Source organism: Humulus lupulus, chromosome 3 (assembly GCF_963169125.1).
Source record: "Humulus lupulus chromosome 3, drHumLupu1.1, whole genome shotgun sequence".
Lineage (NCBI taxonomy): Eukaryota > Viridiplantae > Streptophyta > Magnoliopsida > Rosales > Cannabaceae > Humulus > Humulus lupulus.
In genome coordinates this window covers 234,596,090-234,668,178 of record NC_084795.1, presented here as the reverse complement: position 1 = coordinate 234,668,178, position 72,089 = coordinate 234,596,090, and the positions used below count along the sequence as shown (strand labels likewise).

At 39.0% G+C, this 72,089-nt stretch overlaps 2 protein-coding genes and 1 long non-coding RNA gene across 4 annotated transcripts; 1 reads left to right on the top strand and 2 right to left on the bottom strand.

Annotated features, from left to right (window-relative positions):
• Positions 1-46,824: 46,824 nt before the first annotated feature.
• Positions 46,825-50,004, top strand: LOC133821568 (uncharacterized). Its single transcript, XR_009887676.1, has 4 exons — positions 46,825-46,990; positions 47,073-47,152; positions 48,697-48,762; positions 49,755-50,004. It is a non-coding gene; the product is annotated as an uncharacterized LOC133821568 (long non-coding RNA).
• A 1,979-nt stretch (positions 50,005-51,983) lies between these two features.
• On the bottom strand, positions 51,984-55,823 carry LOC133823483 (uncharacterized). Of its 2 annotated transcripts, none has more exons than XM_062256289.1 (5): positions 55,641-55,823; positions 54,214-54,621; positions 53,760-54,107; positions 52,722-53,524; positions 51,984-52,630 (listed from the first exon to the last, which is right to left on the bottom strand). In XM_062256289.1, the coding sequence occupies exons 2-4, from the start codon at positions 54,370-54,372 to the stop codon at positions 53,510-53,512; spliced, it is 522 nt and encodes a 173-aa protein (XP_062112273.1). In that variant the 5' UTR covers positions 54,373-54,621; positions 55,641-55,823; the 3' UTR covers positions 51,984-52,630; positions 52,722-53,509. The 2 variants fall into 2 exon arrangements, with proteins under 2 accessions (XP_062112273.1, XP_062112272.1); XM_062256288.1 differs by having other exon boundaries at positions 52,722-53,556; positions 55,641-55,818.
• LOC133825470 (uncharacterized) lies at positions 52,161-52,734 on the bottom strand. The gene is made up of 2 exons (XM_062258403.1): positions 52,722-52,734; positions 52,161-52,630 (listed from the first exon to the last, which is right to left on the bottom strand). The coding sequence occupies exons 1-2, from the start codon at positions 52,732-52,734 to the stop codon at positions 52,161-52,163; spliced, it is 483 nt and encodes a 160-aa protein (XP_062114387.1).
• Positions 55,824-72,089: the final 16,266 nt, after the last annotated feature.

Sequence of the window (72,089 nt, the reverse complement as noted above, 5' to 3'; positions counted from 1 at the left end):
GTAATCTTTATGCAGAGCAAAGCAGAAGAGATGATTTGGAGTCTCTTGGTTATGTGCTTATGTATTTTTTTAGGGGAAGGTTGGATACTTATGTTATATGCTTAAATCCATTTTCCTTTTTTTCATTGCTCTGTTTCACCATATTATTTACTTATTTTCTTTACTAGTCTTCCTTGGTAGGGATTAAAAGCAGGTACGAAAAAACAGAAATACGACAAGAATAGTGAAAAGAAGATGCTTACTCCCATAGAGGTATGATCTTAAGCTCTTGCAAGTAGTGTAGGGTGAAGTTAGCATTTATAACTCTCATATGAGTATGGTATTATTAGCTCATTACAGATGGTTGGTGGTGAATTTTTCAGCTCACTTCCATTGATACCATGTACTGTTATTTTTTAAAGTAAAGGCATGGGAGATACTGATATGCCTACTACTTTGACAGGTTCTTTGTTTATTCTGTATACTCTCTCTTATTCATGTTTATTTTGTTTTTCCCCTTTTGTAGCAACCAAGTGGGAAATTGGTTCTAAATCCTGGGCCATCTGCAGAAAGAATAGAGAGACCTTCAGGTTTGTTCTTTTTTTTCTTGGAAACATCCTGTTATCCCCAAAAATTGGAGATCGATGACGTGGCAATAGAGGTGACAAGTGGCATGGAATAGTTGGGCGATCTGGCCTACTAGTAGCCCAATACATCAGTGAAGAGTTGGGACTTCTTGAGAGATGTCATAATCAAGCCAAATGCACTCGAGGAGAATACTTGGGCTAAGGTGTGCTTGGCTCGGACCCTAGTCCGAGGAGCTCAAGTGCTTGGTTCGGACCCTAGTCCGAGGAGCCCAAGTGTTTGGCTCGGACCCTAGTCCGAGGAGAAGCCCATGCATGTGTGGCAAGTGATTGGCTCGGACCACAGTCCGAGGAGTACCACAAGTGCTTGTCTCGGACCTTACTCCGAGGAGAGGCTACAAATGCTTGGCTCGGACCCTAGTCCAAGGAGAGGCCACAAGAGGTGTGCTCGGACCTTGGTCCGAGGAGAGCCAAGGTGTGGCTCGAACCTTGGTCCGAGGAGTACCCCTAAGGTGTGGCTCGGACCTTAGTCCGAGGAGGGCCAAAAGAGGTGGCTCGGACCCTAGTCCGAGGAAAGCCAAAGGAGGAGTGGCTCGGACCCTAGTCTGAGGAGCCCCAAGGCATGTGGCTCGGACCCTAGTCCGAGGAAAGCCAAGGAAGGAGTGGCTCGGACCCTAGTCCGAGGAGCCCCAATGCATGTGGCTCGGACCTTGGTCCGAGGAGAAGTCCAAGGAGTATGGTCCATATGCATGTGTCCAGCATGCATATGTCCGACCAGCACTTGTGTGTGTCCTGCATGCATGTGTTCGACCAGAAGAAGATATTCATCAAACAAATGGACCAGACTACGTCAAATTCCCAGAAACGGCTTCAACAAGAATCGGTCTGGGCATCGCGGGAATCTCTCATTCCTCACTCAAATTGAGGAATCTGTTGTATTTTGAATATTTTGTGTAATTTAAATATAATATAAATAATAGAATATCCCGATTCTAGAGGGATATCAGTTTAGGATCCCAAGCCTATAAATAGAGGGTTAATGGGATCAGAAAAGGACTTTTGGCAAATTGAGATTTGGTCTGAATTCTAGAGAGAGAAAGTGCGTTTTTCTTGAGAGAGAACCCTTTTTGTATTCCTATTTACACTGAAGAAACTCAGTTGACACTGGTTCATCTGATCTTGAGTGTGGATAAAATAATAAAATCTCTAAGTGGATTAGGCTATTACCGACTGATCGGGGCTGAACCACTATAAAATCTCTTGTGTTATTTACTTTTCTTGATTAAACTGTCTGTGTCGTTTAACTTCTCTTGAAGGTTCATCGTTTTTGACGTTCTCACGTCGTTGGCTAAAAACATAGTCAACATTTTGGTGCTTTCATTGAGAGCCTGAGGAGAAGAACAGACGATCCCTGAAGCAAGATGGCACCTAAGAACACCAATGCAGTCTCCAAGAAGACAGGCTCCTCTAAAGAGCCTGCTAGATCAGAAGGTCCTTGCCCACAAGACCATGAGAATGAGCCTAGAGTAATGCTCGAGGACATGACTCCAGGAGTTGAAGAGCTCCAAGAGGCCATGGGGGCCTTCCAGGAGGAGATGGCACAATTCCACGCCAGGCAGGAGGCATTTGCTGAAGAGATGGCCAGGCAGAGAGCTACGTTAGAGCAACAAAGACGCGATATGGAGGCCAGAAGTGAGGAGCTCAGACAACAACAGGAGGAGGTCAACCAGAGACATCGTGAGGCAGCACTTGCTTTAGAGGCAGCTACCCAGTTGGCCCAAGCCAATGCCCAAGCTGCAGCACGAGGAGCAGTCACCCCAGGAGCAAGGACCACAGAAGCTGGTCGTAAGAACAATGATAGACCAAGGAGGGGTGGTAATAACCCACTTGGTGAGGAAGATGGAGTCCGATCGCACACTGCCTCAACACAAAGGGAGCACTCTAGGACCCCCTCCAGGAGCCACCGATCAGAAACTTCAAGATCTGGAAGTCGCCGATCAGGTAGTAAGAAGACTCCACCTGGGCAAGAGCAAAATAGAGCTCCTCGAGATAAGAGGACTTCACAGTTCAAAGATGGGCATGGTCGTGATGAGGTTGATAGTCATCCCACCAACCAGTCAAAGGAAAGGGTAGGCCACAACCCACAAGGAGGAGAAAACTGCCCAGAGCGCGCCAAGAAGCCTCCACTGCACCTCGACCAGCAGCGGGGTAGGAGAGAGGAAGTCCCGCGTAGTAAGCCCTCTGGAAAATCGAAGAGTATGGTGTTCGATCGGGCAGGAGAGCAGGATCTGAGGGATGTTATCACCAACAAGAGGAGGACCGTCCCGGTCGAAGGGAAAAATCTGGACCGCCCTGCCAGTCAAGTAGAAATACTTGACGGTGGCGCATCAGATGGTAATGCCCGACCAGGCGGTCAAGACCTTGGAACCTCATCAGTTGCACCAGCCATCCAAGCCCAGCTTGACATGCTAGCAGCTGTAGTGCAAGGTTTGTTGAAACGACCTTCCGAGATAGATGCGATCGATCACCGGAGTGGCAGCCCATTTTGTGCTCGAATTAGAGCAGCCCAGCCACTAGCAAAGTACAAAGCACCGGTACTGCCAATTTATACAGAAAAGGCAGATCCCATCAGACATGTTGGGAAGTTTGAGGACCAGATGGAACTGCTCGGAGTAAGTGATGACTATCGGTGTAGAGTCTTCCCCACCACCTTGACGGACACAGCCCAAGAGTGGTATTGGAAGCTTAAGCCAAACTCCATTACCTCTTGGGAAGCATTCAGGAAGGAATTTTGTAGACAATTTAGCACTGCCCGGACTCCACCAGTTTATGCCAATGACTTGGCAGATATCAAACAAGGAAAAGATGAGTCTCTAAAGAGCTATATACAGAGATTCATGAGAGAAGCCAATAGAGCAACTGCTGTAGGAGACGAGGGGAAGATGGTTGCCATATCTGCTGGGATAATTTATTGGAGTCCTCTATGGGACAGCATCCATCGCCATCCAATTTCAACACTTCAACAATTTCTTGACCGGGCGGACAAATATATGAAATTGGATGATGCAATAGAGAAAGGGGAGAATGGCATAAACAATCCGAGTAGACCAACTGACTCTCCTAGTGATGGTGGAAAGAAGCGTGGAAATAATGGGTCTGACCACCATGAGGAAAAGAAAGCAAAGTTGAGTTCAAGTGAAAAGCCAACCAAGTATGAGCCTCAATTCACTAACTACACCACTCTCTCAACCAGCCGAGCAGAGATATATCTTGCTAGCCAAGAAGAGGTTCCCTACAAGAAGCCTCCACCCATCAGGAGAGAGATGAGGAAGAGAGACATGAACAAGTTTTGTCGCTTCCATGAAGATTATGGTCACGACACGAATGAATGCAACCACCTCAAGGACGAGATAGAATTTCTTCTCCGGTCGGGCAAGTTGAGGAAGTACCGAGCAAAGACACCCAAAGGAGGAGGTAGCAGCAACTCTGGTCTCAAGCAACAAAGATCTCCACCCTTGCAGCCTGGACCTATGGACTTTACCTTAGACACTATATGTGGAGGTCCACACTTAGCTGAGGAGAGCAACGAAGCAAAGGAGAAGTATGCTGAGCAGGAGTGCTAGGATCAGGAACCACTGGAGTGGCGTGCACATAGAGCACCGAAGGATGTATTATTTTTAAATATCGCTTTCAGAGTGGTAGCTTGATTTCGAGTTGTTAGACTTGTTATTTAAGTTCGGTGTATGAACTGGTTATTTGCTAACCAGTCATTTTATTTTTGAACAATTTTGGTTGTTTAAGACTCGTTATTAGACATGTTTTGTCCTTTTTAATTTACGAGTAATAAAAGAGACTATGCGCAGCGTGGTCGATTCTTGCTACAAATATGCATGTGTGTTAGTTATCCGAGCAGTGTTCAACTGGTCGGTAAAATCGGGCAGTGTTCAACTGGTCGATATGTTCAAGCAGTGTTCAACTGCTAGAATATTCTCCATATATTCTATGTGTTTCACGAGTAATTAACTGCTCGAACAGATTCGGTCAGGTAGCAAGTGACTAAGGATCTTTCAACCCTCAATCACCTGGGGGGCACATGGGGTATACTGGTATATAATTTAACACAGGCAATAAGAGCACGAGTTAATATATCTGTTTTTAGGCTGACTTGTAAATTTTCGAAGTCCAAAAAGGCCATTAAGCTAACTTGTTTTACAAAGCTTAAGTAACTTGGAATTTTGTTTAAAAATTTCAAGTTAGGAGCAGATATTCGTGTGACAATAAGCATGCTCATAAAATGTTAGAGCAATAAGAGTGTGAGAAAGTATAATTAGTATGGACTTATGAAATGTCTAGAATTTCTAAGTTAGAAAACTAAGTACTCATGCGAAAATATACAGCATACACCAGAGTGACTTTGCTATTCACAAAAAACTTATAACTTTCTAAGTCTAGGGGAGACTTAGAATGTTTTAAGTTAACAAAGAGAAGTAAAGTATAAATGCCAACAGCTACAAGTTTAGCTGATCAGGTGCAAAGTTTTCTTGCTCAGGAGAGCAGATACAACTTCCCTGGTCGACTAAGCATGTATCACCGATCAACTTCCCTGGAGTGAATCAAAAAAGGGACTTAGGAGTGCCTAAGGGTACTTAAAGTATTTGAAAAATGTGGTGTCGAGCATACACCTTGAGATAGCCGATCGGATGCATGTTAGTCCGAGGAGCATCTCGCCTGTGTCCAAGGATCTAGGCCCAGGAATTTGGTGCCTAAGGTGCTGCATCCGAGGAGGAGCCCATGTGCGTCCGAGCCAAGAAGAGGCAGCGTGGCCCGAGGGTTTCAAGTGGCCATGACTGAGCCCATAGACAAGGGTCCGATCGGATGCATATGGGATCAAGGAGCTCACCCATGGCCCGATTGGATCACATTGTTATAAAAAAAAAATCGAGGCGTTGCCCCGAACCCCACGAACTCAGGGGTGAGTTCGATCACCGAAATTGTAATCCTAATGCGACCAAATCCAGGATACTCAACAATCTGTCTCTATACCATGATGATTTTGCAAAATAGACAAAGGGAGAATCAAAAGGAAGGTTATGTTTTCATTATATCAAGAAAATAGAGTTTGAAGAAATCACAAGACAAGTTCAGTCGTGGAGGTTTACGCAAAAGTTATCAACCGCATAGGAGTTTTTGGATGACCTCGAGAACATTTTGCTAGAAGAAAAGTTTATCATACGAAGAAAATCGTATAATAAACTTGGGCAGCAAATGTTATCCCCAAAAATTGGAGATCGATGACGTGGCAATAGAGGTGAAAAGTGGCATGGAATAGTTGGGCGATCTGGCCTACTAGTAGCCCAATACATCAGTGAAGAGTTGGGACTCCTTGAGAGATGTCATAATCAAGCCAAATGCACTCGAGGAGAATACTTGGCCTAAGGTGTGCTTGGCTCGGACCCTAGTCTGAGGAGCTCAAGTGCTTGGTTCGGACCCTAGTCCGAGGAGCCCAAGTGTTTGGCTCGGACCCTAGTCCGAGGAGAAGCCCATGCATGTGTGGCAAGTGATTGGCTCGGACCACAGTCCGAGGAGTACCACAAGTGCTTGTCTCAGACCTTACTCCGAGGAGAGGCTACAAATGCTTGGCTCGGACCCTAGTCCAAGGAGAGGCCACAAGAGGTGTGCTCGGACCTTGGTCCGAGGAGAGCCAAGGTGTGGCTCGAACCTTGGTCCGAGGAGTACCCCTAAGGTGTGGCTCGGACCTTAGTCCGAGGAGGGCTAAAAGAGGTGGCTCGAACCCTAGTCCGAGGAAAGCCAAAGGAGGAGTGGCTCGGACCCTAGTCTGAGGAGCCCCAAGGCATGTGGCTCAGACCCTAGTCCGAGGAAAGCCAATGAAGGAGTGGCTCGGACCCTAGTCCGAGGAGCCCCAATGCATGTGGCTCGGACCTTGGTCCGAGGAGAAGTCCAAGGAGTATGGTCCATATGCATGTGTCCAGCATGCATATGTCCGACCAGCACTTGTGTGTGTCCTGCATGCATGTGTTCGACCAGAAGAAGATATTCATCAAACAAATGGACCAGACTATGTCAAATTCCCAGAAACGGCTTCAGCAAGAATCGGTCTGGGCATTGCGGGAATCTCTCATTCCTCACTCAAATTGAGGAATCTGTTGTATTTTGAATATTTTGTGTAATTTAAATATAATATAAATAATATAATATCCCGATTCTAGAGGGATATCAGTTTAGGATCCCAAGCCTATAAATAGAGGGTTAATGGGATCAGAAAAGGACTTTTGGCAAATTGATATTTGGTCTGAATTCTAGAGAGAGAAAGTGTGTTTTTCTTGAGAGAGATCCCTTTTTGTATTCCTATTTACACTGAAGAAACTCAGTTGACACTGGTTCATCTGATCTTGAGTGTGGATAAAATAATAAAATCTCTAAGTGGATTAGGCTATTACCGACTAATCAGGGCTGAAACACTATAAAATCTCTTGTGTTATTTTATGTTGGAAGTTAAACTGTGCTGAGCCTTTTACATATTTTATTTATGCATATTCTATAATATGATTTTATCAGGCTTTTATTCATGTGAAAATATATAATATTGATTGTATGGGTTTTGATCATAAATAATGAGATTGTTGTTTGGTGCTGTCATATTGCTTATATATGTCTCTATCTCTATATTTTTATTCTCTATTTTTTAATTGCAATTAGATGTAGGCTTTAAAAAATTTCAGAGCAACATCATGAGGAGGTTTTCCTTGGAAACCTGAGGAGATTTCAATTTAGAGAGCTTCAGATGGCAACAAACAACTTCAACAGCAAGTACTTGGTTGGATGATGAATTGAAGGATGGAGCAAGTTTCATGCATGGTTTACTTTTGTGTATCTTGTAATGTTTCTGTTTTTTTTTTAAAGTAAAAAATGTTCAAGATTATATAACTTTATTATGTTCTGCTTTCAAATTTAAGTTAGAACTAAGATCTCATGAAGTAGACATATTCATGGTTTGAATTAGTTATTGTTTAATGTAATACTTGTGGTTTATCAATCTATTGAGAATTACATCTTATGATTAATTTTGATTTTTTTTTATCAAAATACAATAATGAAAATCTTTTAATTAAAAAAAAACCTTATAAGTATACTTATCAAAATAAAATTTAAAATATATTATCCACACTAAAGTAACAAAATTTTATTACTAGACTTTTAATATGTTATGATTTAAAAATATATTATAAGCATAACAAATCGTTATGATTTATATAATATAACAAACTAAAAATGCTATCAAAATAATCAAATGTAACAGTGGAAAAGTGTTATGCATAAAGTATAAGATTAAACTCCAAATTTATAATCAAATACTCTAACTAAATGTTATTATTTGAATATTATAATAACTAAAAATGTGTTATTGAATAGTTTAAGATAACATTGAACATAACATTCGAATACTGTTATAGAAAAGACAGAACTTTTAATAACAGGGGCTATGTTAGCATTTTCAGAAGCGTTATTGTAACACCCCAAGTTGCTAATAAGGTTTAAGACATTGTTTAGCGTGCCTGGAGGGCAATAAATGAATTTACATGATAATATATGAATTTGAATGAATATGTGATTAGTAATGCATGTTTATGTGGTATATAGATGCATGTGGGCCCCGTTTGTATGTTGGGGGTAAACTGGTAATTTTAGCCCGTTGAGGGCATAATTGTGATAATTGTATTATGTGATTTGTACCACGTGAGTGTGGAGTTTTTATTGTGATGCACGCGTCGAGACGGTCCTAGTGAGCTAATTAGTCTAAAAGTCACAACAGGATTTTGTACCCGGCTCGGAAGGAGCGTAGGGGTACTTTAGGAATTTCGTAAGTTGAATTGAGAACTAATGGTTATAGTTATTGGCGATTGAGTAACCTGTGTAACCATTTGTAACTACTTTGAGTAACAAGTTTTAGATGGAAAATGGTAGAATTGAATAGAAGTGAAATGACTTGAGTGCCCTTGAAGGTTTAGTTAGGAAGGATTATTAGGAAGGGGTAAGGTGGTCATTTGGCAAGGGATTTAGACAATTTTCAGCTGGGATATTGGGGTACACGGTTTGGGCATTGGGTCATTTGATGGTCTTGATAAAAATTGAAGAGAAGAAGAACTAGAAGAAAGAAAAAGCTAGTGCAAGAAGAAGAAGAGTATAAGGGGCTGAATTGGGAGTATAGGAGGAGATCAAGGAAGCTTTTCGGTGAATTCTCCACTTGAGGTAAGGATTTTATGCACATTTAATATTTGTTTCTGTTTTAATTTGAGAAATCTAAAGCATGAGTTAAGTTTATTTTTAAGTTTTGGGTTGAGTTGCTGAAATTAGAAATCAAAGGGTGGATCTTTGGGTGGGATGGTGTTTTGATCTTGATACTAGTGTTTATGGGTTGTTAGATGGTTCATATGAAGTTTTAAATTGATCTTGGGGTTTAGGTATTTGTTTGGGATGATTTGGGGAGGTTGTAGCTCGAGAAAAACGCAAGAGAAAACCCAGAAATCTGGGTTCGCGAAGGAGCGTCGCGGCCCTGTTCTTGGGCGCCGCGGCGCGAGGATGCTTCAGGAAATGGCCTAGCCGCTGGGCGCCGCGGCCCTTGAGGGGAGTGCCACGGCCCTAGGCCATTTTGGCAGCCAAAATTTTGGGTTTTTAGGGCTTTTGCCTGGGGACGCGGGGGATGGTTCCAATGTATTGTTTTAAGGAATTAGAGGTTCCGAGGGTACGGGATTGGTCCCAGGAAGTGGTTTTGGGTTTGGTTAGTATTAAAAGTGTTTTGTGTGTGTTGTGACTAGGATTTCAGAAAGTCTCATGCTAGAGGACCGTGCTTGTGACCGTGGTGCATCGGAAAGCTCGGGATACAGGTAAGAAAACTGTAGCACCCGAGAACAGGGCATGGGCCCATAGTGATATTACAGGGCATGGCCCTAGATTGTATTACGTGCTAATGTATAACCTTAAATGGATTATTATATGATTGAATGATTATTTCAAGATGTACTATATGTGTGATTATAATGAGATGAACGGCTAAGGCCGAGAGCGGCGAAGGCTGAGAACGGCCGTGGGGTCGGAAGTAACACTTAGCACATGGAGTGCTTATAGTCAGGGTGGGACCTAATGGATACATGAGTTATCCTTACGGTAAGGACCAAGACCCCAGGCTTTGGTTAGGCCTCTGGGGCGGCATGGCCGTGTTTGTTCAGTCTGATGGTTTTCCTGTTTATCAGTGGATTATATGTTATATACTGTATGAGTTTTCTTGCTGGGCTTCGGCTCACGGGTGCTCTGTGTTGCAGGTAAGAGCAAGGGGTCAGTCAACCAGCCATGAGTATGGAGAGCGTGGGGGTGTTGCGTACATGTTCGGCCTGCCCGACTACTTTGGTTGGGGGCATTTTGAATATGGCTGTATTAACTTATTCTTTTGATAGTCAATCAAGTGTAAATCTATTTTTGAGTTGTAAGTATTTTGTAAACCTTATTTTTGGGATCCCAGATGTTAATACTTAAAGTTTTTAATGAAACTAAGTATTTTTAAAGATTACAGCCTTAACTTCCGGTTAGTCACACTTTGGTCTTTGAAAACCTCGTAGAGTCAGTTAGTTGCACAGTTGTGTTTTAAACTCACTTAGTAACGGCTCTAAGGTAGTAGGGTGTTACAGTTATCAATACTCCCGGTTAGCAGTTTTTAAGTGTTATGAATACTGTTTTTTCTTGTAGTGTTTGCAAACTTGTTAAGTCACTGTATGGACTTGAGCAAGCACCAAAGCAATGGCACGAAAAATTTGATAGTGTCATGATGACAAATGGATTTAAAATCAATGAGTGGGACAAATGTGTGTATATCAAAACCACAAATGAGGGATACATCATTCTATGTTTCTATGTAGATGACATACTCATTGTTGGAAGCAACCAACGAATGGTTAAATCCACCAAAACAATATTAAACTCAAGGTTTGACATGAAGGATATGAGACTGGCTGATGTAATTTTAGGGATAAAAATTATAAGGACGCCAGATGGACTCAGTTTGAGTCAGTCACACTATGTGGACAAGATACTTGACAAATTCGATAAAGATGATTATGGAATTTCCAGAACACCAATCGATACAAGTCAGCATCTATCCAAGAATAATGGTGAAAGTGTGTCCCAAGTAGAATATGCTAGAGTAATAGGAAGTCTAATGTACTTGATGAGTTGTACTAGACCAGACATTGCCTATACTATAAGTACTTTGAGTCGATTCACGAGTAATCCAGGTGTTGAACACTGGAAAGCAATTGCAAGGGTACTTAGGTACTTAAGGTATACTCGTGACTATGGGCTAAACTACACCAGAGATCCAGCTGTGCTTGAAGGATACACTGATGCAAGTTGGATATCTGATATTCATAACTCAAAAGGTACTAGTGGATATGTCTTCACTCTAGGTGGTGCAGCTGTATCATGGAAATCTTCGAAACAAACTGTAATCACTAGATCTACAATGGAATCTGAGTTTGTTGCTCTGGATAAATGTAGTGAAGAGGCAGAATGGCTACGTAATTTCCTAGAGGATATTCCAGATTGGCCTAAACCTGTGCCTGCAATATGTATATATTGTGATAATCAAGCAACAATTGGCAGAGCAAAGAATGTTCAATATAACGGTAAGTCAAGACATATACGTCGACGACATAATACCATTAGACAATTGATCTCAACTGGAGTTATCTCAATTGACTATGTGAAGTCAAAAGATAATATTGCGAATCCGCTAACCAAAGGGTTAAATAGAGATCAAGTTGGAAAGACATCAGAAGGAATGGGACTTAAGCCCAGAAGAAATAAGGTAGATATAAAGGAAAACCCAACCTAGTTGACTGGAGATCCCAAGATCTAGGTTCAATGGGATAACCTAATTATATAAACCTTGTAAGATCACTGTGGGGACTAACCCTACCTATTATGTTGATGAAACAGTGATTCCCGTTGTGGAAAAAGGATAAGCATTAAGCTTTTAATGACCCTTATGCATCGGAAGTCTGAACAGGGCAATGCGGGATTGTTCTTAATTAAGAGGTCACCTATGTGAGAGAGAAGTGGGGCCGCTTCAAAGGAGAATTGTGGGGGCTAAATTATCTAAAACCTCTCGAAGAACCAGGCGGATGTTCATGGCCAAAATGAACATAATCATGAGAACTGATATGCTACCAGGAAGATATCTATGTGAGATATATCATCATTTACATCAACAGCAGACAGTTCAAAGACATCGCGTCCACTGATCAGCTAGTAAGGTAAATATATTTTCACAAGGGAAGGTTCAAAGGTTAACACCCACCTATCCTATGCAGGTATCTACCGTAGAATTCTATCACCGTGTTGAGTCGAGTCGAGTCTTGTCAATTCATTGTGAGTCTTTTCTCTGTGTATTCCTTATCGTTGATCAATTTCATTCATGTGGGGGATTGTTGGAAAAATTATATTTTATATATAATAAATAGCCAATTTAGGCTAATGTGTGAATGGAAAATTGATGCCTTAAATGTGGTCCATTGATAACTGCTAATAAATGCAGATTTGGTCAAGGATGTAATCACCGTAATAAAGGTGAATATTATGATTGATATCAGAAATTATGGTAAAGATTGTGATTGATCAATATCACTAATTTTGTGGGATTTTTGGCATTAATTCCCTTGTGTCCACACTTAGTATTCCACCCCATATGAAGCCTATAAAAGGAGGCTTCACCTTTCATTCCAGAGACACCAACAAATAGAGTCACTCACTAAAAAACTATCTTGTCTTCTTCTTCTTTGTTTTTCGTAAGTCTTAAGGTGATAGAGTGAAGGTATTAATCCGAGTTCGCTGGAGTAGTGAAAGTGGTGTATTCCTCTACTCGTTAGTCGTTGTATCCTGGGAAGTGGTTGCTCACGTATCCTCTAACACCAATCAGGTAGAGGGGGAAAATCTGCTTTAAGGAAAGCGTGTTTTACGTGCCTCGACTTTCTTTTCAATTATCAGTTTTATACTTTATTATTTTTTATTTATTTTTCTGTTCTTCAATTAATAATATATTATTATGTTTGTTAATTTTTTTCATTCTCTTTATTTAAGTTCTAACAATCCATAAATTATTATTTACATATTCGTAACACTGAAAAATGGATCGACCTATATGGCTCTATACTTTAGTTAAATTAAAAGAAGAGAATACTACTGTAGTTAAATATCAATGTGGATCCTACTCTTTTAAAACGATATCTCTCCATATGAAAGTCTCCTTATAACTCAAACATCAAAAATGCATTTCCAAAATGAATCTTGATCATACATACATCTTCTACGTCTCTCTCTAGATCTCTCTTATCTCGGCAAAAGTAAGCTAAAAAAATTTGAATGACAGAGTCAGCACTTCTAGAAATATAGGGGTCTCCTAGTTATAATATATGAATCTCATTTTACTATTTAAAAAATTTGAAAAATAGTGGGATCTACAAAAATAATTAATTGGTAAGATGATTTTAAAAATAAAATTCAAATCAATATTCTAATTTTATGTTCTAAAATAAAAAAACAAGAAAATCACGTTTTCTCTAATTCTAAATCATTATATCCTAAAGTCATACAAATATATCACGTTTTTATATTTTCAAATTCCCTACCAATCACATATTTAGTTTTTTAAAACTCAAAAACAGTTTTTTAGTACTGAACCAATCATATTTTAAAAAACATGTTTTCAGACTATAAATTCAGATTTTTATTTCAGAAACACATTTTTTTAAAATAAAATTTTCCAATTGCGAACTAATCACGCCCTAAGCTTTTATTATGTTTTTTTTACAAATAGCATATAAAAAAACTGAAGAAAAAGTCATTCAATAGGCTTTTACTTCGCTTTTGGAAATAGCACGTGCACCGCTTAAATATTTTAAACGTTAATGTTATATATATAATTTACTATTATATCCCTATTTAATTACTTGAAAAAAAATCTTTAAATTTTACTATTACCTCCCTATTTAATTATTTTCTTCTTACCCATTCAATTTGTTTTGTAATTTATTTTTATACATGTAATTTACTATTACATAAACACTTTAAAGTTTATTTTAATAGTAAAATTCCTAATATACCCCCTCTGTCATTTGCTTCTGCCTCCGCCACTAGGAAGGACAATTTTTATCTAAGAACCAAATTAAAAGGGTTTTAATACCCTTAATATCTAGCATTTGCCTCATTCATCTCTCTGAAGCAAAAATCACAAACGCAAAGCCCAAAAAACCTCCATGGATGGTGTACTCACATGAGAGTTTCACTAAATATACATTTTTTTAATGTTTTTCACCATTTGAAACTATTTTTCTTACTTAAAAACAAAAATAAGGCCTAGAATTAGTTTCATTTTATTTTTGAGGAAGAAAAGAAATACTTTGGGTTTGGGTATTTTTAGAGTTCGAAAATGGGTATTGTTACTGGACTTTGACTGGTTTTCTTACATTAAAATGTGTTCTTGAGCTTCAGAAAATGTATGAATCACTAAATCTTTGTACTTATGATTCTTTTTTATTTTCTATATTATTTTAAGATTTTTTTTTATAAATATAATGTGTTGATTATATGTAAGTTTTGGAGTTGCTAATATTGATTTAGAGCAGATTTTGAGCATCAAAGAATGTTTGTTACCTTAAAACTTTGTTTGTGTTTATTTTTTTTTATATTATTTCGAATTTAATACTTATTTTTTTGTATGTTTGTTTTATATATTTTTTATTTTATATAATGTTATTAATTATATATATTCGTAAAATTTAAAAATTGTTGCCACCAGCTATTTAAATCTTCAAACATAGCTTCAACGTGTAATGTTGTTGTCAATGTTAGAACTTGGAATGTTTGGATTATTAGTGTCATTTGTTTATATTTTCTATTGCTATCTAGCTTAATATGTTGTTTGATGATTATGTAACTACTTTAATTAATTATGTAACTAATTTTTATTTGTTTTTGTTTAAGCTTTTTAGTAGGGTTGTTGATTTAGTGGCTTATTTGGTGTTGATTTCGAGTGACTTCAGGAATGATATTGGAGGTGAGTAATTAAATTTTATTTATAACTATTGCAACATTTATTTATAAAATTAGAGTTAAATCATCTACATTTAATTTAGTGAAGTAGGTTATGAGAAATTTGCTCTTGGCGGTGATATAAGGATGGAATAATGTGTGTTGATTTTGTGTTTGTTTATATTGAATTTATAGATAATTATAAAATTGGGATATGCTATAAAAACAGAGGAAAATCTGCCAAATTTTTTATAGATTTTATTAATTTTTTTCCTTTTTAGATTTGCACACCATGTCGGGATATTCTGTGTATTATTTATAGGTTTTAAAATTTTGGAATATGCAGTTGTTATACTGCCAAAATTTTGTTGGATGTCCTAGAAAAAAGAATTAGGAGTAGAAGATGAAGAGGGGTATGAAAGTTGGATAAGAGCATGAGAAATGAAGAAGACTATTATCGCATATAATTTGGACAAACAAATTGAAGAAAGAATTGTAAGTGTTTTGAAATAAAGTAGGAAAGAATTTAGTGTTGTTATAAGTTACTAATTTAATTGATCATTGGTTTGTTTCGCAGAATGAACTAAAAGACAAAGTTACTAGTAGCCAAATCGTCGCCAAGGGTCGGGATGACATCTTTTCAATCCAACAAGAATAATTAAGTCGATTGATGACTTACATTTATTAGGGCATCTCCAACCCTACTTCAAATCTCACTTTATCTTCATTTTTTTTTAACAAAAATCATTCTCCAACCTAACTTCAACTTTATCTTTAAAATGAAGTTAGAATTATTTTGGCTTAATTAATGAAGGAACACTTGTTAAAATATCTAAAATACCCCTCATAATTATCTTTAATTACATACATATCCTCTTATATAATATTTTATAATTTAATTATTTATTTTTGTTAGCATAATTATATTTTATTTCTTAATTTCATTTTTATATTGTACTGAAATTTTAAAATAAAAATAAATATAAATAAACTAAAATTAAAATACCAATAACATTTTTAACAAAATTGAAAAAAAAAACAATTAAAAACAACAAAAATTATAAAATTTAAAATAGGAAAATGAAATCAACAACAATTACAAAATTTTAAATAGGAAATAAAATCAACAACAATTAAAATCTAGAAACAACACAATTACAAATTTTAAAATAGGAAAATGAAATCAACAACTATTACTACTGTACGCCCTGGTTTTCCCACGGGCTGATTAGCAAGCCGAGCTGATGACTAATCGTAGTTATCTCATGAACTCCCCTAAAACCGGAGCTTCTGTCGTTAGCTCGAGGAAGCCCAAAGGGCTCGCCTCCATTGTCCAAGACTGGAGCAGGTCCCCTGAAGGCCGAAGGTCGAGTCCAGCATGCAGCTCGCGGTACGAGCTGGATATGGGGGTGTGACCCCTTGAGAAGTAAACACACGCAAGGTAAACGTGCATATATCAGGCATCACGTGTCTGATATCCCCCTGACTTCTCGGACACGCAGCAGGAACGTGCGTGTTCAGACACCCACGGTGGGGTTGGGCCGTGCGGCCCATTACTTCCTTACCTATTGATTTGACCACACTTATGTGTCAGGTTTAGGAATTAATCATGAATGTCACAGAATTGATACGACAAGTAAGAAGGTCACGGGATGACCTCCCTTCCAACTTCCAGGTGCCTTTTCCTATAAATATGGAGACCCTGAGAGTTGATAGGGGTTGGAAAAATAATCTCTTGTAAGAAATACTTTGTAACCAAATACTCAGTATAGATTAATAATATTGACTAGTGGAGTAGAAGGATTTTAACCTTCGAACCACTTAAAAACCGTGTCTTGAGTCACCCCTTTCGTCCTCTAGGATCATATATCTATTTCAGTTCATATTTAGCACTAATCATTTTCTCTCATTCTCTTAATTACCTGTTGGCGAAGAACCGCGTCAACAGTTTGGTGCTTTCATTGAGAGAAATTTCGATTAGTGCTGCTGCAAACATCCAACTATGGTGACTACACGGTCCAGGCATGTCAACGAGACAGAACAACATGATGGGCAGGAGGCCCATCATACTACCATCCCTGATGAACAAATTCCTGAAGTCCAGCAGCGGCCAGGAAAATAGCTGGCGGGCCAAGACGATACTGGTAGTTCGGCGCCTCGGCCACCTAATCCGAACCCGTGTTATTATACTGCGGTGGAGATGGAGAACGCTCAACTGAGGAGCCAGTTAGCAACAGCCAGCCAGAAAATCAAGGATATCCTGGCCCGACTACCCCCTCTCACAACCGACGTTAACGTTGGAGAGAGGCGAGGTGAGGCTCCTAAGTCTCGCCGGGGTAACCGGTCCAGGTATAGCCGGTCGGATAGACTTCCAGCAGCCAACTCCACCCCTTCATTGCACCATCGAGAGGCAAACTTCGGGGAAATGCCTAGGACCAGACAACAACAATACAGCCGTTCGGTTAGGACATCAACTCCTAGCTCTCAGCCATCCTCGAGGACGCCCAGGGGAGCTCGAGGAAATTCACGAAGAAGATCCGGGGAGGGCTCGCGACGTCAGCCCGTCCCCGACGACCGTCCTGCGCCTCATCCAGATCGCTCGGCGCAGGACCAGCAGGTTGGCAGGGCCGAAAGGCCCCCACCAAACTTGATCCGTCCAGACGGAACTAGGATCGCCTCTCCAGTCAGGCATCCTCCATCTCCGATCAGATATTTGTCTCCTCCTCGGCCCGTCCGGGACGTCCCAGCCTATGGGAGTAGTAGGAGAAACCCTCTGTCTGCTGGACCTTCCCGGCGTAGCAGGGCGCCAGGGGAAAACTCAGGTCGTCACCACCGAAGGCGGACTCCAAGCCTATCCAGCAGGAGCCACTGGATCGGCAGTCGCCGGAGTGACCTCTCTGGGGGAGACCTGCGTCAGCAGTTAAGTTCGGCGCAAAGTCACCAGAGCACCCAAGGGGGTGACCTGCGAGATCGCCTCAACTCTCACAGAGAAGACCGAGCTGGAAGTGGTGGCCAGGCTCGTTCAGGGGGGGTCCTGTCCGAAATACGCAACGGAGGGAATGTCCCAAATAACCTATCTCAAGATAGGAGGGGCGATAACCCACCAAATGCGTACAATGGATCCGGAGCTGTTGAACAGCCCCGGAATAACCAAGGACACCAGGACCAAACCCTCGAGCGCCTGACTCAGATGGAGGAGCTGATGAGGAAACTTCTATCAGAAAAAGAAAAAGACGAATATGATTCAGGGGACGAGATGGAACTCTTCGCCCCCAACATAGCAACGACGGCATACCCGTCTGGTTTCCGTATGCCTCACCTGTCAAAGTTCAACGGGGACGGAGACCCCTCGGACCATTTAGGGATGTTCAACACCCTAATGATGGCCCATAATATTGGCCCAGGGCTGAGATACTTGATCTTCCCCTCCACACTGACCGGACCTGCCAGACAGTGGTTCAAGCAAAGTAAAAAACAGTCAATCAGCTCCTGGAAGGCCTTCTCAGCCGACTTCAAAAGGACCTTCCGAGCCTCTCAGGCCGCCCATGTTCAGGCCGACTCCCTGGCCAACGTGAGACAGCAGCCCGGTGAGACTCTGAAGGCCTACCTGAGCAGATTCGCAAACGTCGCTGCTCGAGCTAGAGACGCGGATGATAGCTCTAAGCTCATGGCCATGAGAACCAGAATCCTTGTCGGAGGAGACCTATGGAAGGATATACAGAGGAAGGGAGTCAGCTCGGTCAACGAATTCCTTAACAGGGCCCCAGAGTGGATAAACTTGGAAGAAGCCGAGGCCTTAGCTGCGGGAACCAGCCAGATTCCCGATCAGCCTGCGGGGATAGGGGCGGAGGTTGCGGCAACGACCCCGAACGTCGCGCAGAGCAACCAGCCCGGTGGAGGCAAGAGAAAGGGCAATGGCGAAAACAGTCAGCACGGCCAAAAGAAGAATAAGTCCCTAGATAAGTTTAAGCCCATTTTTACGACATATATCGAGCTCACCCAGTCCAGAGAGAGTATCTTCTTGGCTAACTCTACTCGGGTCCCCTGGAAGAGGCCGAAGCCATTGAAGCACCACAAAGGAAAGAGAGACTCTTCCAAGTTTTGTCGTTTTCATAACGATGTGGGCCACAATACCGACGATTGCAGGCACCTAAAAGATGAGATCGAGACTCTCATCCGAGCCGGTCCCTTGGCTCAATACTCGCGGAACAGGGTCCCAGCGAGTCGACCTACTCCAGAGGTCCCAGCCAGTCAGCCCGGGTCCCGGGTAGATCAGGACGTCCCTCCTCCCGTGGTCGGAGGAGAATCCACCATCTCGGGAGGTCCACACATGGCTGGCACAAGCAGAGGCGTCCAGAAGAGATACGTGAATGAACTAAAGGCTCATAACGGAGTGGAGTTCGTCCCGGAGCAGCGCTAGTCAAAGCAGCAGCGATTGGAAAGACAACCAATCATTTTTACGGAGGAAGATGCAGGCCATGTCCAGTTCCCTCACAATGATCCCTTGGTTGTAGCAGTCCAACTCGCCAACCGGAGAGTGAGAAGGGTGCTAATAGACAACGGGAGTTCGGTGAACCTTCTATTCCGATCCACCTTAGAGAAGATGGGTCTGACTGTCGCCGATCTAAAGGCAACCTCCATGATGCTGTATGGTTTCTCGGGAGAAGGATCAGCAGCGATAGGGACGATCGAGCTGGTGATCACCCTAGGAGAAGAATCTCGAACAGTATCCAAACTACTCGAGTTCATGGTCATAGACTGCTCCGCTGCTTACAACGCCATCTTGGGCCGACCTACGCTCATAGCTTTCGAGGCCATCACTTCCATCCGACACCTCGTCATGAAGTTCCCCACTTCGACGAGAATCTGCACGATCCAGGGCGATCAGCTCGCTGCCAGGGAATGCTACAGCATTTCCATGAAGGGAAAATCTAAACCCGGGCAGCTGGATATGGCCATTATGAGTGAAGAAAAATCCCAGGAACCCTTGGCGGCTCCTGAGATTGAAAAACCTCAAAACGCCAAAGGGGAAAATGTCTCCTTGAGTGAGGACATTGACCCCCGAGTAGGCGAAGACAGATCCGAGCTCCAGGCTATTGAGGAGCTCGAGGAGGTGAACCTTGATCCACAAAATCCATCGTGGATGGTCAAGCTCGGGAAAAACCTCTGTAGCAAGAGGAAGATGGAGCTGATTACGTTTCTGCGAGCTAACTTAGATGTATTTGCCTGGTCCCACGAGGACATGGTGGGAATTAGCCCGAGTGTCATCATGCACACGCTCCATCTGGATAAAAGTGTTCCTGCCAAGTCTCAGAAGCAAAGACATTTAGGAACAACCCGAGCTGAAGCCCTAGAAGAAGAAGTGGCCCGGCTCAAAAAATGTGGCTTTATCCGTGAAGCCAAATTTCCAATTTGAGTCGCCAACCCCGTGGTAGTTCCAAAGCCCAATGGGAAGTGGCGAACATGCATTGACTTCTCTGACCTGAATAAAGCCTGCCCCAAGGATTGTTTTCCATTACCAAGGATCGATCAGCTGGTGGATGCCACGGCGGGGCACGAGCTCATGACCTTTATGGACGCGTACTCGGGCTACAATCAGATCGTGATGAATCCGACGGACCAGGAACACACCAGCTTCATGACCCCGACTAATGTCTATTGCTACAAGGTCATGCCTTTCGGTCTGAAGAACGCCAGAGCTACCTACCAAAGATTAGTAAACAGAATGTTCGCAGACCAGATCGGAAAAAACATGGAAGTGTACGTTGATGACATGCTAGTCAAGTCAAAGACTGTCGACAACCATGTTTCCGACCTGGAAGAATGTTTTAAAATATTACGAGAATACGGCATGAGGCTCAATCCCCAGAAATGCACTTTTGGAGTCGCGTCAGGAAAATTCATGGGGTTCATAGTCAATACCCGAGGAATCGAGGCAAACCCCGACAAGATCAGGTCACTGCTCGAGCTTCCTTCGCCCAGGTCGCGGAAAGATGTCCAAGGCTTAACAGGAAGAGTGGCGGCGCTAAACCGGTTTATTTCCAAGTCAACCGATAAGTGTTTGCCCTTCTACAACCTACTCCGAGGAAACAAGAAGTTTGAATGGATAGTAGAGTGCGAAAGCGCATTCCTCGACCTGAAGGCGCATCTGGCTGAACCACCCGTGCTATCCAAGCCCAAGGCAGGTCAGCCTCTTTTTCTCTACCTAGCTGTCACTGAGGATGCAGCTAGTGTCGTACTGGTACGAGAAGAGGACCAAGCTCAGAAACCAGTCTACTACATCAGCAAGAGACTTCTTGGGGCAGAATCACGACACCCACTGATGGAAAATTTGGCGTTCTGCCTGATCACGGCCTCGCGAAAGCTCAGGCCATACTTCCAATCCCACTTAGTGCACGTCATGACCGATCAGCCTCTAAGGCAGGTTCTGCAAAAACCTAAAGCATCGGGACGTTTGTTAAAATGGGCGGTCGAACTTAGTCAGTTCGAGATTTTCTACACTCCACGAACTGCTATAAAAAGTCAGGCCCTCGCCGATTTCGTGGCAGAATGCACGGGATTCCAGGAGAATCCAGCAGAGGACTTATCTCAGCTCACCTCGCCCCAATCATTGTGGAAGATCTTTGTAGATGGTTCATCCAACGAGAACGGCTCCGGGGCCGGAATCATTCTGATATCCCCCAAGGGACATAGATTCCACTCGGCGCTAAGGTTCGGGTTCAAGGCCTCCAACAACGAGGCGGAGTACGAAGCTTTGCTGGCCGGCCTAAGGATAGCCAGGGAGTTAAAGGCGAGCTCCGTCAAGTGCTTCAGTGACTCCCAACTCATGGTAAACCAGGTCTTGGGCGAATATCAGGCGTGGGGACCCAAGATGGCCGCCTATCTGGCAAAGGTAAAAGCTGAGCTGACCGCATTTGAGCAAGGATCGATCGAACAGATACCTCGGGAGCAGAACACTAATGCAGATGCTCTTGCCAAGCTCGCCACCCCGGGAGAGACGGAGACCTTGGGATTGGTACCGATAGAATTCTTGGAACAACCAAGTATAAAAGGAGGACGGGCCGAGGTCAAAATGATTGACGCTAGGCCAACCTGGATGACCCCCATTCTTGAGTATCTCGTCGAGGGCAAGCTACCTGAAGGACGTAACGACGCATGACGAATCTTGTATCAAGCTCCGAGATATACGCTGGTCGATGGGGTGTTGTACCGACGTGGGCATTCCCTACCTCTCCTCCGGTGCGTTCCTCCAAGTGAGGCAAAGGCCATCCTGCAGGAAGTTCACGAAGGATTCTGCGGAGACCACACTGGGGGGCAAAGCCTGGCCTTAAAGGTTCTCAGGCAAGGGTATTACTGGCCGACTCTGTCCAAAGACTCGATCTCATACGTGAAGAAGTGCGACAAGTGCCAGTGATTCACTGCAGTTGCCCGAGCTCCTCCAGTCGAGCTGAAAATGATCTCGGCCCCTTGGCCGTTTGCCGTTTGGGGAATAGACTTAGTAGGCGCCCTGCCCACTAGAAAGGGCGGGGTCCATTACGCCGTGGTAGCCATCGACTACTTTACCAAGTGGGCTGAGGCAGAGCCGTTGGCAACAATCACGTCTAAAAAGGTGCTTGACTTCGTGGTTAAAAGCATCATCTGTCGCTTCGGCCTGCCCAAGAAGATCGTCTCCGATAACGGCACTCAGTTCGACAGCGACCTGTTCACCGAGTTCTGTGACAGACATGGGATTGTGAAAAGTTTCTCCTCCGTGGCCTATCCTCAGGCTAATGGCCAGGTCGAAGCTGTCAACAAGACCTTAAAGGTGAGCCTCAAGAAAAGATTAGATGAAGCAAAGGGGGTCTGGCCAAAACAGCTCCCCCAGGTCCTATGGGCATACCGGACCTCGCATCGGACTCCTACGGGTCATACTCCCTTTTCTTTAACTTTTGGGAGTGAGGCAGTCCTCCCCGTGGAGATAAAGGTTCTTTTGCATAGAGTCCAATCTTATGACCAAGATCAAAACCACGAGCTCATGTGCCATTCCCTCGATCTGGTTGAGGAAAGGCAGGAGGATTCGCAACTCCAGCTCGCCCATTATCAGCAGAGAATCGCCCGCTACTTCAACACCAAGGTTAAAAAACGCACTTTTAGCATAGGCGACTTGGTCCTGAGAAGAGTTTTCCTCGCCGGAAAAGATCCCAAAGACGGAGTTTTGGGACCGAACTGGGAAGGACCATACCAGGTCATCGAAGTCATCAAGGAGGGAACTTATAAGCTAGATCGACTTGATGGAGGGGCGGTCCCGCGAACTTGGAACGCCGTCCACTTAAAGAGATATTACCAATGATTTACTTGTAAGGCCTGGAACGCTACTTCTTATGTATTAATGAAAATCAACTTTTTATGCATATTTGCAAGTGTAATCTTAAAGTAACCACGAAAGACCCTTTCCCAGTTACTTGGGGGGCATATGGTACCTGGATATAACCAGGTCTCCTTAACGACTTAGATGTTGATTCTTATCGATTGACCGTTGTTTTCTTAAAAACGCGAGATCTTGATAAGGGTTAACACTAACTAAGTCCTATCCTGGTTTTAACCGGGTCATAAAACTTAGAAGTTGATTTAAATCTATTGATCGTTGTTCTTCTTAAAGAGCTCGAGATATGGATAAAAGTTAACACGAACTAAGTTTTCAAATTAAGTTCCTGGTTTTAACCGGGTCATAAAACTTAGAAGTTGATTTAAATCTGTTGATCGTTGTTCTTCTTAAAGAGCTCGAGATATGGATAAAAGTTAACACGAACTAAGTTTTCAAATTAAGTTCCTGGTTTTAACCGGGTCATAAAACTTAGAATTTGATTTAAATCTGTTGATCGTTGTTCTTCTTAAAGAGCTCGAGATATGGATAAAAGTTAACACGAACTAAGTTTTCAAATTAAGTTCCTGGTTTTAACCGGGTCATAAAACTTGGAAGTTGATTTAAATCTATTGATCGTTGTTCTGCTTCAAGAGCTCGAAATATGGGTTAAAGTTAACGCGAACTAGGTTTTTCAATAAATTATAGCCGAAATGCTTAAAAGAATAAAAGAGCGTAAATTAAAAACGTTAAAGCAAATTGTCTCGAGGTGAAAACACCTCATGCAAAGGTTACAAAAAAAAAAAAATATACTGAAAAATGTTCAAAGGCAACAGGAAAAGAACGCCCTAAGCTCCGTCAGATGGCCCCTTGGAGGTCGTTGTCTCACCCTGCTCCGTCGCGCCAGAGGCTTCCCCAGTCTCCGAAGGCGGTGCCTCTTTCTCAAGGCGAGCTTGGAACTTCACCAGCAAGCGCGCCCAAAGGCTCGGTGACATGAAGGAGAAGTCAGCCTCCGGATTGTAAGCCCAACAATGATAGAACAGATCCTGCATGGACTGCTCCGAAGTGTTCCGTTCGGCCTCTAGGGCAACCTGGGCGGCCTGGATCTCAGTCTTCGCAGCCTCAAGGTCCGTCCGCGAGGTGGCAAGGGAGGTTTCGAGCTACTGGACCTTCGAGAGGGCTTTCTCCAACTCGGCCTTCGCGGTCGCCAAGGCATCTTCAGTCGCCTTAGCCTCCTGAAGGGAAGCCTGATGCTCAGCTCTCATATCCTCGAGCTGAGTCTTGGCCCTGATGATGCTCCGGTGGAGAGCGACGACGCCCTGCGAGAAATGAAAGATAAAATTGCCTTAGAGGAAAAACAGGGCAAAGTGTAAGGGTAGGAGCTTTACAGAGAAAACAGGGCAACTTACCGTTAGGGTCATGCTCATTGAAGACTCCATCACCCCAACTGGGCTCAGTGTCTCAATGGCCCGAAGTTCCTTCTCGGTGAACTTATAGATATGGTTGACAGCGTAGTTCGCCGACTCGTACACTATCCCCCGGAAGGCCTTTGGGATCTTCTCCAGGTCCTGAGGATTAACTGGGATGCGCACATCGGAGGCCGCCACGGCCGGAGTCCCGATCTCCGCTCCTACGACGTGAGTAGCGGTTGGAGCTCGCGGGGGTGGTGGAGGCATTTGACCTGATCCTGCGGCAGGAAGAATTGCTCCCGTGTCCTGGGCGGCCGAGGTTTTCTCCTTCTCCTTTGCCGGAGACTTGGTGGAGGTCCCAGCGGCACTCCTGGACCCCCGGAGCCTTTTTAGTCTTGGTCCGGCCGAGGGGTTTCCCCCGAAGACTGCACCTCGCAAGCTATCCTCGGGCTGAGACATCTCTTCTGTCAAAACAAAAACATGGTTAGTACAAGTTAGCAACCATACAGACAAGGACAAAGGGTTAAATATAAAAAGTGCGCGAATACTAAGGGAGCCCTACCCCCCAAGCTGGAAGAACCTAAGACGATTATTTCCCGAACTGGCGCAAGTTCTAGGTCCGGTTCTGACTCAGGGCTAGATTCTTCTACATACTGCCTAAGCCCCGGAGCATGATTACCCCTCTGGAGTGATGGCCATGTGCGTAGGTTGGTCCCATACTCCTCGAATAGGATCGACCTAAAGGCTAGGGTGTTATCTACTACTACGGTACCCCTAGGCCGGCTCTCTTGGTGATCCAGTACGAGCCGGTCGACACAATGGAGCAGGAGTGTATTCAGGTCCGGATCGTTTCAGTGACGATGGATGAGCTGCCTAGGATTGAACCTAGCCAGCTGGGGGTCTGCAATGGCCCTATCTAGACTCCTAAACAAGTAAGGGTTACCTTGTCCAGAAGGACCCGCGGCTGCTCCGGATTGGATCCTCTCCTCGCCCATCCTCTGGGTGACCTCCAAGGTCCTCTTCCTGTTCCTCACGAGCGGAACTTCAGCCACCTCGTCCTCCTCGTCTTCATCTCCCGCGACCTCCTCCACGATGATAGGTCTGGTGTCCCGAGCTGGGGGCGGCCCCTGGGGCCTCTTTAGGTTCAGGGTCTGATTTGGAAAAATCAACTTGCAAAACACCATCGTCTCGTCCGTCACAAGCACGCGATAATCCTTCTCACTGGGGGGCAAGCCCGCCAGCGTGTCATATTGGCCCCCGAGGGTCACAGACTTCTCTGTCCTCGCGAAGATGGCTGCAAGATTAGTTTGAGTCAGAATGGGGTACGGGAGGAGCTAAAATAACACTTAAAAGGCAAGCTAAGAACGGGAGATACTTACGAGGACGATTGAAATAGTGGTGCTCGCAGTTCCGGAAACCAGTTGACATGAAGAACTGGTCCTTAAAGTCATTGGGGTGGCTGGGCAGCTCGATGACCGCCGCCGTATTGGGAAACCGGGTTAAATAGTAGAACCCGTCACCTCGCCCCCGCTGGTCCGGGCTGGCTTTGAGGCAGAAGAAATATAAAATGTCTGCAAGAGTGGGGACCTCCCACTCGTGCTTCTGGAACAAGTACCTCAGCCTTACCAGCAGACGGTAGGAATTGGGGGGGAGCTGAAATGGGGCCAACCCCACATAGTTGAGGAAATCAGCAAAGTACTGATCCAGTGGAAGTCCCTGCCTTAAAATGTTCACCACTCCAGGCCGCGAACGACTCGTCGAGCGGCGCACAGCTCCGCTCGCCTTCTAAAGCAGGTCGGGCCACTACGGACGCTTTCCCCAGGGCGATATTGTGGGAAAGGAAGATTTTGTTAATCTTCGCCTGGTCGGTTATCTTCAAGACGATTCTTTCCGCATCAAAGAAGGCATCAGGGGCCACCTCGACCTCCTTCTCCACTGTCGGCCCGAAGCGGGGGATCGGGGAGCTAGGCATCGCCGCCTTCCCTTTGTCCTGCTGGGAGGCCGAGCTGCTGACGTTCTTCTGTGGGAGATTTCTCTTTGGAGCCATCTGGTTGCCTAACAAACAAAAGAAAACATTTCAGAAAAGGCGACCCAAGCATGAGGAAAAATCAATTATTATTTACACGAGCTGAGGTAAGCCCAGCCCGTGGAGAGTGGGACCACGCGGTTCGATGAACACGCGCCTGTGCTCCCAACCGATCCCCGATTACTCGGGATTTGTATGTCAGGAGGGTCAGGATAGAATTTACCTTGGGGGGAAAGGTTCAGTAGGCAGGAAATTGCAAAACCGCTTGTTAGGCGTGCTCCCTAAGCTACCCGGTTTTGCACCCAAAATTCCCAAAACTCCTACCCAGAAATTTTCCCCTGAAAATGCATCCTGAAACCCATACTCTAAAGCGATTTCCTACAACAAATATGCCCTAACCTAAAAAGGCTGTCACCCTCCATATCCACAAAACCCAGGAAACCCTTGCATGCGGCTACAGTAAAAAAATTTTACCTAAGCTACAGTAGCATATTTTCAAAACACACAAGGTCAGGAAACTTACAGTGTGTGGCTGGGAGGTAGACGAAGGTGTTGCGTTGGTAAGAGCTTCGTCGGTGTAATGGCTTCCAAAGCTTCGGAGAAGTCCGTGCGCCTAAGCTTCTTGAACGCTGAAAGTAGCAGTAGCGGGATCGAGGGTTTTGCTCTTCTGGAGATATAGAGAGAAGAAGAAGAGGAGCTTGAAGCTTGAAAAATTTCGAATGAAAGGGTGGCCCATGCGTAGGGTGGCCACCCCTTTTTTATATGCATAAAGGATCACGTATAGAGGACCGTTGGATGGCCCTGATGGGGGATCCGAGGCCCTCCACTCGAAATACGAAACGACGGCTGGGAATGGGCTAGGCCATTAAATGCGGTTCTTGTAAGACGTACCGTCACCACCCACAATGTTCCACGTATCAGACGCCTGCATAAAAGGTGGAATGCGAAGAGTTCATGGGGAAGTCCAAAAGCCCCTACTGTGGTCTTATATACGACGTGGAATACCATGAGCAGGAGCTTGGGGGGCAGATGTACGCCTTGCTTTTCCCACGGGCTGATTAGCAAGCCGAGCTGATGACTAATCGTAGTTATCTCATGAACTCCCCTAAAACCGGAGCTTCTGTCGTTAGCTCGAGGAAGCCCAAAGGGCTCGCCTCCATTGTCCAAGACTGGAGCACGTCCCCTGAAGGCCGAAGGTCGAGTCCAGCATGCAGCTCGCGGTACGAGCTGGATATGGGGGTGTGACCCCTTGAGAAGTAAACACACGCAAGGTAAACGTGCATATATCAGGCATCACGTGTCTGATATCCCCCTGACTTCTCGGACACGCAGCAGGAACGTGCGTGTTCAGACACCCACGGTGGGGTTGGGCCGTGCGGCCCATTACTTCCTTACCTATTGATTTGACCACACTTATGTGTCAGGTTTAGGAATTAATCATGAATGTCACAGAATTGATACGACAAGTAAGAAGGTCACGGGATGACCTCCCTACCAACTTCCAGGTGCCTTTTCCTATATGGAGACCCTGGGAGTTGATAGGGGTTGGAAAAATAATCTCTTGTAAGAAATACTTTGTAACCAAATACTCAGTATAGATCAATAATATTGACTAGTGGAGTAGAAGGATTTTAACCTTCGAACCACTTAAAAACCGTGTCTTGAGTCACCCCTTTCGTCCTCTAGGATCATATATCTATTTCGGTTCATATTTAGCACTAATCCTTTTCTCTCATTCTCTTAATTACCTGTTGGCGAAGAACTGCGTCAACAACTACCAAAATGTAATGTTTAATTTTAAAAAAATAGAAATTTTAATTTTTATAATGTAGCAAGTTAAATTAATTGAAAATTTATAAATTTTGCTACTTTATATAAATTTATTGATATTTAATTATTCTTGTTAATATCAATAATTATATAAGATCAATATTTATTTATTAATTAAATTATTTAATGATGATAAAAAAGAATAAAAAGAAGAATATTCTTTTAGAAGTCAAATTTGAAGTAATGAGTTGGAGATGAAGAAGTAATTTGATGTAAAAAAGGTGATTAAATGAAGTTGATTTAAAATAAAGTTTGGGTTGGAGATGGAGATGGAGATTGACATTTAATTTTATGTGAATGTATATATGAATGTTTAGGCTATTTTACGTAATTACATTTATGTGAACGAATATATGAATGATTTGGCTATTTTACTTAATTATTATGTGAATGTATAAATATTTAATTTTATAAGAATTTTAATTCCAAATGTATAAATTTTGTGATTTTTATTTCAATTATAAATTAATTGAAAATAAATAAATAAAATTAAAAGCAATTAAAAATAGAAATTTACAACAAAAAAAAAGTTAGATATATAATTCAGATTTCATTTCTATTTTAGCAAAACATGGTGGAATTTTTTCTTTTTAAAAAAATAGACATTCCACTTCAGTTTTTATGTATAAATTGAAGTGGAAAATCATTTTTCCACTTCGGTTTTTCACCACTTTTTACTTTGTCCCGAACTACTTCAGTTGTGAGTTTGCACTACAAAAAACAGGGCCTATATCGAGAACAAAAGTCGTCGGTAGAAGTCTGAATGTTCTCGGTACAACTTCTACTGAGAACAAGTTCTCGGTACATCCTCGTCGGTAAAGGAAAACTTCTACCGAGGATATTGAATATGTGCTCGGTATAGGATGTACCGAGGAAATTATCCTCGCTATAGAGTTGACAATATGTCGGTGAAACCTGTCCAATTTTTTCATCTAGATGGGCTATACTGAGGACACTATCCTCGGTATAGACTGAACCGGGATTTTTTTTATATGTGCAATGCTTATTCATTTATATATTTATTTATTGATTTAAATTGAATTAAATATAAAATAATATATTAAAATTAAAACACTTATATTAAACATATAAATAAAAACATAAGAGTACATTTGCTCAATCAAAATAAAGAGTTGTCTTAAACATGAAAATGTAATAGTCCATAGTAATAAAATTCATACATAAGTCTTACTGACTCGGTGCTCCAACATCAGGATCATCAAGTGGTGGTGGTGGGCACATTGAGATCCCAGGGTGATACAATGAGTTCGGATATGCTCCTCTAATTGTCGAACACGCTCTCTCATCTCAGTCATCTCTTCATCTCTAGTTTGTGGAGGATCAATAGAAAATTGAGTTCGGTCCTTTATGTTAAGGATACGTCCATATCCTTTCTGGTGGCCACGTCGTTTTCCGAAGATAGTTTGTACCAAAGATAAGTCATCATCTTCGGGCGCACTCAAAACTGGTGTGGAACTCTCAGTATTAGTTGTCTGTGTCTACTGTGTGTCGCGATATGCACACAATTCATCCTATGATACAATATATATAATGTAATTATGTATTGTAAACAAACAATTAAAAATATGACAAATGTTTTAAAAAAAAAACTTAAAGTACCCAGGTTTTTTTGGCTGTTTCTGTCACTCACTCTGTGCCTGATTTATGGTGAGTATCCATCCAGCTATTCGGGATCACCTCAAGTTGCCCAGTCTCTAAATTGCGCTGTCAAGTACGTATATCTTTTTTAAAATAATAATTAAACGTAAATAAGAAAAACAAACTTAAAAAGAATTAATTAACTAAGCATCGCTGGGATTGACTGAGAACCTCCGTAGCTAAGCTTTTTTAGTTTCTTCATATTTTCCTTGTTGACCCCAAAACGTTTCTGCAAAAAGTTTATGTTAGTAATATGTAGTAACTGAGGTTACCTTTCTCTTAGACCTCTTTATTTTTGTGAGTATATGCTGTCTTGATTTTATAGAATAGATTTAACTTGAGTTGTGGTGATAGAATAAGGTTAATTTTTATTTTTAAATATTTAGTGGTTATGATTATTATAGTATAGTATAGTTTTATGATATTAGTAGCCTTGTTTGTGGAAAAGATGAGTGATTGCATAAAAATAAATTAATTATGGTATTATTAAAAAGTGTTATGGATCGTCTACATAAAGCCTTAAAGCCCAATAAGATTTTGGGCTTAGTAAATTCGAAATCAGCAGGCTAGAGAATTAGAGTTTGTTATTTTATGGTTAGTCAAGATATTTGTGGAATATGTTGTCATTTGGATAATTAAATAGAGTTTTCGTAACTTTAGGGTACTGTAAATTCCGACCTATTTTTGACCCATTTATATAATGATTTTGGAAAAATAGTATTTCTAGAAAGTTTTAGATAGTTGAATTAGATTTCTAACGGTGTAAAGATTGTCTAAATCTGACTTTTATAGCTCCAATTATGTTGATTTTACTACAGATGAGTCTAGAGTTACGAGATTTATGATGTTAGAAGTTGGGATACTTTTTTACTAGGTAGTTTGATGTTAGATTATTCCTCAATTATTTAATAAAAATATTAATAAGATAATGTAGAGATATTTTCTATGGAAGTTAGGATTCTATTTTATTTAAATTTAAATTTGGATTATAGTTAGAATTGAATTAGGATTTTTTTTAGAGCCTATAAATAGAGCTTATTCCTTCTCATTTTTTTCATTCACTCTTGCTCCTCTTGAGACCCTCATGCACACTCTCTCTCTCTCCCTGACTAAGGCTATCTTTCTTATTGTCAAAACCCTACAAGCAAGCATTTAAGGATCTAGGGTTTTCTTCAAGATCAAGGTTGAGGTATAAGTTAAGTTTTGATTGTGATTGAGTTTGAGTTTTAGATTTATTAGTTTATGTTTTAATAATGGTATTATGTTTATGAAATAGGGTTTTAAGAGGGATTAGCATATAAAGGACTCAAGTATAGTTTTTGTGCACCACACTCAAGGTAAGAAAAATTAGGTAGTTTAGTTTATGACCTAGTTTGTGATTTGTATGGCCCTAACATTTCAGGCACAAAAAAAAGATAAGTGTGTTTGGACCTAAGGTGTTCAGAAATATATGACGGACCTAAGTGATGTCTTGTAGGCTTGGTTGCCAAAATTGTATGAAGGACTTATTTCCAGGGCCACCCATGTATAAGCACTTATCTTTTTCTTATATCTGTTTTGTTATTGTAACCTTTGATTATGACCTATGACCTAGGATATATTTTGATCTTGTGTGATTAGTATAAATTAGCATTGTTATGAACTCTTGTATGAACTGATGGTATGATTTTTATGACTATGTGATTATATGAGTTGTTATTTATGATGTGTTTATGACTAATGTTATGATTGCAGGATATAATTTATGATCTAGATCTATGTATGATCTTTGGTATGATGGTGAAATAGGATAGATTATGACTTTAAATTCTATTATGATTCAAGTATTGTATGTGTATTTGTTTGTTATGAGATTATAATTAATTTATATATAACTTGTTGTGCATTTTCCTTATTCGGCTTAGAAGCTCATTCTTTTCTTTTCTTTATTTTTTTTCAGATTAAGGTAACCCTAGATGACCGGTGGCGAGCGAATTCCCAATAGCGAGACTGATGTGAATATTTGGGGGTCGTATATGTGACAGTCAGAATCCCATGATCCGTAAGGGGAAAGACCGGGTAAAGTTGTGCAATCCCACACCGCCTGGGGAAGGTTAAGTGTGATGATTCTAAGATTGTATAGGTATGGGACTACACAGTTGAAAATGTCTTAAATGGATTGATTGGTACTACCTATGCTAGCAAGATGCATCTTCTTTTCGGTAGCCCATCACTTGAGAACTCCAAAGTTAAGCGTGCTTGACCTGGAGTAATCTCAAGATGGGTGACCTCCTAGGAAAGTTTTCCCAAGAAGCATGCGAGTGAGGACAAAGCATGCTGGAAATACTCATGTTGGTTTGTAGGGTTAGTCGTCATTCCAAGAAGCAGCCATAGTGACGTGGGGCGTTACAGTATAGTCGCGTGTTATTTTCTTGGGAAATTATGAACTTTATGATTAAATGTTGCCTAGTTTTATTTTTATTTATTGTAATTTTTTTTAAACCCGGGTTATGTTTATTTTAAATTATCAATAAAGAATGCAACACTTTTTACGATTTATTACGTTTATTTTTCAACATCTTTATTTCTACAATTATAGTCAAAATTTAGGTTGTTACAAGTGGTATCAAAGCCACAGTTATACTGGTCCAGAACGTTCACACATATTCATACAAGTCAGAAAAAAATGGGTCATCTCGTTACCAAGTAAGTACCTTATTTTTTTTTATATATTATTTATAACCCTAGTAATTGTAGTTTATTTTGATTTCAGAGTTTTTTTTTTCTTTCCAAATCTTTAACAATGAATCATAATGTGATTAGAACCATATCTGATATAGAAGATTAGATCTTTAGTTTAGTAGATTTTTTTTTTAAAATAAGAAGTTTTAGTATAACTTTCTTTAGTTTGTTATGGATATTTATTTGTTTTAAACAAAGTTTTTTTTATTTATTTTGTTATTAATTTCGAAATTTTGTATTGTTTTTCTTTATATTGTGAAATTTTATGGATTTTGGTAATATTAAAATGGTTTATAAATTTATTTTGGGCTTAGTTGAAAATGCAAGGTTTAAATTCTTGTCTTATGGGTTAGCCCATTTGTGAAGGCCCATTTACTTTGCATTATTAGATTGGACCTAATTAATGAATAATAAATAATAAGGCAACGGTTGAAATTCCTGTCTTTTGGGTCCAAGTGGAAGTTAGGGGGTCATTAGTAGTGGGTACGACATACTGAACCCAGCCCTCCTCAATGAAAGATTCAATTGTTAAAGCCCATTTACCCAAGTTGGACTTAATTGTACTAGGATTAGAGTATATAGATAGATGGACCCTAATAACTCAACATAGTTGGTTAGAATAAGTGTTTGATCCTTAGTTTTATATTTTGGCGTTTGCTCTTTTGACCTTTTTCTTTGTAATAGAAATCGATGGATCCCGAGCCAAGACGTTCTGCATAAATTAATGGAAGAGGCGAAGGTTGTGGAAGGGGTATAGGACGTGAAAGAGGTAGAGGCTGCGGAAGTGGTAGAGGAGCTGCTGCCCCTAGTCAGGATGAAATTCCTGACATACAGGAAGCCCAAGAAATGCAAGAAGAACCTGGAATGGCTGAAGTCCCTTTGAGAGTAGAAGATGCCTAGAGCAAATCTGGAAAGGGAGAACGTCCGACTAAGGTTAGAACTGCAAAGGAAAGAGGAAGAACTGCAAAGGCAGCTACAACTCCACAAAAATTGTCAACCAGAAGCACAACAGATGGTGCCCTTGGCGTAGTTCTTACAAATGGCTGATGTAACGCCCAAAACTCCAGGGACTGTTACGATGTGCCTTATAAACAGTGTTAAACTCGCTAATCGAGTCATTTGGCCAAAATTGTGTAACTAAGTATGATTAGCGGTTTAGGGATTAAAATTTTTGGTTAAGATGTAACGTTTCATTAGAACGTTTACTGTATACATTGGGATCCCAAAAATATAATTTAAAGGTTTATTACAAGAAAATATTTACAGCCAGCCGATCTAAGCGACAAAACAGGGTTTAACCCTAGTTCCTCTTTCAACCCTCGGCCGTGGCGGTTGAGCAGCCGCATATGTACACATAGTCACCTAAGCTCTCCAACTCAAGGATGGTCCAACTTTCTTTTTCTTTACCTGCACCACATAGCACTCGTGAGCCGATGCCCAGCAAGAAAACTTAATATGCTCATGAACAGTAATAACATGTCATCAAATCATAAGGCACACGCCTAGCAAATATAGCCCTATTCAGGCAGGCAAATAAGTTCACGTAATGATGGGTATCCAGGATAAGGAATCCTACCCTCCTGAGTGGATGACTATCAAGTCAATCCTAATAAGATAAGTGATTTAACACTGGTGGTTCCGGTAACCATGCGAAGCTTATAACCCTAAATAGAAGAGTGACAGTTGTAAAAGTCACTAAGGTGGGTTCCATTCCCTTTATAAATAATTGATCCTTTCACTAGCTTAAACAAGATAGGTATCTGGTAAAACAGTCACCAGCATAAACCTACCGAGTGACCATAGGGTCACTAACATGGGATTCCGCTCCCTTAGCCATGTGACGATAGGGTCACAGGGGCTTTGTAGATAAGTGATCATTTCACTAGCTTAAACAAGATAGGTGTTCGATGAACTAGTCACCAATATAACCTATCGCATGACCATAGAGTCACAACCATGGGATTCCGCTCCCTAGCCACGTGACAAACAGTCACCTAGGCCTTTGGCCCTGGCTCTGAGTAACTAGTCCTAGACTAGTCAAGCGCTTAGAATTTTCATCGACCTTCGGGTCGGTCCAACATTAAAGCTCCTAGAGTCATTCAACGCTGATATCGATTAGATCTAATCTTTTATCGGCCCTGCATTCATGATCCTTATGCCATTTCTGACCCTCTGGTCAGTAATACGCGACTAGTGCCAACCCTGACTAGTCAGTGCCATACACAAGTAAGCAATGCTACCAAACATATATCATATGTCAAATATCCGAATATAGGGCATTCATCATGCTTACTTAACAATTGCTAGCATAACTAGGATCATGCATAAACACAGAGACTCAAGCTCTGATCAATCTCATATTCAATAGTCATGGCATGCCTTATTCACATGTTTCTCGTGTATCACATGCATCACATTTAAACATCCACATGCATCAAGAATAACCATGCATGTCACATATACACAAGGTGCAGTTTTCTTACCTTTGGTCCAAGCACAGGTTACCAATAAACGAGCCACAAGCACAATCCCGATTCCAAGCCTCTAGTGATAACCTAGTCACAACCATAAACGGTGATCCAATGAGTTCAAGTTCTAAAACCAATCCCGAAACCAAGACCTAGTCTCCAAGACATCCAATCCCACTAAACTAGGTAGTAGGAATGATCCTGAGGCCTAAGGTTTGAGTTCCCAAGCTTAAAACATCATTTCGGCTCTAAAAACCCTCAAGCGCTGCGGCCCCAACTCACTGAGCCGCGACCCCTAGCCAGAACAGAGGCATTAGGGGCAAGCACCACGACGCCCTATACCCAGTGTCGCGGCCCCCAGAGTTCACACAACCTGCCACCTGCTTCATCTTGGGCCACGATCCAACCTTGGACCAGTTATTTTTCTCCGACTTTAACCTTTTAAAGACCTCCCAAAAACCTATCCAAACATCTCCAAACTCAAAAATCAAAGTTCCCAAACATCCCCATCATCCAAAACCAACAAAACCCAAGTCTCGAATCTAACAAAACTCATCAAAACACAAAGTCCAATTCAAGCTTAAAAACTTAGAAAAAAAACTTAAAACTTAAAACTTGAATTACCTCCAATTGAGTTGTTTCCAACTAAATATTTTGGCTAATAAGCTTCTAATATTTCCTAGGATCTCTATGCCTCGATCCTCGCTCGAATCCGAGTCTTAAAACTCAAATTTCCTTTGAAAATGCGATCGGGAGACGAAAATGGAATTTAGAGGGAGAGAGATCGTTCTGAACGTTCTTTTATTCCTTTAAAAGTTACTTCAAGCTTAAGTAGCCTCAAACAAATCCTAACACTCGGGGTCCCGAAAACACTCCCGGGGACAAAATAGTCAAAACCTCCTGAATTTCCCCCTGATCTTACTAACTCCCAATTTATCATCAAATTCTTATTCCTATTACCCAATAACCCGATAGTGCTCTAAATACCACTTAACTCACTCCGAGTCAAGAATAAATCTCGTTGTGACTTTGTTACTAGCTTACCTCCTAGGATCTTCTCGTGCTGAGTAACCCTGGCATAACCAAATAATAATAAAGCACCACACACATATCACATATATGCCAAATATGCCCAAAATGGCCAAAATATGAAAATCACCCAATTAATCAGAAATGGGTTCACATACATATTTAATACACCTAAGCATGCATATTATCATTTAATAACACAATAAATCAATTATGGCCCTCCCGGCCTCCTAATCAAGGTCCTAAACCTTATTAGGAAATTTAGGGCATTACAGCTGAACCTCGCTTCGAGGTTGTTTATGAGCGCTTCAGAAGCAACAACCAACGAACTTTGATGGTGGGTCTGATCCGGTGGAAACAGAAGAATGATTGCGGTCTATTCAATCTATACTCGAGCATATGAGACTGAACAATTAAGACAAGGTTTTGTGTGCCTCTAGCTGCCTCAAGAGAGATGCCCGCATCTGGTGGGACGTAGTGGCACAGACCAGAAATGTGGCAACTATGACATGGGATGATTTTGTGCAAGTCTTCAATAAGAAGTATTACAGCCCTGCTATCTTGGCCACAAGGGTGGATGAGTTCATTACCCTCACCTAGGGAAATTCATCTGTAACTGAATACACCATAAAATTTTACCATTTGGCCAAGTTTGCACCAGACACTGTGCCGACAGAAACATTGTGGATTCAGTGATTCGTGAAGGGGCTAAAACCTATTATTACTAGAGATGTAAATCTGGTTAGAGGGGTAACCAAATATGCTGAAACTTTGGAAATAGCATTAGAAGCTGAACTGTCAAAGGAGACTATCTGGAAGGCAAATCCTGCCAGAAGAGATGCAAAGAAAGGGACCATAAGAGGAAGCACCCTGGTGGTCAAACTCATGAGGTAGACAGAAAGGGTAAATCAGTGGCTTCTAGCGGTGGTACCAAAAAGCCTTATGTTGAATACCCACAATGCACAACTTGTAAGCAAAAGCATCTAGGAGAATGTCAATTTCTGAAGAAAGGATGCTTTAAATGTGGTCAAGAAGGGCATATGAAGAAAGATTGTCCAAAGGTAAAGGAGCAGAAAAAGGACAACGAGTTAGTTCCTGCACGAGTTTTTGATCTCACTCAAGGAGAAGCGGAGACCAGTAACACGGTTGTGACAAGTCAACTTATTATTTCTAGTAAATTATGCAATGTATTATTTGATTCTAGAGCTACGCATTCTTTTATTTCTCATAGAATGATAGACGAACTAGAAAAGCCTTATGAATACCTTAGTAGTCAATTCGTTACGGAATTACCCTCGGGAGAGGTGGTACTATCTAATAGAGGGGTGCGCTGCACGGCAGTCAGAATTGAAGGAAAAGAACTACTAGTGGATCTAATTAAGCTAAACATTAAAGATTATGATATAATACTGGGTATGGATTGGCTATCGAGACACGGAGCGACTATAGACTGTAAAGGCAAAACGGTCATTTTCAAAATAGATGAAGTAATGCACTTCATTTTTAAAAGAGATGTATCCAGGACCAAAATTCCTATAATCTCAGTGCTTAAGGCATGAAATCTCATGAGCAACAGTTGCCAAGCATTGCTGGCCAGTGTGGTAGACAAGTCTCGGGAGACACAGTTAAATCCGGAGAATGTCCATATCGTTTGTGAATTTCCTGAAGTATTTACCGAGGATTTACCAGGATTGCCTCCGAGCCGAGAGATCGAATTTATAATAGAACTGGCACCGGAGACAACACCAATCTCAAAAGCTCCCTACCGTATGATGCCCTCATAATTAAAGGAAATTAAGTTATAGCTTCAGGAGCTGCTAGACAAAGGATTCATAAGACCTAGCTACTCACCTTGGGGTGCGCCGGTACTTTTTGTCAAGAAGAAAGACGGGAGCATGCGTATGTGTATTGATTATCGGGAGCTTAACAAGTTAATGATCAAGAACAAGTACCCGTTACCTCGTATAGACGATCTATTCGATCAACTGCAAGGAGCTATAGTGTTTTCGAAGATAGATCTGCGGTCAAGCTATCATCAACTTAGAGCGCGGGAAGAAGATATTCCTAAGACAGCTTTCAGGACGAGATATGGACAGTATGAGTTTTTGGTGATGTCTTTTGGTCTAACTAACGCACCGACATCATTCATGACCTAATGAACCGGGTTTTCAAGGAGTACCTGGATAAATTCATAGTGGTTTTCATAGATGATATCTTAATCTACTCTAAGACAAAGGTTGAGCATGAGGAACATCTCCGATTGACACTAAGGCAACTAAAGGAGAACTAGTTGTATGCAAAGTTCAAGAAGTGTTAATTCTAGTTAGAAAAGGTGGTAATTTTAGGCCACATTGTGTCAAAACAAAGGAATAGAAGTAGACCCTGCAAAAATAGAGGCAGTTAGGGACTGGCCTAAACCCAAGAATGCCTCAGAGGTAAGTAGTTTCCTATGATTAACAGGGTACTATAGGAGATTTGTGGAAGGGTTTTCCAAAATATCCACACCCTTAACAAACTTGACACGAAAACAATAAAAGTTCACGTGGACAGAGAAGTGTGAAGAAAGTTTCCAACTACTAAAGGAAAAACTTGTGTCAGCACCAGTGTTGTGTGTAACGAATAACCGAGATACGTTTGTGGTGTATTGTGACGCATCAAAACAAGGGATAGGATGTGTGCTGATGTAAAATGATAAAGTTATCGCCTACACTTCAAGACAGCTAAAGGAGTATGAACAGCGATACCCAACTCACAACTTGGAGTTGGCTACAGTGATATTTGCATTGAAAATTTGGAGGCACTATCTTTATGGAGAAAAGTGCAAAATTTATACGGACCATAAAAGTTTGAAGTATTTCTTCACGCAAAAGGAGCTTAACATGAGACAAAGAAGATGGTTAGAATTGGCAAAAGACTACGACTGTGAGATTTTGTACCATCCTCGAAAGGCCAACATAGTAGCAGATGCCCTGAGTAGGCGTAATTATGGGGGTGTTGCAATGCTCAAGGAAATGGCAGAACCTCTCTGAAACGATATTATAAGATCCATGATTGAAATAGTTATGGGACAGTTTGCCAACCTCACAATCACGTCCACGTTGCTAGAGGAGATTAGAGAGGAGCAATGACGAGATGAGTTTCTTCTCAATAAGCTGACTCTTTTACAAAACTCGAAGGATGCAGATTTCTCAACGACTAAAGAAGGAACATTACAATATAGAAATCGAGTATGTGTACCAGGTAAAGCAGAATTGAGAAACAGAATCATGCAGGAGGCACATACTACTCCTTATTTACTTCATCCAGGTTCGACTAAAATGTACAATGATGTCAAGACAATGTATTGGTGGCCAGGAAAGAAGAAGGACATAGCCGAGTTTGTAGTAAAGTGCTTAACATGTCAACAAGTTAAGGTTGAGCATCAGAGACCTATAGGGACATTTCAACCGTTGGAGATTCCAGAATGGAAGTGGGAGGACATAGCAATGGATTTTGTAACAGGATTGCCTAGAACTGTGAAGCAGTATGATTCCATATGGGTGATCATAGACAGACTTACAAAGTCTGCTCATTTTCTACCAGTTCGTGCCACGTATAATGCAGAACAGTACGCAGAGGTTTACGTGGCAGAAGTAGTAAGGTTGCATGGAGTTCCTAAGACAATAATATCTGACAGAGGGTCGATTTTCACATCCAAATTCAAGGAAGGTTTATAGTGTGCAATGGGAAGTAAGTTAAGATTAAGCACAACTTTCCATCCGCAGACAAATGGTCAGTCAGAACGAACTATACAAATTTTAGAAGACATGCTAAGAGCTTGTACTTTAGACTTTCTAGGGTCTTGGAGTAAATATCTACCGCTTATGGAATTCACTTACAACAACATTTATCAGACCATGATAGGAATGGCTCCTTTTGAAATGTTGTATGGGCGTAAGTGTAGAACCCCACTTCATTGGGATGAGGTAGGTGAAAGGCAACTGTTGGGTCCAGACGCAGTAAGGGAGGCAACAAAAGTGATAGAAAAGATTAGGCAGATAATGGTCACAACTCAGAGTTGTTAGAAAAGCTATGCGGACTCTAAGGGGCGAGACATAGAGTTTGTAGTAGGTGACCATGTTTTTTTGAAAGTATCACCCATGAAGGGGATGATGCATTTTGGTAAGAAAGGAAAACAAAGCCCAAGATTTATTGGTCCTTTCGAGATATTGGACAAAATTGGGCAAGTAGCATATCGTTTGGCGTTGTCGCCATCATTAGCAAAAATGCATAATGTGTTCCACGTTTCAATGTTGAGGAAATATGTATCTGATCAGTCCCATGTGTTGAATCACGAAGCTTTGCAATTGAAACATGACTTGACTTATGTAGAACGAACAGTACGCGTTCTAGAAAAGGGAACTAAGGAGTTAAGGTCCAAAAGTATCCCTATAGTAAAACTTTTGTAGAGAAATAGTAGTGAGCGAGAAGCAACCTATGTATTGGAAGAAGGTATGAGGGAACAGTATCCCGAGATTTTTGGTAAGTCAAATTTCGGGGACAAAATTTCTTTAAGGAGGGGAGAATTGTAGTAACTGAGGTTACCTTTCTTTTAGACCTCTTTATTTTTGTGAGTATAGGTTGTCTTAATTTCATAGAATAGATTTAACTTGAGTTGTGGTGATAGAATAAGGTTTAATTTTTTTTTTAAATATTTAGTGGTTATGATTATTATAGTATAGTATAGTTTTATGATATTAGTGCCTTGTTTGTGGAAAAGGGGGTGATTGCATAAGAATAAATTAATTATGGTATTATTAAAAAGTGTTATGGATCGAGTCTACATAAAGCCCTAAAGCCCAATAATATTTTGGGCTTAGTAAATTCGAAAATCAACAGTCTAGAGAATTAGAATTTGTTATTTTATGGTTAGACAAGATATTTGTGGATTAGATTGTTATTTAGATAATTAAATAAAGTTTTCGTAACTTTACGGTACTGTAAATTCCGACCTATTTTTGACCCAGTTATATTATGATTTTAGAAACATAGTATTTCTAGAAAGTTGTAGATAATTGAATTAGCTTTCTAACAGTGTAAAGATTGTCTAAATATGACTCCTACAACTCCAGTTATTTTGATTTTACTACAGGTGAGTCTAGAGTTACGAGATTTAGGAAGTTAGAGGTTGGGATATTTTTTTCCTAGGTAGTTTGATGTTAGATTATTCCTCAATTATTTAATAAAAATATTAATAAGATAATGTAGAGATATTTTCTATAGAAGTTAGGATTCTATTTTATTTAAATTTAAATTTGGATTATAGTTAGAATGGAATTATGATTTTTTTAGAGCATATAAATAGAGCTTATTCCTTCTCTTTTTTTTTCATTCACTCTTGCTCCTCTTGAGACCCTCATGCACACTCTCTCTCTCTCTCTCCCTGACTAAGGCTATCTTTCTTATTGTCAAAACCCTACAAGCAAGCATTTAAGGATCTAGGGTTTTATTCAAGATAAAGGTTGAGGTATAAGTTAAGTTTTGATTGTGTTTGAGTTTGAGTTTTAGATTTATTAGTTTATGTTTTAATAATGGTATTATGTTTATGAAATAGGGTTTTAAGAGGGATTAGCATATAAAGGACTCAAGTATAGTTTTTGTGCACCACACTCAAGGTAAGAAAAATTAGGTAGTTTAGTTTATGACCTAGTTTGTGATTTGTATGGCCCTAACATTTCAGGCACAAAAAAAAGATAAGTGTGTTTGGACCTAAGGTGTTCAGAAATATATGACGGACCTAAGTGATGTCTTGTAGGCTTGGTTGCCAAAATTGTATGAAGGACTTATTTCCAGGGCTTAATTGCCACCCATGTATAAGCACTTATCTTTTTCTTATACCTGTTTTGTTATTGTAACCTTTGATTATGACCTATGACCTAGGATATATTTTGATCTTGTGTGATTAGTATAAATTAACATTGTTATGAACTCTTGTATGAACTGATGGTATGATTTTTATGACTATGTGATTATATGAGTTGTTATTTATGATGTGTTTATGACTAATGTTATGATTGCAGGATATAATTTATGATCTAGATCTATGTATGATCTTTGGTATGATGGTGAAATAGGATAGATTATGACTTTAAATTCTATTATGATTCAAGTATTGTATGTGTATTTGTTTGTTATGAGATTATAATTAATTTATATATAACTTGTTATGCATTTTCCTTATTCGGCTTAGAAGCTCATTCTTTTCTTTTCTTTATTTTTTTTCAGATTAAGGTAACCTTAGATGACCGGTGGCGAGCGAATTCCCAATAGCGAGACTGATGTGAATATTTGGGGGTCGTATATGTGACAGTCAGAATCCCATGATCCGTAAGGGGAAAGACCGAGTAAAGTTGTGCAATCTCACATCGCCTGGGGAAGGTTAAGTGTGATGATTCTAAGATTGTATAGGTATGGGACTACACAGTTGAAAATGCCTTAAATGGATTGATTGGTACTACCTATGCTAGCAAGATGCATCTTCTTTTCGGTAGCCCATCACTTGAGAACTCCAAAGTTAAGCGTGCTTGACCTGGAGTAATCTCAAGATGGGTGACCTCCTAGGAAAGTTTTCCCAAGAAGCGTGCGAGTGAGGACAAAGCATGCTGGAAATACTCATGTTGGTTTGTAGGGTTAGTCGTCATTCCAGGAAGCAGCCATAGTGACGTGGGGCGTTACAGTATAGTCGCGTGTTATTTTCTTGGGAAATTATGAACTTTATGATTAAATGTTGCCTAGTTTTATTTTTATTTATTGTAATTTTTTTTAAACCCGGGTTATGTTTATTTTAAATTATCAATAAAGAATGCAACACTTTTTACGATTTATTACGTTTATTTTTCAACATCTTTATTTCTACAATTATAGTCAAAATTTAGGTTGTTACAAGTGGTATCAAAGCCACGGTTATACTGGTCCAGAACGTTCACACATATTCATACAAGTCAGAAAAAAATGGGTCGTCTCGTTACCAAGTAAGTACCTTATTTTTTTTTATATATTATTTATAACCCTAGTAATTGTAGTTTATTTTGATTTCAGAGTTTTTTTTTTTCTTTCCAAATCTTTAACAATGAATCATAATGTGATTAGAACCATATCTGATATAGAAGATTAGATCTTTAGTTTAGTAGATTTTTTTTTTAAAATAAGAAGTTTTAGTATAACTTTCTTTAGTTTGTTATGGATATTTATTTGTTTTAAACAAAGTTTTTTTTATTTATTTTGTTATTAATTTCGAAATTTTGTATTGTTTTTCTTTATATTGTGAATTTTTATGGATTTTGGTAATATTAAAATGGTTTATAAATTTATTTTGGGCTTAGTTGAAAATGCAAGGTTTAAATTCTTGTCTTATGGGTTAGCCCATTTGTGAAGGCCCATTTACTTTGCATTATTAGATTGGACCTAATTAATGAATAATAAATAATAAGGCAACGGTTGAAATTCCTGTCTTTTGGGTCCAAGTGGAAGTTAGGGGGTCATTAGTAGTGGGTACGACATACTGAACCCAGCCCTTCTCAATGAAAGATTCAATTGTTAAAGCCCATTTACCCAAGTTGGACTTAATTGTACTAGGATTAGAGTATATAGATAGATGGACCCTAATAACTCAACATAGTTGGTTAGAATAAGTGTTTGATCCTTAGTTTTATATTTTGACGTGCTTTATTATAGACATAATTCTTCAACTTTGTCATATACCTTTCAAAATGATACATCCACCTCATGTGAACCAGTCCTCCAAGTAGTGCTTCTTCCGGTAAATGTATTAGTAGATGGACCATGATATCGAAAAAACAGGGGAAAAATATTTTCTAACTTGCAAACAATCTTAACAATTGAAGTTTTTTATTTTAATAAATCTGAGACTTTTAAAATTCTCGCACAAATGAGCTTGAAGAAAGTTCACAACACAATAATAGTTGTTCTAATTGATTTCTCTAGGAATGCATGCACACCAACTGGCAAAAGGATTTGCATAATGATGTGACAATCGTACGATTTCAAACCAGTGATCTTATTGTCATTATCAATCACATTCTTCCTTAGGTTAGATCCAAAAAAATCTGGAAACTTCACTGATTTAAGAAATCGAAAAAACTTTTGGCGTTCTTCAACAGTGAAAGTGAATTTAGTCGCAGGCTTTTGTATTCGACCATTCAACTTCTTCAGCTGTAACTCTGGTCTCATCTTCATCTTCATCTTCTCCAAGTCTATGCTGGCACTAACTGTATCTTTTGTTTTATTCTCCATCCCAACTATTGTGCTTACTAAACTGTCGCACACATTTTTCTCAACATGCATAACATCTAGATTGTGTCGCAACATTATGTTGGCCTAATATGGGAGCTCAAAAAATATTTTTTTTTTCTGCCAACCTACTTGCTCTTTTGTACGCTTTCTTTTTTTGCCACCATATCTTACATGCTTACCAGGAAGAGAATCGGGTATAAAACTCATTTATGTGAACATATCTTGCATGGTTAATGACTTTGGTGGTAGTCTTTTTTCAACAACACCATATGTCTTCTTGTCCCTTCTAATAGCATGTTTGATTTGTAAAAAATTTCTATGGCCATAAAAAGTAACCTTCTTTTGTAAATGAATAGATGGTGTTGCCACATTGCAAGTAGAGCAAGCATGATAACCTTCACCAGTCCATCCACAAAGGCTACTCCTTGCTGGGTAATCGTTTATACTCCACATCAAAGCTGCTCAAAGAGTGAAGAAACTACCATCGACTGCATCCTGAGTTTGTACACCGGTCACCCATAATTCTTTTAATTCATCAATCAATGTTCTTAAGAAAACATTAAAATCTTTTCATGGCGAATGAGGTCCCAAAATTAATAAGCTTAACATGAAATTAGTTTCTCTCATGCACAACCATGGTGGCAAGTTATATGTCGTCAATAAAACCGGCCACATACTATAAGAAAACTCATATTACCAAAGGGATTGAATCCATATGCAGCCAATCCAAGGCGCACATTCCTGGGTTCCATTGCAAACGTTGGATTATTTCGGTCAAAGTCCTTCCAAGCTTTCCCATCAGCAGGATGACGTAATACACCATCTTCTTTTATACGTTGCTCGTGATGACATCTCATATGTTGAGCAATGTGCGTCGATGCATATTTTCGCATTAACCTAGGGGTTAAAGGAAAATAACACATCACTTTATGAGGCACTTTCTTGCCCTTGGTGTTCTTGTCCACCCACTGATCCTCCCCACAAACAGTACATTTACTTTTTCCAGCATGTTCTTTCCAAAACAGTGCGTAATCATGCTTGCAGCCATGGATTGACTCGTAGCCCTATCCAAGTTTATGCAACAACCTTTTTGCTGCATAATGCGATTTTGGAAGCTTATTTGTGGCTGAAAATGCATCATGTAACAACTCCATAATTCCATCAAATATTTTGTTGGAAAATTTTCCCAACACTTGAAATGCATCAACTTCACTAGGAAATTCAATGATGTATAATTTTGACACCGAGAGAATAATGGAGCCTCGATCTCAGCAAACAAATCGTTATAATGTTGCCCACCCCTGTAGTCTGTTGTAGGTATTTCTTGATCGCGCTCATTCTCTTCATATTCGTCATTGTAATTTTGCATAACATCATTGAGAACATCCATCATTTCATCTTCATCATTTTGATCTATCACTTTCCTCATTGGTATTATTTCATCCTCTCCATGCCAATGCCAATTGGTATATTTCCGAAGAAAACCATTTACAAAGAGATGATTTTCTAATACATCAATCGTCTAAAATTCCACGTTGACACACCTCCTACACGGGCATTTCATCAATTCCCTTAAGTCAACGCAATGCCTGGCTCTCTGAAGAAAATCCATCACACCAGCTTCATACTCATCAGATAATCGATCTGTCAAATTAATCCAGCTCTTGTCGATCGACATCTTATGAGTGTTGTAACGTCCTGCGTTTTCGAGTACCTTTAAACGACTCGGGTCGAGATTTTTCCCCCGGGTTAAGAATATTATTTTAAATAATATTATATTTTGTTTGGAAGTATTCCATGAGTTATTGCTAGCCAAAATATGAATTTTGTGATTTTAAAAGTCAAGATAAGACTTTCGGTCCTGGACCGACACAAAAACCCTGATCGGGTAAAAATCTCGGAAAATAAAATGAAAAATCATGGCAATTATATTTTGGGCATAAAATACATTCATAAAAGTTAAAGTTTGGTCAAAAATAATAAACCTAAAAGAAAATAGAAATTTTAAGGCATTTTGTGTTAAATGCCTAATTTTGCCGAAATGGGGAATTTTATTCCATTAATGGACCTTAGGTTAAATTTTATTATGTGATTAATTAAATTAAATGTGAGAGATATTTAATTTAATTAATTAATGTTAAGTTTGGTGATTAAAACTTAATAAGAGTGAAAAAGGTGTCAAAAGCCAATTTGGACTTTTCTTCTTATGAAACATTTATTAACCTTTAAAAAAAATTATATAAAACATAGATAAAATTTAAAAGGGTGGCCGGCCATGTGGTATTTTAGAGTGGTGTGAACCCAATTTTATAAAGATTAAATCTCATTTAATGAAGAAGTCAAGTGGGCAAGTGGGTAGAAAAGCACTCAAGTACTTTGTGATATTTTGAAGAGTTTTGTGAGCAATTCTAACTCTAAGAACCGACCACTCTCCCTCTCTCATTCACTCATCTGATTTTTGAAGACCTCTCAAAGTGTTCCCTCAATATTCAACCTCAAGAACACCAAGGAAAACTTGGAGGCTAAGTCTTGGTCTAGGAAGTATTTTCCCTAAGGTAAAGCTTCACTAATCTAGGCTTTTGTAAAGTTTTAAGCATAGAGTTTCAAATAGCTAATTAACTATGTTGTTGGGGGAAGTTGGTTAGGGTTTTTGGAAAGGTTTTGGAGGAGCCAAAGCTAATAGGAAGGTCCAAACCTTAAGCAAGAACACCAAAGAGGTAAAAAGTTTACTTTTGATGATTTTGTTGTAGGGTTTTTAGTTTTAAGCATGATTTTGTATATTTAATGCTTAAAGTTTCTTTTTGGTGATGTAATAAGGTTATGGTAGTTTTTTAATAATATTTATGATGCATGTGTATTGATTTTTGAAAATGGGAACCAAAACCCCCAAGGGTTTTGTAGGATACCCTAAAACAAAACATGTTTTGAGCTGTGACTTCCAAGGGGTCAAGCAGCCACTGTATATTGTTTTTGTAAAATTAAATTGTACTGTGATGTTTTTGAGATTGAGTACATAAAATTGAGCTTTTGAAACACAAAAAAATGTTTAGAAATGAGTAAGTTATGCTATTTCAAAGTTTAGGTAAAAAACTGTTTTTTCGTATTCTTATTTTCGGAACCAAGTTTGGACAGCCACTGTATAGGGCAAATGAACCCAGTTTTTTCTAAAATTTTGTGAAAATATTGCTAGCATAACCTATTATTCCACTGTAAAATTTGGTAAGAAAATATTGAACGGTTTGAAAGTTATTAACTGTCAAAGTTTGGAAAAAATAAGGACTTGAAAATAAGGTCATTTTTACCTCATTGTTGGAAAATGATTTCACCAATAAAAAATGCTCATTTCGACCTAAGATTTTACAAAGACCTAAATGGCATAACAAAAATGGAATTGGGAAATTTTGGCAACAATTGGGTAAGTAAATTTCAAGTTATGAACGAACGAAGTATGTAGTTAAAAATGTGAAAAATAGGCTTTTCACACTTAGTGTAAAAATGAGATTTTGGAACATAAGGTAAAAAGTAAAATTTTGCTTATTTCAAGATATAAATTGATAAGTCTTGAAATCATATTTTCACTAAAATTACCCCTTTGAGTTTAAATGAATTATTTTTATTAAAGAGCTTTTATTCTTTCTAAAAATAAGAGATTTAATTTATTAATAGTTAATAAATTAAAAGAGGGTTTAAAACCCTATAATTTGATAAAATAATTAAATGAATTATTTTTCTAGTAAGTAAAATTGATTAATTGATTTTGGAAAATTAATTAGTCAAGATGGGAAATTTTTAACGGTTTTCCTAATTAAGACAAATTGGGCAATTTTCTTAAAACGGTTTTTAGATATTAAAACCTTAAGAAAAATAAAAGGAAAATTTAAGAGTTTATTTTCTTTAAAAATAATTAAGGAATTTATTAGTATTTTCTGGGTATAATACCAGCTAAAATCTTACATATTTTAACCGACTAGTCGAAAGTGCGGGTTAATAGCGATATCTTGAAAGAATAAGATTTTTAGCGGATTGTGGGAAAATACCATTGTGATACCCGAGCCTAGGTATCGAGACCTTAGGATAGGCCTCCCCAAGACTTAGGGTAGTCTCGAATATTTTGTATGACTTTCCTTAATAGGTTTAAAACCAAATAAGGATTATAAATCCTTACAAATGACTTTTATTAAAATGACCAAACTGCCCAAAATAATAATAATGAATTATGAGTGCCATAATTAATCCGAGTATACTGTATGGATAATTACAGTATTGGCTAAGCGTAACTGGACTGAACGTTGGAGGGTGAAAACCTGCTGAGCGCTAAGGACTCCAAGTAAGTCAACTTATATTGTATGGCTGCAACATGAAATGATTATTGTCTTGTATGTTAGTATAGGGATACATGCACATATATAGGCTGTCATAGAAAGTTTCTTAGAGACATTAGTCTAGTGAGTGCTGATTTAGAAAATATGAACGGTAGATGTCCGTCATATCCTAGACGGTTGATCCCTGTCACACTGCTTGATTTTATTTATGTCCGGTTCATTACCGCGACGAGTGGCCATGAGATGAGGATAAGCTGGTTAAACCTAGGGGCGCCAAGATAAATGGGACCTAGGGGCCCTCATGCTTACTTAATCATTGAACGGTTAGAATCCGAGCAAGTGCTCTGATAAGTTATTCCCGGATAGCAGCCGTGAATATTGGCCATTCAGTGAGAGTGCCTAGAGATACTAGGGGTTGCCAAGATTGAGTGAGGTTGAACACCCTAGGGGAAACTGCTCACCAGCACCACTGATTAACATAGAAGTCTCTGTAAAACCGTGTGAAATTGGATTACACTCTTGAATAAGTAGCGATGCCCTAGGTAACATGATAGTTACCCTTGATGAGAATATTTATTGGCTAGATCTTAGTGTGGGGACTCGGTTCTCTTTTACAGATTAGCAATTATGTTGGAGGGCGCGTTACGCATGAATTGTTGGAAATTGTCGAGCGTTGGTCTCGAATTATGTTGTGATATAATATATCTGCTTGTTCTGGGATTTTCTGAGTGCAGGGATATATTTATTGATAAGATATAATTGTGATATAATATATCTGCTTGTTCTGGGATTTTTCTGAGTGCAGGATTTTTATCTAGTTATGAATTAATTTATCCTTGGTTATCAGGCATGACCATAAGTTTTCCAGGACGCTTTAGCGTTCTTGAAATTGATTGTGTAGGGTCCGGATGGGTCCGGAACCCTAATTCTCTACATGCTTTGTTTGAAAGTTGATCTTACTAAGCGTTTTCGCTTACCTAGTTGTTTCATGTTGTAGGTAAGGGCAAGGGCAAGGCAGAGCAGTGAGCGCTGGAGTCTTCCTTGCAAATGTACATGTGGATCGACCTTTTGGGAAGCCGTTTGATTTTTGGACATGTTGTGTAATTTTCCTAAACTAGGCTCACTCTACTCTTTATAAAACATGTTTGTAACTAAATGTTAAGTATGGTCATACGACTTTTTTAAAAGTTTTTTTTTCTATGGGTTTTTGAGACATTTTGTTAAATGAAAACATTTATATTTCCACATTATCGAGTCTTGAAAATCCGGGTCGTTACAAGTGTAGCATTGCACAAAACACTTATCATCAAACTTACAATCAATTTGTGTGTATGTCCTAATCCACCTTTTCACTCCATTTCTATAAGGGTAAATAACCTATCCCATTCAGATTTACAATATACATATAATGTGATTTACACTTATAATATTGTTACATATTTGTAAAAATTTTGGCAGCACCTCCTCATAGTTCTCACAAGTGCGCAAACTAAAATTAGGTATGCCCACTTACGAGAACAAAAATAAATGAGTACCGAAATCTCTACAAATAAAACAATAAATAAGTAACAAATCACACTATAGGTATATATTAATCCCAAACTGTCCGAACTGGACAATTCAGAGAGAGACAAATTTAAGAGTCACTAATGACTCACCCTCTCCGAACGGGTCTAAGACTTTTAATGCAAAATAGAAATAATAAAAAAATTATCACTATGTGATAATAACACACTATCCTATCTTTGGTAATAATTTCTTATTACTAAAGAATAACAAATAGATAAATTTTTTGTCTCATGTTATTTTCAATAATTATCACATATAATGTTTTATGATGTCTAATTGTAATATGTTTAATAATTATATTGATTTGTTTAGATTTAATTATTTAAATTTATTAATAATTAATCTTTGGTTAAATATTAAATTTAGTAATTTTAACATTATTTTTATTAGAATAAAAATTATTTTCAAATTGATTATCGAAGTTCATACTTTCTTCTTGATCAAAAAAAAAATTTATTTTCAAAGTATTAGGCTTACTTTTTTTCTTCTAAATTAAACTACATTATTATTTTCAATTAATTATATAATAAATTTTAATTGTTTTTATATTTAATATTTAACATAAAACTGTTTACTAATATTTATAAAATTTATTTTCATCATAATTAAAAATTATTAAATTTACTTGTTAACTCACTAATGAAATCAATTAAATGTTTGCTTTATTAGAAAATTATTTTATTAAACATTTTAGTTGAGATCCTAAATTTATATATACAAAAATCAACAACATAACGACTATATTTGCATCTATCCCAAAATAAAAAACATGCAAACAACACCCAGAAAATGTCCAGACAAAACAACAGAACATTGCAAACACATTTTTATAACTAAAAGTTAAAATTATATACCAAAAATATCTTAAAGCATATTAAATCTAATTGCAAAAATAAACTATTAAATTAATAAATTTCCATACTAATTTTATTATTCACATTCATCATTAATTAATCCAACACAAACTAATTGCTAATAAATTAATCATTTATCTAAAAAAGTACACTAACTAAATCCTAAAGCTATATATTTCACTAAAATACTACATAACACTATGTCCTAAAAATTGGATATCACTAAACTTTTACCATATTTATTTCTAATTATTATTCTTACCTATTATAAATACATAATCAAATATTATATATATAATATGACAGATAACAATATTTTAAAATATGTAAATATAAGTTTATTTTTTCTATTTTCACAAAAAAAAAATATATATTAAAAAAATTATACATAAAACCCCATTCTGTATTTATACAAAAAATATTAAAAAACCAAAAAATTATAAATAAAATTCGTAGATACCTATAGGAGCTCTTGCGAATAATGCAATAAGGTTGCGTTTGGTAAAATTTTTGTTTTTAAATTTTTTAAACTCAAAAATAAAAATATTTTTTTGTTTTATGTTTTTTTATTTTTATAAAATAAAAATGCGTTTGGTAACCATTTTTGTTTTCTGTTTTTTTAAAATAAAAATGTGTTTGGTAACTTTTATTTTTATTTTTTGTTTAAAAAAATAAAAAATAAAAAACATGTTTGGTAAATATTTTTTTTTGAAATTTTATTTTTTATTTTCATTTTCTAAACTAAAAAATAAAAATATTTTTTGTTACCACTATTTATTATTTTAAAATAAAAAATAAGAAAGTTATAGTAAAAAAAGATCATATTAATAATATCTAAGTAATCTCAAATTTCAAAACTTAATATCTATCCAAGAAAGTTTACATAGTAAAATAAAAAACGTATGAACTGATAATTGTCCAAACTTAAGTAAAGTATTAAACGAGTCATAACAATCAACTAATGTATTTACTCAATCTCACTATCGTCGACTAGCTCTCCATATATGATCAGCAATTTCATCACGAACATGAGCCATTTCCCGTATATGAGTTCTAGAAATACTGAACTCTACACTATCAATCAAAGTTCCATCCGCGCTTTGTAAAGTAGTGGCCTGTACTTCAGAATTTCCTTCACCTCCATCAAAATATACATCTGCTTCTGCATTTGTCCTTATAAAATTGTGAATCTCGCAGCAAGCAATGATAATGTACTTTTGTATTCTTAGATCATATGAAGGCATTTGTTTTAGGATTGGAAAGCGAGCCTTCAACACGCCGGAACACCGCTCAATGACATTTCTCAAGGAAGAGTGTCGATAATTGAAAAGCTCTTTTTTGCCTATGGGATTAAGATCTGTGTACTGGCCCAAATGATACCTTTCTCCTCGATATGGTGAAAGAAAACCAAGCATGTTTGTATAGCCAGAATCAACAAGATAATATTTTCCTGGTCCAATGATAATTAATGTTAGTTTTTACTCATAGATGTTTAATATAAAATAATGTCAATCAACACAATAAGTTTGATAAATACTTACCTTGGGGCGGCATTGGAAATCCATAATCTGCGTTTGTGGCACATTCTAGAAGAATCCGTGCATCATTAGCTGATCCTTCCCATCCAGGAACAACGTATGTGAACTCATGTCAAATGAACATACACACATAACGTTCTGAGTTGTATCCACTTTTCGACCTCGATATGGTATTTGTTCATCAATTGGAACATGCGCAGAAATATATCACAGAACTAGTAATGAAGGATCTCTTTACATAGCAGATAAAAACACCAATTTAAAGCTTGCTAAATTCATTCAAAAGGTTGGGGGAGCTTTCCATCAAAACAGAAGGGTTATTCCAAGTATCATCACAAATTCACAATTTATAAAATGCTCCTACTTGTATCTATCTATCAATATATGTTGGTTCCACAAGTGCCAATGACATAAAGCTATATGAAAGACTGCCTTGACAACCTCAAAGTTGCATAGTGTCAGTACTCAGAATAATTATGATATCAAAAAGAATGCTAAAATAACTAGCCCCCAACAAAAGAAGACAAAGCAAGTACTAAACTGAAATTTGAAAGGACATAAATTAGCAATATATCTTTGTGTATTATAGTAAATAAATACCTGCTTTTATGTATTCTTTTGCAGCATAATAACATTGAGCAGCTTGTTCATATATACAAATGCAATCAAATATTTCAGCAGCCCTTCTGAGATATGTATCAACCAGTTTAGTATTTGAACCACTCATACACAAAGCAACCGTGCGAAGCTCAGCCGCTTCAGCACTTTTTTCCCAGAATTCTTCTCCTGCTCTACCAAAGCACATTCTGGCAGGCCCATAATTTTGTGCATAAAAAAACTGCATAAGAATAAAATATCAAAAATCTAATAAGATAGTTACAACCATCAAAGAAAATGTTCAATCCATTGAGAACAACAGAGGCTATATATTAGTTATATTCAGTAAACAAAAAAGGTAGCATTTCAAGCCTAAAAGCAATAGAAGAAACAAAATAACAGTTGAAAGTAGAACAGTATTGATATTAATGATATTCTAATAACCTTCATGCCTCGTGACCTCCACTCTTCTACGCTGCTTGCAACTTGGATCTCCTTAATGAGACAATTATCAAGCCCTCTAACTTCAACAATGTTTTGTTCCTTCCAATAGTCACACATGGGATGTGAGAGCTCATTCTCAAAAATCCACAACCTTTGCCTTGTACGAGTAACAGCAACATATAGTTGCTTTATCTCAGAACACAGAAGGCGGTGCTTGGCCTCATTGACACTAGGGAAAGATGTAGGAACTTCATGTAAAATTATATTGTTCTCCTTCATAAACTCGTATATAACTCTCCATTGATTTTTGATTGGTGATGAAGAAAGAAAGTTATAAAGCAACACATCCTACAGTAACAAAAAGATAAGTTGGTAAATTTTGTTCCAGTAAAACTATATTTTTGTTTAGACAAATATAGTTAAATGTCACAAAGTTAAAAGACTTAATAAACACCTGAAACTCAAGGCCTTTACACTCTGATATTGTTAGAACAAGAGCATGCTTTCCAACATACTTTAAAAGCTCATTCTTTATGTTATCGTCTCTTACTAAGATGGCTTGCTCAGCTCCAAAGCCAACAAATTTCCCACCATCTCCACCATTACAGAACATAGAACCAAACTTATTTTCGCCATGACTTCAACCAACAGTGGAGTTTCCCCATTAATCAGACTTGTCTCTGGGTTCAATACATCAATTGAGAGTGGAAAGAAATGATATAGAAGGTTGGTAACACTCTGAGCTAAGTTCAATACACCAGCATGACTTCCGAAGTTCTGAGTCAATTGGAATACGTTTGTGACAAGGCCTTGTTCTGACTCAATATAGCACTATAGCAATTTGTCTTGCTCGATCATTGCCCTTCACAACACACGTTCATCAGTAAAAGAAACTTTTACTAGTCAGTTTCTTAATAAAACTCTCTAGGATTACCACTAGCTAGCTAGTCAACAGAAGAACTATACTCAAAGCACTCATATATATATATATATATATATATGTGTGTATACCCTTTAACTATTTTACGCATCTCTTTAATCTCCAAAGACTTTTGACAAAGACAGCAAGTAAAATATGGCTTTTTATCATCACTCTTATTCATTTCATGAGAAGCATGCAATGTGTGGTCTGATATTGAAAGTTTTTCACTGCTAATATTGAGCTTGAGCCAGAGCCTTTTTGTTACATATATGCATACACATAAATATATATATAGAGAGAGAGAGTTAGACAGACTTCAAACCAGAGAATTATTTTCTATTTATAAGCATTAAGATCTGAAATTTCGCTCAAATGTATGTATATATACTTTCTTTATTTATCTGATATGTATGTATATATACTTTCTTTATAACAAGCTTTTAACCAATGACTAATATTATTGATGCTCCACAGGATATAGTACATAACTAAACGATTTTTTTTTCCATTTCTTCTTCTGAAAAACACAAATACAGAAGGGTTCAAACTTCAAAAATAAAGGCATATATACAACCATTGAATTTTTTAGAGTAAAGTTTTGGGATTCGTTGCTTTGAGTGATTCTTTAATTCTACTTTCTTGAGAAAACAGGAGTGTGAATCTTTTTTAATTGGTGTAAAAGTGAGTTCATAGTACTTAAAAGTAAGGATAAGGAGAAATCAAAGAGTCACAATGCTGCCAAATGGTGAAATCAAAGAAGATGATTTGGGGTTTGAGGTTTTGACGAGAATATTCGAGTTGGGGGCGAGTGAGATCCATGGAGGTCATGAGAAACAAGATGAGATGGTAAGGAACAAGTTGGGGGCGATGGTTTCCACACTGGGTGGGAGGAAATAAGAGAAATACAAAAACAATTTCAATGGCAGAGACCTAAAATTGAAAATGACAGAAAATCATACCTTAATAATAGAAATCGCCCTGAGCTCTGTTGATTGAGGAAGGTGAAGCTCAGAAGCTCAGTTGATTGACTGAGCTCTCATGAGCAAATCCAGTATATACTTGTGATTGAGGAAGGTGAAGCTTAGAAGCTCAGAGACGAAATACGTTTTCATGTTTTTTAAAAGCTTCAAAATAATGTTTTCAAAATTTAATTAATTTTGATTTTAAATTAAAAACAAAATTATATTACCGAACGTGTTTTCTAATTATATTTTCATAATTTTAATTAAAAAAATAAAAAATCATTTTTTTAATGGTTACCGAACGTGCCCTTAACAATCTGAAAAGAAAGAAAGAAAAACCCCCCACAATTGGAGTAAAGGGCCAAAACAAAAAAAAAAATAGATAAATTTATACACAAAATAAAATGAAATATATACAAATACATACTTTGATAGACTCTATTGATAACTAAATCTTCTTTGGAGGAGAAGATTTCTCAAAAAACTAGCCTTTGGGAGTGGAAATCCTGAGAATACTCAATAAATGGCGGAGATAAATATGTTTGAGGTTTTTTTGTTTAAGAGGAAATGACATTTATTCAGGGAAGAAGAAGTATATAAAGGACTTCTACCGAAAACAAATGTTCTCGGTATATCAACTAAAACAAAAAAGAAAATTCTGCGTATTTTTAACGCGATTCTAAAAATACTTGTACCGATACCATTCTTGGTAAAAACCAATGTAGTATTATGCGAAAACAGAAATAATTTCAGTTTAAAAACCGAAGTTATAACCCATTTTTTATTGTAGTGGAGATGAAACAAAAGAGCAGGAGGAGACAAGCTCAGCAAGTCGATCTTTATTAAAATGTAATGATTGCACTATCTTGGCAAAATAACATTTTGACTGAAATTTATTACGACTAATCATCAATGAAAATATACTATGATTAATAATAAACAAAAGCAATAATATTATAACACATTAAATTACCATACTAATCTTAAAAATCATTCGAATGACTAATGTGCTAAATCTTCTCATAAAAAAATTAACAAAATTAAAATTCCTTATGTTTGTAAAAGAATTGAAAAAAAAAAATTATGCTTAATTTACAGATATTTGAAGGATGGCTCTTCGTGTTTTAAGTACTTATTAAAAAAAAAGTGAGACAAAGTACATCTTTGTTACTTTTTTTATTACAATATCACATCAAACATGCATGTTAACGATGCTTATTCCACATTTTGGGTTTGTTCTTTAACATGGAAACAGTTGTTTGGATAAGAATATAATATAAGAAGAATAAACTGCTATTTAATAAAAATTAATGATATAGAAAAGATGCTATCTTTAGCATTTTTACGACTCCATAACCCTTTAATTTAACGAACCCTAGTCTCTAAGAATAATTTGATTTTTATTTTTGTGAAAGCTTCGACTAGAGATATAATATTGTGGTATCTCTATGTATAAAATATGTGTACATATAGGAAATTTTTTCTCTTAACAGCTTCTTTTGTTAATTTTAAGAGAATATTATAAATATTTAATTAAATATACTTTTAAAACAAATTAAAAGTACATATTTATTAATTATATTTATATAAATTTAAATATTATAAAATTTCATTATTATAAATATTTAAAATGAATATCATTATTATAATAATATATAATACAAAATTAGATATTTAATAATTAACAAATTAAAAATATATATTTATTAATTATATTAATATAAATTTAAATATTATAAAATATTATTATTATAACTAGATATTTGTTAATAATATATAATAAATAATAAATTGTTACACCCAGATTTCGAGCTCTGAGAATTGTGATCTCGAAAGCTGGATTCGTCAGGTGTGAGCTCGCAATATTTAGAATACGTGTTCGCAGCCTAGGCACTGAGTCTTCACAGTGGTGGCAACCTCGAAGATAGGTAACCTCGAAGTTCTTATAAGCTCGAAAGACAAACATCGGAAGGCGTCTGTTTTCGAGGATGACCTTGGATAGTTTGGCTCGAGCTTGGGCATGAGTGTGAGCTCGGGGAAAGGCAACCTCGGTGATATTCACCCTTTCCGAGTTGATCTTGAGAAAACAAGGCAACTCGTACTTCATGCAAAGACTTAGACGGGCATGATGCCGATCGCTGATCTTGAATTGCTTAATAGATCACTTGAAGAGACCCAGTCCATGCATTCAAGAAATATTGTTATTGTAACTTCCCTATAATAAATGGATATTTATTAGTCAGTTACACGCCCCCTGGTCTTCAGGGGACGTTTCCTTGTATATAGGAGTTACAGGCTTTAAAGCCATTAAGTTTATTAATGTAAAAGAGAACTTCCCAGAGACGTGTGGGAAAGTATCCTGAGACTTCCTCTATAAATAGAGAGGTCCTGTACCCTTGAAAAGGACCGAAATTTCCGAATCTTGAGAGAAACTCTGGAGAATTCATTCTTGAAGAATTTCCAAAAATCTTCTTAAGTTCTAATAACAAAGACTCGTGGACTAGGCAGAGTTAACTGCTGAACCACGTAAAAAATCTTGTTTGTGTCATTATATTTTTTTGGCCATAACTAATTATTGTTTACGTGCTCTATATTCACTGTTGACGAAAAACGGCGTCAACATAAATGCATTATATATAAGTATCATATGTGTACAAATAATATGATTGTGTAACTAAATAAGAAATTAAAATATCATTTATCTTCTATCAATAATAAACAAATTTCTTCTCTAATCATTGACATGTGATTTGTATAATATCATTAATGTTTTGTATCTTAAATATGGTAGTTTATGATCTAAAATGTTATCGAATTATTTAAAAAAAAATAACAATGTTTTGGTTTAATTTGTTTAATTAATATGTTTATGTCATATTTTTTATAAATAATATTGTTTATTTATTTAAAATTTATATGACAATCATAAAAAATTAATAAAAATAATTAGTAAATTTTTTAAATAAAACTAAGCAAAGGTGCAATGCACATTGTTTACACATAGTATGTATATCTCTTCTATATAAAAAAATGTGTAGATAGCGCTTTTTTTTTGTTTTAATGGTTTATTTTGTTAACTTTAACGGAATATTCTAAATATTTAACGGAATATACCTGTAAAACTAACTTAAAAATAGATATTTGTCGATTTTATTAATATAAATTCAAATATTATAATTATATTTAACACAAGACTACATATATAATAATTATATTACTATAAATTTAAATTTAAATTCAAATTCAAATGTTATCAAATATCATTATTATAATAATATATAATACACAACTAGATATTTAATAATTATATTAATATAAATTTAAATATTATTATGATAATCCTAAAGTTTTACTAAATGTATTAATAGGAATTCAGTTATTATAAAATATTATTATAATCATATTTAATACAAGAATATATATTTACTACTTATATTAATATAAATTTAAATATGATCAAATATCATTATAATAATAATGTATAATACATATTTTAATTTTTATTAAAAAAATTATCATTTATGTTTAAATATTATTATCATATTAATTAGATTAATAAAAATTATAAATATCTATTTTTAAGTTAGTTTTAAATGTATATTCCGTTAAAGTTAACAAAACAAACCGTTAAAATCAAGAATTTATATTATTTACACACTTTTTATATAGAAGATATATATATATATACACTAGATACAATTAATATACAATGCACGTTTGCTTATGTTTATTTATAAAATATATTAATTATTTTTATTAAATTTATATAATTGTCATATAAATTTCAAATAAATAAACAATATTATCTATAAAAGAATGACATAAACAAATTAAATGGAAAACTAAACCAAAAAATATATAAATTAAAATATGTTGACGTTGTTTTTCGTCAACTTAAAATGTAGAGCAATTAAACAGTAAGGACTATGGCGTAGATAAATAAGATGGCAAAACAACAAGGATTTTACGTGGTTCAGCAGTTAACTCTGCCTAGTCCACGAGTCTATGTTATTAAGACTTGGAGTTTTCTAGAAATCCTTCAGGGATGAATTCTCCAGAATTTCTCTCCGTATATCAAAAGATCTGTCCTTTACAAATGTTCATGATCTCTCTATTTATAGAGATTTTTCAGAGTTCATTCCCACATATTTCGGGAAGATACTTCTGCTTATTAATTAAAATAATGATATTAAATACTGTAACTCCTATATACAAGAAAACGTCCCGTGAAGACCCATGGAACAGACTTGTTAATATCCCTTTAATGTTGGGATGTTACAACAATAAATATCTTTAAATGCATGGAACGCGTTACATCAGATGACCCATTAAATCTTTCGAGGTCGGCAATCAGCATCATGTCGGTCCAGGTCTATAGATAAGTTACGAACTAGCCGCCTTACTCCAAGACCAGCTCGGAGCGGGGTAGATACCAGTGAGGCTGTTACATTCTGAGCCTGTACTCCTGCTAAGCTCGGTCTACTTGATCTGAAGACACCCGACAACGGATATACCTCGAGCTAAATTCTTTCGAGCTCATAAAGAACTTCAAGGTTAAATGTATTCGAGGTTGCCACCTTGATCTGAGGGTTTGACATCTGGGCCACGAACATGCGTTTTAGATATCTCGAGCTCACATTTGACGAGTCCAGCTTTCGAGGTCACAATCTCGGGTCTCGAAATCTGGGTGTAACATTTTGCCCCCTCAAAAGTATTAGTTCGAATCCTATGAGAAGGAAACTTTTGAACTACTTTCCTCGGGAACTGTTCCGTCACACACTCGAGTATGGACACGCGTCAGTTGGGTATTGCTCACTCAAGGTACTTGAGTGCCTTGAAACTCTGCCCATGTCTATCCGCCTGCCCTCCTTTTGGGTACTATCATTTCACTAGTCCCTGGTCGTTAGATCTGATACGGAATCTGGCCAATGGCCCAGATTAGTTCAACGTTTAACATCCCCATGGGCCTATAAATAAGTTTCCGGTTGTCTTCTCCATTTTTCCTTCACATTCAAACTTCCAGAAAGAAAAAACCAGAGCCTTTCTTGTCCAGTTCTTGCATGTTCTCCAAGCCGAGAAGACAAAGCAACGTTGGACTTTTTGACTCAATGAGATCGCACTTGCAACCGCTCGTTCAGTCATCCATTTCTATGTTTCCACCGATTACATTGTGTAAGTTTTCGGTTTATGGCTTCTTTGCGTTATATATACATTTTTTTTCTTCATGTATGTTTATGCTTCTGTTACACCGTGGGCACTAGGATTTATTCTCAACCCATTCACTAGTTTAATGCACTAGGATTAGGGTGCTTCCATTGAGACATTAGGTTCAAACCCAGTTTTTGCGAAAAAGGGTCCAAATATGGTTCCTTTTTTGGGTTTTCAAATTTTAGAGGCCATATCTTGCACACCAAGATATCAGGTACAAAATCAGGATTTTTTTTTAAGGAATGCACGATTCCCAAAAAAATCGCCTTTTAAACAACTGCCACCTTTTTTCCCTAATACTTCGAGATTTCCCATAACATATCCACCTTCTTTCCTTTCGGTGAAATACACGCTCTGAGATTGGCCTCATCCTTTGGATCAAGCTTGCCTTGTAGCCCCAATCATTCGAGCTTAGGTTCTTTTTGTCTCTTTATTTCTTGTTCGCTTGGCCCTAACCCTTTTGCTTTCTTGTTAGATGCCGCAGAAAAATCTCCTTTTACTCGGAACCAACGCTTAATTCGGGAGCACAGACTGAGGCGTGAGCAAGAGGACATTCGAGACCATTTCCGACGTCAGATAGACGAGGTCGAAGAAGGGAAGATAAAAAGACTAAGGGTCGCCCTTTATCCGGATCCGGACACCGAGCTTAGGTCGATTCCTCTCGACCCTAAGCTCAAAGTGACAATTGCCTTCAAGCCGGGTGATCTTCAATTTTTGCTGATGGGGGAACCCTCTACCTCACAGCTGAGGAGAGAATTCTTCGAGGCCGAGCATTACTGGAGCTCGATTACGTCGTTAGGTCAGATAGCTGATATTCTGGCCTTTCACAGAATAGGACTATCGGGCTCGCTGAGGTGTCGAGCTCCGACCTCCCACGAGCGGAGTTGCCGTGCTCCAGGAGATGGAAGTCCTGACAGCAAGCTGAGATACACAGCTTGGAGCCAGGAGCATATGAAGGCAGGGGCGATTCTGCCCTTGAAGTCTTTTTTCAAGGACTTCACAGACTTTGTTGGGTTGGCTCCTTTCCAACTCAACACCAATTCTTACAGGGTTCTGTCTGCCCCGAGGTCGCTTTACCACGAGCTGAAGTGGAAAGGACCTTCGCCTGAAGAGATCTTATATCTCTTTTGCTTGAAAAGCAATCCCTCTCGAGCTCGGGGAGGAGATGGCTTCTACTATCTCTCGAGCTATCCCAAGGAGAAGAAGATGTTTGAAGATCTTCCCAACCACCCTCCTGATTTCAAGAAGGCCTCCTTCTGGACAGATGGCCTAGCCCCGTCTCGATTCTACTCTTTCAGACGGATTCGTAAGTATCGCAACTTCCCTTTATTCTGTGCTCGAACTTTGTTTTAGGCTCGTGCTCAGTTGAAATGTGTTTTATCTTCCAGCCAACTACCATCGCCCCACCCCCACCAAGGAGATGAGGAAGCACAGAGAAACTCTGCTCCAACTTCCCTATGGCAGGAGATCCCTCTCCTACCTCCTATATGAAGGCAAGCTCCGGGCATGCGGGCTCTTAGAGGAGGATCAGTCTACATCTGACTGGTCCAACAAAAAGTACGACCGGTGGGAGCTCATGCCTTAACCGACCGACAACCTCCCCCCAAGGAGAGATGCGAGGCCTCCATCTCCGGCTCAAGGTCAAAGGAGTCCACAATTAGGGAACGAGGCCAATGTCAAGGCCTCGAGCTCGGATGAACAAGGTACAATCATCCTTAGCTCGGATTTGTGGTCTCCCTCACTACTAAAACATAAGCCAGATAGATTAGTATTGTGTAAGGACGATAGAAACCATTTTTATGTATGGTCTTGGGTAGATGAGAGGGTACATAGGTTCGATAGCTGGCTCGGGAAATACGACACCATGTATAGCCTGAACGAGGTATGGAATGGAATAGCCGTCCAATATGGGACTAACGACTATAGGGACCTTTTGAGGTTGACATCCACCTATAGGGAAGGTACTCCCCCCGCCTCTTCTGAAGATGGGGGAATTTCGTGGTCACCGAGCACAAGCTCAGGGGAGAGTTCCAGTTAGGTTTCTCTCCATTTGTCTTCTCATCCCTTCTGTCCGTATCATGTTAAATTATTTTGTTTTTGGGATAACTCATAATGTGGTGTAAATGTGTAGGGGAGATGGACTCTGACCTTGACAACATCCTTGAGAGTGGCGGGGCCAAGAGAAGTAAGCGCCCGAGGGGCTCGAGGAAGTCTGAGTGACCCTCCAAGGTCCTCAAGAGGACTGAGAAGACACCTCCTCCACCAGCTCCAGCTGCTACGAGCCCGGCTGTGGAGCCGACTCCTCAGGTCGAAGCGTCCACTATGGTCGAGCTCCAACCCCCTCCAATCATGGTTCACCCAACACTCGGCCCACCTCCAAAAAAACCCTCAGTTTCCACAACATGCAGGTTGTCGGTTTCTACTCACGTCGATGAGTATGTAATTGACAATGCTGCCGAATCCCATGGGGCTACACTTGGCTCGGACATTCTGTCTCGAGCGGGCTAGAGCTTTAGTGGCTTCGACGTCCCTCATTGGAAAATTTTGAACAATGCTCGAGACTGTAATACACTTTACAAGAAGAGTGTCGAGCTTACTGCTGCGGTAACCTTTCTTCTCTCGCTATTAGCTATATTTACACTTGGTCCATATGCTAATTTGATTTCTTTGTATGCCAGGCTCTTGCTGTCTCTGCCCAGCTCAACTATAAGCTGAACAACGAGATCCACTCGAGCATGTCCCTTGCTCAGGAGGCGAAGGATCTTCAGCTCAAACTAAATGACAAGCTTAAGGCAACAAAAGCTAAGGTGGAGGCAGGAGATGAGGAGCTAAAGGCCAAGTCTTCCGAGCTTGAAAAGCTGAATGCCCGGCTAGCGGAGCTTGAAAAGGAGAATGCTCAGGTCAAGGAGGCCAATGCCAAGCTTGAAGAAGAGAAGGTCGTCACTTTCGAGATCATGGAGGGTGAAAAGACTCGTCTTCTTGAAGAGTTTAAGGAGAAGAAGGACCGGGCAGTTGACATGCCCATGTACAGAATCTGGGCCAACAATGTCGACCTCGACACCAGCTTCTTAGGCCCTCTTGAAGCGAAGCTCGTGGCCCAATGACAAGCTTAGCTGGATGATGAGGAGACTGCTCGAGATGAGGCAGAGAGAGCCGGAGGGGGGGGGGGGGGCGCTGATGCCGAGAAGGCCAAGGAGAATGTTCCTCCTTCTTAATTCTTGCCTCGGGGCTGCGTCCCTCTGAATCTTTTGTAATAGCCCTTTTTGTTTTTGTTTTTTATTATTTATGCCCATAGGGCCAAGACAATTTTACATCTCGTGAAAGAGCTGTCCTTTATGATATTTGAGACATCACTTTTTTGAATTTACTTTAATACATTTGCTTTACATTTCTTGGGTCGAAATATTTTTTATAATTTAAATTAAAGTGTCATATATGCCTGTTTATTCATACAAACATAATTTGGATTTAAGCTCGAGGTTCAATGCATTCATGCACAGTTTGCTCAAATTATCCGCTTCCGTTCTCGTTATTTGCCAAGGTCTGATATTACTTTTACCATGCACCCGAAAGTACTTATATGGCGTGTAATGCAGATGGTTTAGTTGTATCTTACTTTTTTAGTTACTTTTTCTCGTCCTCGGTTATCTCTCTGAAGTTATGAGGTCGAAACTATTGTTTTGCAAGATACTCCAGCCTCGATCTCGACTTAACACGAAGTGGGCTATGCTCCAACTTACTGTCGATTAGTTTAGCTGGTTTGTTCCAAACCTATTAAGGTCGTGTTAGGTTTGTAATCCATACACTTATGGATTATGTTCAAACTTTTTTATCTCGCGCATTTGGTTACGTCCAAACACTTGAATGTTTACAATAGTTTGGCTATATCCAAACTATCTTTGCTCGCGCATTTGGTTATATCCAAATACTTGTATGTTTTCGATAGTTTGGTTATATCCAAACTATCTTAGCTCGCGCATTTGGTTATGTCCAAACACTTGTATACTTTTTTTTTATCTATGCTTTTTTATTTTTTCAAGCTGATGGTATAAGTACCACTAATGCCCCCTTAATATCCTATGAATGTGACCATAGGTTATTAAATTAAGAGAGATTGCAAAAAATACAGCATATTAAAACGAAATCAAACTTTACTTGATAAATCCAAAAATAGAAAACAATACAGACAAACAAGCATGGTTATAGGCGACATCCTTCCTACGCTATTGATAGTAAGGTCATAGGTGCTCGCCATTCCATGCCCGTGGTACCAGACTTCCATCCAATCTCGCCAACTTGTACACGCCGGGTCGGATGACTGATTCTATCTAATAAGGTCCCTCCCAGTTTGGCCCGAGCACGCCAGCTGCTGGATCCCGCGTTGCCAAGAGAACACGCCTCAGCACCAAATCTCCTACGCTGAATTTTCTATCTCGAACTCTTTTGTTGAAGTACCGAGTAGCTCGCTGTTGGTATGCAGCATTTTTTAATTGAGCTTTGTTCCTTCTTTCTTCGATCAGGTCCAGAGTTTCTTCGAGCTGAGAGTGGTTCGAGGTTTGATCATAAGCCAAGGCTCGAATTGTGGGAATCTCGACCTCGATTGGCAACATAGCCTCGCAACCGTACACCAAAGAGAACATGGTATGTCCTGTTGATGTACGGGCCATGGTCCTATATGCCCATAGGACTTGAGGCAATTCTTCGGGCCATCTTCCTTTAGCTTCTTCCAACTTTTTCTTTAGCGAACTCTTTAGGGTCTTATTTACAGCTTCGACCTGGCCATTCGCCTGGGGATGGGCCACTGATGAGAAGCTCTTTATTATCCTATTTTTATCGCAAAAGTTGGTAAACAGATCGCTGTCAAACTGGGTACCATTATTGGATACAATCTTCCTTGGCATCCCATATCGGCATATGATGTTCTTTACCATGAAGTCAAGGACTTTCTTCGAGGTTATCATCACCAAAGGTTCGGCTTCAGTCCACTTTGTGAAGTAATCTACGACAACCACTGCGTATTATACTCTGCCCTTGCCAGTCGGAAGGGAGCCTATGAGATCGATTCCCCAGACCACAAATGGCCACGGGGAGATCATCATAGTTAGCTCGGATGGTGGAGCTCGAGGAATTGTGGCGAACCGTTGGCACTTATCACACCTCTTGACGTAGTCGAACGAGTCTGATTTGATGGTAGGCCAGAAGTATCCCTGACGTATAATCTTCTTGGACAGGCTATGCCCCCCAGTATGGTCTCCACAGAACCCTTCATGAATTTCTTCCATGATTTTCTTAGCTTCGGGTGGGGTCACGCATTGGAGTAGGGGCATGGAATATCCTCTCCTATACAGCTTTCCATCTAGAATGGTATACCTAGGGATTTGGTATATCAACTTTTGAGCCTTGGCCCATTCTTCCGGGAGAACGTCGGTCTCGAGGTACACAACTATCAGAGTCATCCAGGTTGGCTCGGAATTGATCACACAAACATCCTCTTGTTCTGGCTCGTTAATACTGGGTATCGCAAGATGTTCGATTGGCACGACATTCAGTTCATCATTCTCGGTAGAGGTAGCGATCCTGGCTAAGGTGTCCGCGTTCGAGTTCTATTCTCGGGGGACCTGTTTTGTGACAGTCAGAATCCCGTGATCCGTAAGGGGAAAGACCGGGTAAGCTGTGCAATCCCACACCGCCTGGGGAAGGTCAAGTGTGATGATTCTAAGACTGTGTAGGTATGGGACTACACAGTTGAAGATGGCTTAAATGGATTGATGGGTACTACCTATATCAACAAGATGCATCTTCTTTTCGGTAGCCCATCACTTGAGAACTCCAAAGTTAAGCGTGCTTGACCTGGGGTAATCTAGGGATGGGTGAACTCCTGGGAAGTTTTCCTAGGAAGCATGTGAGTGAGGAAAAATCACGCTGAAAAGACTCGTGTTGGTTTGTAGGGCCAGTCGTCATTCCAGAAGCAGCCATAGTGACGTGGGGCGTCACATGTTCTATCGCATAGATCTCGAAATGCTCCAATGTCAATTTTGCCTTTTCTAAATATGCCGCCATTCTCATACCACGAGCCTGGTACTCTCCCAAAATTTGGTTAACCACCAGCTGGGAGTCGTTGTAGCAATGTATTGCTTTTGCTTTGAGCTCCTTGGCTATGCGAAGTCCCGCCAGTAGAGCCTCATACTCGGCCTCATTATTCGATGCTTCGAAGTCAAATCTTAAGGCAGAGTGAAATCAGCTTCCTGCAAGGGTGATCAAGATTACTCCTACCCTCGATCCATTTTCATTGGAAGACCCATCAACATAAAGTTTCCACAGCTCGTGGGCCGGGGTTATAACTTCTTTGTTGGCCACGCTCGCACACACCACTATAAAGTCTGCCAGGGCTTGTCCCCTAATGGTCGTCCTTGGATGATAGGTGATCTCGAATTGTCCGAGTTCAACGACCCATTTGAGAAGTCGACCCGAAGCTTCTGGCTTGGACAAAACTTGTCTTAGTGGTTGATCAGTAAGTACATGGATGGGGTGCGCCTAAAAATAAGGTCGAAGATTTCGAGATGAGTGAATTAGACTAAGGGCTAATTTTTCCATCAAGGGATATCTTGATTATGCCCCTAGTAATCTTTTACTGACGTAATACACGGGCCTTTGCACTTTTTCTTTTTTTCGCACAAGTACCGCGCTTATGGCGTGCTTAGTCGTAGCAAGGTACAGGTACAACACTTCTCCCGTAACGGGTTTTGACAAGATGGGTGGTTCTGCGAGGTGCTTCTTGAGCTCTTGAAAGGCCAACTCGCACTCCTCCGTCCATTCAAATTTCTTGCCTCCCCTCAAAAGGTTGAAAAATTGAAGACAACGGTCTGTAGATTTTGAGATGAACCTACTTAATGCCGCCATCTTGCCAGTCAAACTTTGGACATCCTTATGTTTATGAGGTGAAGGCATGTCGATCAGAGCCTGGATTTTCTCTGGATTAGCTTCTATTCCTCGAGCATTTACAATGAAACCCAGGAATTTTCCTGAAGATATTCCGAAAGAGCACTTCTGAGGGTTAAGTTTCATGTTATATCTCCGTAACACAGCAAAGCATTCTTCGAGGTCATTAACATGGTTATTGTTAAGTTGAGATTTAACTAACATATCGTCAACATAAACCTCCATGTTATTCCCTATTTTCTCGGAGAACATCATGTTCACGAGCCGCTGGTAAGTGGCTCTAGCATTTTTGAGCCCGAATGGCATGACATTATAACAATATAGCCCTTTGCCAGTTATGAAGCTCGTATGCTCTTGGTCCGGGGCATGCATGGAAATCTGGTTATATCCAGAATAGGCATCCATGAATGACATGAGTCCATGCCCTGCCGTGGCATCCAAGAGCTGGTCAATCTGCGGTAAAGGGAAGAAATCTTTAGGACAAGCCTTATTGAGGTCCGAGTAGTCAATACAGGTTCGCCACGTCCCGTTAGGCTTCGGGACTAGCACCGGGTTGGCTACCCAATCGGGGTAAAAAGCATCTCTGATGAATCGGTTTGCTTTTAACCTGTCGACTTCCTCTTTAAGGGCCTTTTTCCTATCGTCATCTAGTTGTCTTTGCTTTTGCTGCTTCGGTGGGAAGCTTTTGTCAATATTTAACGCGTGGCTCACTACATTTGGACTTATCCTTATCATGTCTGAATGTGACCATGCGAAGACATCCTGGTTCTTCTTTAAAAAGAAAATTAATTGCTATTTGGTTTCTTTGTGGAGATTTTTCCCAACCTTTACCGTTTTCGGGGGGTCTGATTCTTCGAGCCTGGTTTCTTCGAGCTCTTCCAATGGTTCGAGATCAGCTCTTTCCTCCACTCTTGGATCGATTTCTTCATCTATCTCCAAGACTCTCCCGTCCTTAGTCTGAATAACGACGAGCGCTTGTACGCTCGCCTGCTTCTTTCCTATTATGGAAATGCTATAGCATTCCCTTCCGGCCAACTGATCTCCCTTCAGCGTCTCGATGCCACTAGAAGTCGGGAACTTGATGGCCAAATGCCTTACAGACGAGACTGCCCCATCCCTACTAGGGCGGGTCTCTTGAGTAGCACGTTGTAGGTCGATGGCAAGTCCATTACTACAAACTCCATCATCTTGGTTGTTGAGACTGGGTAGTCTCCCAAGGTCACAAGGAGTTCAATGGACCCCATACATGCAATCCCCTCTCCTGAAAAACCGTACAGTGTCGTTGCACAAGTTTTTAGGTCACGAAGCGTGAGTCCCATCTTTTCTAAGTTGGCCTTATAGAGAATGTTCACTATGCTTCCATTATCAACGAGGACTCGGTGAACCCTCTTGTTCGCGAGCTGGAGAGTGATGACCAGTGGGTCTTTGTGAGGAAACTGAACATGGGACGCTTTGTCCTCAGTAAAGGTTATAGGCTGAGATTCAACCTTTTGGTACTTTGGTGCTCTGGGTTCGGGTTCATAAGGGGACCCATCCCCAATTTTCAGCTCGTTCAAGTACCACTTCTGGGCATTCTTGCTCGATCCTTCGAGGTGAGGCCCGCTCGAGATGGTTACCACATCTTCTCCATCAATCGGAGGGGGTCTCTCTTCTTCCCTAGCTCGGGAATTGTTGTTTTGAGCAGGCGGCAGCGCAGCTGTCCTCTGGCTGGTAAAAGCCTGATTATTGTTTTGGTTCCTGACATACTGCCTAAAGTATCCTCTCGAGATCAGTCCTTCGATCTCATCCTTTAGTTGCCTGCATTCATCAGTAGTGTGCCCAGTATCTCTATGAAATCGACAATATTTACTGGAGTCTCTCTTGGACTTCTGATTTCTCATGGGGTCGGGACGCCTGAAGGGGACCTGGTTTTCATTAGCTAGGTAAATATTCTCTCGAGACTCATTGAGCTCGGTGTATACCTTGTACATTGAGAAGTATCTTTCCCCTTTCTTCTTCTTTCCCCCTTCTGCCTCGGGGTTACTTCCTTCATTATTCTTTTTGGAACGGTTTTCTGCAGGGGGTTTCAAGGTTGATGGGTCCCCCGAGGTCGAGGCAGAGTTTACGTTTATCGTTGTAGTTATGGGCTGAGAGGTCATATTCAGCGTTGACCTCGCCTCTTCTACATTGACAAACCTCTGAGCTCGTCGGTTAAACTCAGTTAAGGACCTCACAGGCTTCCACTGCATATCATCCCAGAGGGGACTTCCCGGCATTAGCCCAGCTTGGAAGGCCATTAAATGACCGTTGTCATCTACATCCTGAGCTCGGGCGACTTCCAGATTGAATCTTGTAAGGTAGCTCTTTAACGTTTCATTTGGTTGCTGCCGGACGTTGGTCAGGGTCGATGCCTCGGGTGTTACCCCGATCATGGCTCTAAAATGCTTCTTGAAATATTTCGACAACTGATCCCAAGAAGTGATTGAATGTCTCTTATATTTTTCAAACTAGTTTTTTGCTGGTCCTGTAAGCGATGCTGGAAATAACATGCATCTGAGCTCGTAACCCACATTACTTGCTCTCATTATAGTGTTAAATGTACTCAAATGACTATACGGGTCAGATTTCCCTTCAAAAGGTGGGACATGAGGAATCCGAAACCCTTGAGGAAACAGAGTGTTGGAAATGTGGGGAGCGAATGGCTCGAGCTCCTCATCAGAATCTTCGTCCCGATTTCGACCTTGCTCATTCTGTAAGAGCCTAAATGATCTTTCCAGTTGGTCAATTCTATCCTGAACTGGGTCCACAAGGGGTCTCGCCTGAAATTGGTTATCATTGATCACAATTCCAGGTTCGCGCCTTCACAAGGGATGTCATTTTTCGTCAACTTAAAATGTAGAGCAATTAAACAATAAGGACTATGGTACAGATAAATAAGATGGCAAAACAACAAGGATTTTACGTGGTTCAGCAGTTAACTCTGCCTAGTCCACGAGTCTATTTTATTAAGACTTGGAATTTTCTGGAAATCCTTCAGGGATGAATTATCCAGAATTTCTCTCCATATATCAAAAGATTCGTCCTTTACAAATGTTCATGATCTCTCTATTTATAGAGAGTTTTCAGAGTTCATTCTCACACATTTCGGGAAGATACTTCTGCTTATTAATTAAAATAATGATATTAAATACTATAACTCTTATATACAAGGAAACGTCCCTTGAAGACCAGGGGACGAATAACAGACTTGTTAATATCCCTTTAATGTTGGGATGTTACAACAATAAATATCTTTAAATGCATGGAACGCGTTACATCAGATAACCCATTAAATCTTTCGAGGTCGGCAATCAGCATCATGTCGGTCCAGGTCTATAGATAAGTTACGAACTAGCCGCCTTACTCCAAGACCAGCTCGGAGCGGGGTAGATACCAGCGAGGCTGTTACATTCTGAGCTTGTACTCCTGCTAAGCTCAGTCTACTTGATCCGAAGACACCCGACAACGGATATACCCCGAGCTAAATTCTTTCGAGCTCATAAAGAACTTCAAGGTTAAATGTATTCAAGGTTGCCACCTAGATCTGAGGGTTTGACAGCTGGGCCACGAACATGCCTTTTAGATATCTCGAGCTCACATTTGACGAGTCCAGCTTTCGAGGTCACAATCTCGGGTCTCGAAATCTTGGTGTAACAAAATGTTATAAAATATTATTATTATATTTGAAAAGTAAATATGTTACTTTTTTATTTATTTAGTCTAACTTATATAAATATATATATTAAATAATAATAAATATTATAAATACATGTGTATAAATAGTATGATTTTTAAACATAAATAATAATTTTTGTAATAAAAATTAAGATTATGTATTATATATATTATTATTAAAATGATATTTTATAATATTTAAATTTATATTAATATAAGTATTAAATATATAGTCTTGTATTAAATATTATTATCATAATAATATTTAAATTCATATTAATATAATTATCAAAAAATAAGAATTATATATTATTATTATTATCATCATAATACTATTTTTATAACATTTATATTTATATTAATAGAATTATTAAATATTTATTCTTGTATTATATTATTATTAAATTTGAATTTGAATTTATATTATAATATTTGAATTTATATTAATATAAGGGTTTATACGTTTTTTAACCCTATGTTTAGTCCAATTACCTGTTTGGACCATATGTTTTGTAAAATGGTTCAAATAGAATCCTAACTCGATTTTGGTCAAATTTTTCTCAACTGAAATCACAAATAATTCACCAAACTAACAATTCAGAACAA

Bases quoted from the DNA above. Each gene is read 5' to 3' on its own strand.
- LOC133823483 (XM_062256288.1), bottom strand. From the start codon at position 54,372: ATGTTCTGTAATGGTGGAGATGGTGGGAAATTTGTTGGCTTTGGAGCT. The intron at 54,108-54,213 runs GTGTTTATTAAG...TTGTTACTGTAG, and splicing joins GTAAAGGCCTTGAGTTTCAG to GATGTGTTGCTTTATAACTT. The intron at 53,557-53,759 runs GTTATTAGAATA...ATTCTTATGCAG, and splicing joins GGAGGTCACGAGGCATGAAG to TTTTTTTATGCACAAAATTA.